The sequence below is a fragment of the Barbus barbus genome (genome assembly GCF_936440315.1).
Source record: "Barbus barbus genome assembly, chromosome: 18".
Taxonomy (NCBI): domain Eukaryota; kingdom Metazoa; phylum Chordata; class Actinopteri; order Cypriniformes; family Cyprinidae; genus Barbus; species Barbus barbus.
In genome coordinates this window covers 30,582,857-30,654,945 of record NC_136746.1, presented here as the reverse complement: position 1 = coordinate 30,654,945, position 72,089 = coordinate 30,582,857, and the positions used below count along the sequence as shown (strand labels likewise).

Genomic DNA, 72,089 nt, shown 5'->3' with positions numbered 1-72,089 from the left:
AATCAAAAGAATAGTTCAGCCATAAAATGTAAACGTGTTCATCCTCAGTTCATCTGAGATCAGGAGGAGTGTGTTTCTTCATCAGGTTTGTAGAAATGTGTCTCTGCATCAGTGTCTCAGCAATGGATGCTCTGCAGTGAATGGGTGCCGTCAGAATGAGAGTCCAAACAGCTGATAAAAACATCACAATAATCCACACCACTCCAGTCCATCAGTTAACATCTGGAGAAGATAAAAGATGAAACAAATCCAGCATTAAGATGTTTTTAAATATTAGTCCATAATCCCTAATAACGCTTCTTCCAGTGAAAAAGTCCATCTGCTGTTGTCTCTCACATCAAAATCCAGCCACATATTTGTTTAGAGCTGCTTTGGACTGTTTTAAACGGTGCTTGATCTGAGCAGATTTCTCTCCTGATTCAGACCAGAACACTTTTTCACTGGAGGAAGAGTTATTATGGATTATGGACTCCTATTTTAGTTACAAACGTCTTAATACCTCTCGAATGGCCTGAGGGTGAGTTCATTTTAATTTTATGACTGCACTATTCCTTTAAGATGTTAAAAGATGAAACACGTGGAGTTTGTTGCTGCAGGAATATTAACTTGATATCTGCCATCTTAAAGTAGTTGCAGAATGCGAGTTTATTTCTCAGGGGAAAAAGACAACCTTTAATGTAAATAAAACAGGAAAATGTTTTATTGCTTTTTCTTGATAGTTACACCTCTTGACATTTTTAATAAAAGTCATAAATCAACTTTTATATAATACTTTTTTTAAACTTCTTTTTGAGCATCATTATTTGCAAAACAGTAGCCAGTATATACAGTACAGTAAGTCCATTTAGGTGTGTGTGTGTGTCTGTCTGTCTGTGTCTCTGTGCGTGCGTGTGTGTGTGTGTGTGTGTGTGTCTGTCTGTCTGTGTCTCTGTGCGTGCGTGTGTGTGTGTGTGTGTCTGTCTGTCTGTGTCTCTGTGCGTGCGTGTGTGTGTGTGTGTGTGTGTGTGTGTGTGTGTGTGTCTGTCTGTCTGTGTCTCTGTGCGTGCGTGTGTGTGTGTGTGTGTCTGTCTGTCTGTGTCTCTGTGCGTGCGTGTGTGTGTGTGTGTGTGTGTGTGTCTGTCTGTCTGTGTCTCTGTGCGTGCTTGTGTCTGTGTGTGTGTGTCTGTCTGTCTGTGTCTCTGTGCGTGTGTGTGTGTGTGTGTGTGTGTGTGTGTGTGTCTGTCTGTCTGTGTCTCTGTGCGTGCGTGTGTGTGTGTGTGTGTCTGTCTGTCTGTGTCTCTGTGCGTGCTTGTGTCTGTGTGTCTGTCTGTCTGTGTCTCTGTGCGTGCGTGTGTGTGTGTGTGTGTCTGTCTGTCTGTGCCTGCGTGCGTGTGTCTGTCTGTGTCTCTGTGCGTACGTGTGTGTCACGTGTGTGTGTGTCTGTCTGTCTGTGTCTCTGTGCGTGCTTGTGTCTGTGTGTGTGTCTGTCTCTGTGCGTGTGTGTGTCTGTCTGTGTCTCTGTGTGTGTGTGTGTGTGTGTGTCTGTCTGTCTCTGTGTGTGTGTGTGTGTGTGTGTGTGTGTCTGTCTGTCTCTGTGCGTGCGTGTGTGTGTGTGTGTGTGTGTGTGTGTGTGTATGTGTCAGCATAAGGACACTGTAAGTGGACGAGGAGCAGCAGAAGTTTAGTTTGAGTGTTGGGTTTGTTAACATTCAGCCCAAAGTAAACTCCAGTATACTGCATGAACTCTGCTCACCGGTGTCAGCATCATAATGGATGTAATAGATTCAGTGTTTCGCTGTGGAGGCCCACCCTGGTGCTGTCCCTGAGTCAGATTCTCCAGGCGTTCACAGGTCAGTGTGATGGATGATGCAAACATGAGCCTCAATGTGAAGGCCGACTCGTTTGGGACAATACTCAGACTTTACTCTTCTTGTTTTTCTATTGTTTTTAATGACTAGTTTGGAGTGCTGTTGTCTAAACTGAATCAAAATAGTAAATGCATGAGAAAAAAATAAATAAAATGAGAGATTTTTTTGTGTTGTGGTTTGTTGAGGATTAAAAGACAATTCAGTTATATTATTACTGTTTAAAAAGATCTATATGGCAATAAATTAATGTAACTAATTTAAAACTTATGTTTTTAAGTTATAGGAGATTCATTTTAATAAATTAATAAAATTAATGTAATTATAATTGATCATACTTAGTTAAATGAGCGAAAAAAGTATGATTTTTACTAATAAAATATCCATATTTCCATTCCAAAGATGCAATCCAACACAAATCTATGTGAGCTGGTTTACTGCTATCTAGTGAAACACTCCATTAATATGATGAGCTGCAGCTAAAAACACGTGTTAGATGGAAACATTGTGCTTTATGATGGAGTTTGGTTTAATTCACTAGATTTGAAATAGTTTGAGCTGCAGTTCAGTTGCTGACAGTTCAATAGAAATCAGCTGAAAGCCTCCAGTCTCTCAGACCACTGAAGTCTATGTTCAGTTTATCAGATAAGTATTTAAGAAATTATGGTTGTATCTGATTGCATTGCTCTATATAGAGTGATAGTCAATGTAAAAAGAGCAGATGAACACAAAGCAGCAGATATAGTACATATCTACATATCAACATAACGTTAAAGAGGGTGAACTTTATCATTCAGCTGAACTGTGCTCGTATGTTTCATACACTTCAGCTCTTGTTTGATCAAAATTATCGCTAGGAACAATTTTGTAGATGCTGTATATGGTGGGATGTCCCTAGCGTCCCTACTAAACTCTACAGGCTTGCTTAAAATAAGTTTTAGGTTCAAGTTCTTTAAGTTGGTGGAATTTTTTCAAAGTGAATTTATTCAGAATATTGTGTTTTTCCTTCATTTCCATCCTGTTACATCAGATAAAAACAGGTAATAATTAATGATGCACTCTAAAAATTATTATTTTCATAGTTGTAAACAATGATATTGAGGTACATTTGACAAGAAAATACAATTTCACGCTTTCTGCTTTAAATCTTTCATATTACTTCCAATTTCTTTATTTATTGGCAATGTCTGACTTAATTTTGTTTCAGAATAATTCCTACACCAAGCATATTTCTGTCAAGCATATTTATTTAGTGCAAAATCTAAATTTGCAGTCTTTACAGAACCTATTTCCCTCTCAAGCATCCATTTATTTACTGCTTATTCCCATTAGATTCATTATCAGCTGGCAAATTTTCCTTGTCTCGGTTTGTAATTAGAGGCTTCAACATACATTAGCTGTTAAACACTCATTAGCGTCGAGGTTATTGATTTACTCGGTGAGAACGCTGGCTTGCTTTTCCCTGGACGTCTGCTTGTGTGTTCGATGCAGAAAGCCAGATCCCATTCATCCCCATTTGAGCGGCTCTCTGCGCACACGATGGCTCATTTGCTCCCTGATAGAGATGAACTGGTCGGCACGGATCCAGCGAGCTGTGAGCGGCGGTACGCCTGCAAATCCGGTTCGGAGGTGGGACTTCTGGTCACTCGCAATCTCCAGAGTAATTAATTTCACTCATTGAGCAGAAAAGCCATGCGGCAAAATCGCATTAATACAGCATCTTCTGCCTGCTCTCAAAATGAAGACATATTAGTCTGAGAGAACGGGAAAACAAGAGCACACAAAACACCTTCTCCTTGTCAAGGGGTTTTAAACAACAGGTCACCTTATCCATGACTTTGAACTCAACTAAGAGAATTAACTCCAAAATCCAAAATGTAAATTTGTATAAATGTGTCTCTGCATCAGTGTCTCAGCAATGGATGCTCTGCAGTGAATGGGTGCCGTCATAATGAGACTCCAAACAGCTGATAAAAACATCACAATAATCCACACCACTCCAGTCCATCAGTTAACATCTGGAGAAGACAAAAGCTGAAACACATCCAGCATTAAGATGTTTGTAACTTAAATATAAAGTCTATAATCCATAATAACTCTTCCTCCAGTGAAAAAGTGTTCTGGTCTGAATCAGGAGAGAAATCTGCAGATCAAGCAGCGTTTACAAGACAAAACAGCACTAAACTTTAAAGCTTTTGTCTTCTCCAGATGTTAACTGATGGACTGGAGTGGTGTGGATTATTGTGATGTTTTTATCAGCTGTTTGGACTCTCATTCTGACGGCACCCATTCACTGCAGAGCATCCATTGCTGAGACACTGATGCAGAGACACATTTATACAAACCTGATGAAGAAACTCCTCCAAAACACATCTAAGTGAAAGAGCTTACAACAGTCCATACAAGTCTAGAAAATTCTGATGTTGTGTGTTCACTTTGTTTTCATATTTTAGATATTACTGGTATTTGACTTATACGACTTCCTGTATTGTTTAGAAGAATATTGTTCTCTTAATCTCTAGATTTTGAATTCAGCAATTACATTGCATCTCATTTCCAACAACAAAGCTCAAGCAAATGAAACTGGCCTCCATTGAAAGATGTTTTCCTGAAGCATTTTTGTGTTTTTTTCCTAGGGTCTGATACAAAACACCCAGAAACAGTGGCGTCTGTTATTTCATGCTTTCATGCTCTTTGTCTGGGAATAAAACAGCTGAAATGCTTCATGATTATTTGTTATTTTGTGAATGTAATGGTGAAGATTAGACTAATATTTGTTTTGGTGAATCTATAGCGCTGCAGGAAACTAAATAGGTCTATTTACATTCTGTCTTGTGAATTGTGTGATTGAAATATTATAATGACAAGTCTAGACAAGCTGGAGCTTCGTGTCTCTTTGCTCTCAAATCTTGACTGATTTTTATCAAGTATATTAGGATCCATTAGTATTCATTAGGATATTAAGTAAAAATCATGTTCCAGGACAATATTTAGTAAATTTCCTACTGTAAATATATCAAAACTTCATTTCTGATTAGTAATATGCATTGCTAAGAACTTCATTTGAACAACTTTAAAGGAGATTTTCTCAATATTTAGATTTTTTTGCTCCCTCAGATTCCAGATTTTCTAATAGTTGTATCTCAGACAAATATTGTCCTATCATAACAAACCATACATCAATGGAGAGATTATTTATTCTAAATTTGGACCCTTATGACTGGTTTTGTGGTCCAGGGTCAAATATTGTTGGGGATATATGTAGATCATTTTATGTCAGTATCTGCTCTACTGTTATAAACATCTCACTGATTTACATCACAAGCAGCAGAATTTCATCATAGAAATATCAGCATCTGCAGCAAATTTTGCTCCGTTTGAGTCTCTGAATAAAACTGAGCTTTTCCCCTTCTTATTCTCACTAATATCAGACTATGAGCTATAAAAGCATGATGCAGCAAATATGATATTCAACAAAACACGTGCAAACTTTTTACAATTTGTTATTTAAATATTTTGTCTAAAGGTAAAAAAAACTGCTCTGTTAAAAAAAAATCTGATTATTTTATATACCAAGGTTGAAGAGTCTTGTGTTTTGGTGTTTAAGTGTCTCTGGCTCTTTGTACAGATGTGCAGATGTCTATAGAGAAAACCAGCTTGAGGAAAGATGATGCACATCTGTGGTCAGAAGAAGCCGCTGCTGCTTGTGATTTAGATGAGTTATGTTTTTATTATCAGGGTTGTTGGTCTGTTTATCAGCAGTAAAGATGCTGCATGGCTTGTTGAAACACAAATATCATTATATTTCTGTATTGTGTGCTGCTGCTGTCTGTGCATTAAATAAATAAAGGTTTTGTCTTACAAACAAAAGCCAAACGAAAAACTCCACCGACATGCTGAGCATTTAAAGGACGGGAGAAAAAATCCCAGATCTTTTACAATCGGTCCCAGACATTAGATGTGGATATAGAGACTAGAGATGTAATGAATGTAAATCCGTTATTGCACACGAGTTATTTAAAGCCTGCTGATGTTCATCTGTTTCTCTTAAAAGCTGCTGCTGTAGAGTTTTAGAAAATAAAAGCATTCGGCATCTGTTTCAGTCAATTCAGTTCATAGCTGAATCAATCTTTCATTCTCAGTTAAAACAACCCAGAACTAGATGTCTTGGGTTTTTCTTACAGTTTGAGTTAGAAAAAGCATATTATAACAGAAAAAGCTTTAGAAGTTTTACGTAAAATCAAAGTGGTGCCAAAGTTTCTGCTTGCAATGATGAAGTTTATTGCACTTGTTTTACTTACTGATGAAGAAAATCAAGTTTAGGCTCTGAAGTCTCATAAAAAATGAGTATAAATGACAATTATATATAGTGCTTTATACAATACAGTTTGGTTAAAAGCAGCTTTACGTTAATGAACAAGAAAATAGCATGCATTGGCACTTTTCGTGAGCCTGTCTATTTATTTTATTATTTTTTTTTACAGTAAAATATGGACAGAGTTTCACATTGACGTTACGTTTCCATAATCTTCCATAATGTTTTATTGTGCTTTATCTTCAAGAAAGCAAAATATAGCAAATCTCAACCGCCTGAATTAAAAATAAATAAATTTAAATAAATTATATAAATATGAGTCCAGTTCTTAAGGTGGGTACATAAGGATATCCACCATTATCCACATTCAAATCAGGGGTTTATAGTCAAAAAAGAAAAAGAACAAAAAAAGCCAAATACTTACAATAGAATAAGTGTTTACTGAAATTAAATAAAATAATAATAAATCAAATATTTATATTAAAAACACCTTAAACATGTTCCCTTAATGTACTAAAATATCTCAAAGCACAACTTATTTTAAAGAATCTACAAAAATTGACAATAAAACAATAAAACACACAAATTACAACTTTAACTTAAAATATTAATAAAAAATGATAATAGTACATCAGTGATGCTAAAATGTCATTGCAAAATGTAAACTCTTAAAAATAAAAAGTGGTTTTCTATAAAGCTGCTTTTGAAACAATGTTGTAAAAATCTGACGACTTCAAAAGTTAACTTTTTTTAATTGGTGAGGCTGCTTATTTAAGTTTGTGAATGTGTCATAAAATGCACAGTCGTGTGTGTGTGTGTGTGTGTGTGTGTGTGTTATGTATGTGCCACTGGAACCTGACTCCATTCAAATCTATATAATGTGTAATGATGTGATAATCAACATGTTTGACTGAGTTACTCCACACTTCTGCTGAACATGTGAACACCACGGCTTTCATAAACCTCATTATCTGTCATAACTAATGAAGCAAGGTGGCAGGTTTCCATGACAACCGTTACATTAGAACATGTGGAAGACAAGGCTATCGTCAAAATTGTCAAATTTATCCATTATAAAAAATTTAATTTTCTAAACGGTTTAATTCTTTTCAGAAGTCAGAAAGAGCTTTATTGCCAAGCATGTCCTTTCTGCACACACAAGAAATTTGTTTTAGTGTCACAAGCTTCCAGTAGACAACAACACACAGATAAAAATAAGAATAAAACACACATAAAAATATAAATAAACCACAATAAAGAATAAATAGTTTGTATGTGTACTATAGATAACAATAGAATAGGAATAGAATAAAAGATAAGTGGGAGGGATGTGCTACTACAAGGATGTGGGGTGATAAATAATAAGGTTATTGCGCATACTTTTATGGGAGAACACTGAGCAGTAACCTTGTTTAGTGGGAAAAAAGTGATTTTAAAGACATCATTCAGTAATATTATTGATTTAATTTCACAGATGAGAACAGCTGAATAAGTTGCTTTACAGCTGAAATTAAATTCATTTCAAAACTGAAATTAAAACTCATTGAACTGAATAATGACACTATTACAAAATCAAAAGTTGAGAAAACTCAAAAATATGAAGCTGGATGCCTTAAACTTTTAAGTTTTCTCAACTTTTGATTTTTTACAGAACTTTAGAGCTGCTTTTGATTAATTGAACTCATAATTGATCAGTTTTGCTGTTCAGTCTGTATTGTATAAAGCCCTATAGAAATAAATATGACTGGACTTGAGTTCCACACACAGTATATTAGCATCTGGGCCATGCACACTTTATTCTGTGATGGGTTGAACTGTACAGCGCTAACACAACCTTTCTGAGAGACTGACAGATAGACAGAAGAAGAAAGAGTAAAAAAGTGAAATATTACACACTCTGGAAGACAGGATAAACAAATAAAAGTTTTTATCTCACAATTCTTTTTTCTGAATTGTGAGATATAAAGTAGCCATTCATTTTTCTATACAAAACAAAACACAATTATGAAATTTAAACTCAGAATTCACAGAAAAATAGTCAAATTTGCACGTTTATAACTCACAATTACAATTACAATAAAGTCTTAATTACCTTTCTTATTTATAAAACTGAATTGCAAAATGTAAATTCATAATTGCGATGTGTTCACTCAAAGGAAAAAATCTAAATTGTGAGTTAAACTCAGAATCGCACATTGATAACTCAATTCTGAGAAGGCTAAATTGTGTCAAATGTGAATAAAATGCCAATTGTGAGAAAAAGTTTATAAGTTGCACTGTAACTGTAAGACAAATAAAACTGCAGAAAACAATCTGTATTGTGAAAATAAAAAAATAATAAAAAATTGCGAGATCTAAAGTCAGAATTGAGAGACAAAAAGTCTCAAAAAGAGGAAAAAAGTTGCAAGTTTGAAAAAATACTATAAAAAACTGAATTGCAAGATGTAAGCTCAGAATTCAGAGACAAACAGCAAAAATTGTGAGATATAAATCTGCAGTCGCAATTCCAAGGAAAAATAAAGTTGCAGTTACCTTTTCCATAAAAACAAAACAGAACTGCAAGATGTAAACACAAAGAAATAAACATTTAGAATCATGAAATAACTAACAATTCTGAGAAGAATAATCAAAATAGAGATTTAAACTTGCAATAAGTCAAAGTTGTGAGATAAAAAGTTGCAGTTACCAATTGTGAGACAAACTCAAAATTTTGAGGGAAAAAAGTCTAAATTTTGAGCAATGAGATTTATATTTTTAATCTGGTGGCAGAAACAAGCTTCCATAACACACTTGAGTTTGTAAACGCACATAAACGCATGTGACATGACGTATCAAAGCTCAAGACTCTAGAGTTTTCATTATTAAGATATCTAAGTATAAAAGTGTCAGTACTTTAATTACGAGACTCGCTTCAGAAACTTCTCATATTAAATCACAAGCTTCATTGAGCGCTGAACTCGTTCAGACAGACCACAGGCGTTACGACGGACCAAAAGAAGCTCTGGAGATCTTCACAACAAAGCCTGAGTTCTCCTCATAAAGTCTAAGAGCTGCACTGCATCAAACTCCTTCAGTCTTCATCCTTTGAAATGGAAATGAGCCTTTCCTGTTGTATTAGCTGTCATCCTTTATTTCATCTTGTGTTCAGTTCCAGGCCTTCTGCATGTCCAGCATCCATCGCTTTGTCCCATCTTAGCCGTCACGTTCTGAAAGACACTTGTGATTGATGATCTGAACCGTACCGCCTTTCACTTTCATGACCAGTGTGACCCATATCCTGAGCTGATGGACGCTGTGTCCTGAATCCTCCTGTATATATATATCCACTGCCAGATCAAATATTCAGAGCAGAATACAGATTCCAGCTGTGTCTCTCTGCTTGTCCTGTCAAACCCTCAACAGTGAATGATTTATGAAAAGACAAAGGGTGAAGATTTCTATAGAAAGTTCACTTGCTGGAGTATTGTTGCTTCTGAACTCGTATAGATGCCGTATGCAACTGTATCATATCAGCAAAGAGTTTTTACAACGTTTTATATATTTGGTTGGTTCTGATGGCTTTATAGAGATAGGAATAAATTCAGAAAACGTTAAGAATTAAATTCTTCTTAACTGCAAAAAAAGAGAAAATATTGCATTCACAAAAGTACTTAATGTTCTCACGATTCTGAAGACAAAACGCAATTCAAATTCTTGAAAGGAATGTTCTTCAAAATCATTGTAAATACATTTTCAAAGTTAGCATAAGTTCCAATTTGTTTTAAATCCTAAAAGGTGAAGTCAAGTCAAGTCAAGTCTGCTTTATTGTCAATTCTTCCACATGTACGGCACATACATACAGAGAACTGAAACTGCGTTACTCTCAGACCCTTGGTGCATACAGTTAACATTAAACACTGACAGTAGACGCTCAAATACAGATAAATACAGTTTAAACATATGCACATACAACTATACAGATATACACATGAGGACATTGTAGAAAAATAAAGAGAGAGATAGATAAAGTGGCATAAGGCACATGGCAGAATAGATAGAGTGCAAATCAGTTAAATAAGACAAAACTGTGCAGATATATGTGTATATGTATAGAGTGTGTATATATATATGTGTAGTGCAAGAAGAGCTTGTCAGTCTGTTAAAGTGACAAGAGAACAGGGTTTTTATCAGAAGAGGTAGTTTGCAGTCAATGCTGGATGAAACCCGTCATTTAAGAAAAATGTAAGAAAAAAAATACATATTGAAGCAAATATTTGAGAACTTTATATAGATGAGAATCACAAGGAATTGAATCATTCTGCGACTGGATTTATGAAACATTCTGAAGAATTAAATTGTTCTTAGCTGCTAATTTTCTAATTTTCTAACTTAAAAAGTTAGGAATATTTTGTTTTTACCAAAATATTTAAGAATGTTCTTAAAATTCCTAGTACAAAGCCTTTCATTTATCTCTTATAACAAAATAAATATATTAAAGAAAATATTTCAGAACTTCCTTTTCCATTTTAAGCCATTTTTTTTTCTAATTTTGTAACTTAAAAAAGTTCAGAATATGTTGCGTTTACAAAAATATTTAATAATGTTCTCAAAATTCTCAAGACAAAATTCATCTCAAATTCTCAAAAAGAATTTTCTAAAAATGTTAAGAAAACGTTACTAATATGTTTACAACCCCCCCCCCCCCACACACACACACATATATATATATATATATATATCAGAAAATATTCGTAAGAATATACTTAATTAATCTTAGAAACATTATTACGAATTATCTTAAGAACTGTCTTAACATTTTTTCTTGTATTTTCTTTTATTGTCATTTTTTCTTGTATTTTCTTGTATCGTAACATTTTTCTTGTATCGTAACATTTTTCTTGTGTTTTCGTTGCTTGAATCCGGCGCCTGGTTCTGAAGAAGCCAGAGTGAGTCTTTTGAGTGAATCATTTAAAAGATCCGGCTCATAAGAATCATTTGTCAATACAACTTTTCTTGGTAATTCTCAGCGTTCAGTCTTTCTCTCTCATCACATTCATGCACGACCCAAACAAGAGATCTTAATCAAACGGTCACTGCAGAATGTGTTTTACAGCCTCGTCTCACCGACTCTGACAGTCCTCTCTTTCTCAGTTCAATGGAATCTCTCTATATGTTAATTACAGTTAGTTGGACTATTGACATTTTTATATTAAGATACCCGAATAATGACAAAGACATGCGAAGGAAACTCTAGCGCCCCTTTGAGTCTTGAGCTTTGATAAATCACATCACACACATTTCTGTGTGTTTGCAATGTATTTACACGGCAAAAAAAAAACATTTCTTATATTTTGCTTAATTTTCCAGTACAAATGTCTAAAGATTCTTGCATGAATCTTGAATTTTGAGAAGCAAAATTCTTAAAAGAGAAGCAAAATTTATACATTTAGTCTAGTTTCCTAGAATTATTCTGACCCCTTTGGTAATTTTGTTTTCTTGTTTTAAACATAAATTAGCTTATTTTTGGTGCATCTTTCAATACATAAATAAATATTAATATAAAAATTAATATCTTAAGTCGTATCTTATTATCTTGCTTCTCAAGTAAATGCATCTTGATTAATGAATATTTAGTTATTGGCCCAGAAAATAAGCAAAAAATACTGAGTAAAAAAAAAAACTCAGTTTGTTTTTGTCTTACATCTTTAATTTGCACCAAAGAATCATAAAATTATGCTGATTGAAAATGCATTTGGGTTTATGTTGGGTTGTTACATCAAATTAAAGGTGTAGGACAAAAACATAAACACACATAATGATTTTTTTATTATTCAGTATTTTTTGCCTTATTTTCTGGGCCAGTAACGTAATATTCATAAGATGCATTTACTTGAGAAGCAAGATAATAAGATATTACTTAAGATTTTTGTCCTACACCTTTAATTTGATGTAACAACCCAACATAAACCCAAGTGCATTTTTAATCAGCATAAATGTATGATTCTTTGGTGCATTTCAGAGATCAGTATAGTGATATTTATATACTGTGCTTTGGAAAGTTTGTAGAAAACCCATCATAGTTTATAGTATCCTGATCTCATATTTGCTGTCATGGGTCGCTGGCTTTAATAACATCTATTACACGGCTTGAAATATGAAACTTGTCTGCAGTCTATTTAATCATTGATTTACTCTTATCGAGTATCGGCACGGAGCCAGACAGAAGTCAGAAAGTCACTTCTGCTGAAATGAGAGCATCACTGACACTGAATTTCACATGAAGCTTGAGCTTCTCCCTCTGTTTGACAGCAGGTGTCAGTTATGATATGGTTTCATGACGCTCAGCATCATGGGAAGGCATGAAAGCAGATCTTCAGATGGACTGGAGAACGGCTCAGAGGTTTATTCAACATGACTTGAATGCTCTCCTCCGTAAAAGACACAAATTTCAGTTTATAAGTTGTTTGAGATTTGCAATGAGCATCTTACCGTCTCGGAGGTCGAGGTTTAATGCTCCCACAGTATACAGAAATAGTTTGTATGCGTTATTCACATGATCATAGATATGTTGTCATCAGAAGCAGAAGCTCATGTTTTGCTGCAGTATGTATGATTATGGTCGATTCCTATGAATAACATTAACAGAAACATACTGTATGAAGGCTTGACGATTACATAATATTCCATGAACAGTCCCCTCACTCTAAATAAATAAATCAGATTTGTGTATTTGGATTACACTCCTTGTAGCCTATATATACACAGTTGCAATTAAAATGATCAAACCCCCCAGAGACTGCAGTACCTTACAAATACACGCTTTTCTGAAGATCCAGAACTTTATAAAAGTGGCATTTATAACACTTTACTAGCATATTAATAGTGATAATGTCATAATGCAATATTTTTTAGTTAAAATATTTTTTAATACTACAGCTATGTCATAATTATTGCACCCCTATTCAACATTGCTGGTTTTTAGTCACTTTTATATATATATGTATACAGTGGCATGCAGAAGTTTGGGAACCCTTTGCAGAATCTGTGAAAATATGAATAATTTTAACAAAATAAGAGAGATCATACAAAATTTTATTTTTTATTTAGTACTGTCCTGAGTAAGATATTTTACATAAAAGATGTTTACATTTAGTCCCCAAGACAAAAAAAATTGCTAAAATTATTAACATTTCTTAATACTGGTTCTTAATACTGTGCGTGGTTACCTGGATGATCTACGATGTTTTGTGATGGTTGTTCATGAGTCCCTTGTTTGTTCTGAACAGTTAAACTGAGCACTGTTCTTCAGAAAAATCCTCCATGTCCTGCAGATTCTTCAGTTTCCAGCATCTTTTGCATATTTGAACCCTTTCCAGAAGTGACTGTATGATTTTGAGATCCATATTTTCACACTGAGGACAACTGAGGGACTCATATGCAACTGCTACAAAAGGTGAAAACCTGTACTGATGCTTAAAAAGGCAACACAATGCATTAAGAACCAGGGGGTGAAAACTTTTGAACAGGATGGAAATGTCAAAATTTTTCTTATTTTGATGAAATATCCTTATTTTCCATTTAGTACTGCCCTTCGGAAGCTACAGAAGATACTTGCATGTTTCCCGGAAGACAAATTAAGTACAATTTACCTTGATCTTCAAATTCAAAAAGTTTTCACCCCCCTCTTAATGCATCGTGTTTCCTTCTGGAGCATCAGTGAATGTTTGAACCTTTTTTAATTGTTGTGTTTGAGTCCCTCAATATATATATTATACATATTGCTTTGTTTCATCAGTCTGATCTTGATCTGATCACTGGAAAGTAAATAAATGAATAAAATGTTCTTCAATGTTTTTGGAGGTGTGAGCTCCAGGGCGTCAGCGGCCGTTCATCGCTCATAAACCCGCAGAGAGAGCGTCTCACCTCGGCCAGATCTTACCGAGAGAATTTACCGCTGGCTCTGATGTCTCTATAGTGGTTAAACATGAGATATAATTAGTTTTGATTAAATCCAATGGAGAATAGTCTCATTAATCTATTATTTTGTTCAAGAGTAAATCATTTTGGATAAGAGCGAAGTTTCATAACTTTTAATAAGCTTTACCTTTGACTGAATTTCTTAGCAACTTTTACAGTGGCTGTTGATTATTAAATGGTACTATTCAATATATAATATTTTATATAAATAATAGTAGTATTTAGTATTGGGAAATACTAAATGTTTAGTTAAAAAATACTTTTTCTGAGTGAGTCAGCAGTAAAATCTTTTTTTTGAAAGAGACTGAAAAGCTTTTGTAAACAAGGAAGCTATTTTTATTTTCAGCAGCCAACAAATTTGGAAATCACCCTTAACTGATAAAACGATAGTACGACAAAGATATCGCTTTCCTCAGCGGACATTGTATTTGTTTGTACTGTATATAAATGATATTTGTAAAGTGTCTAAAGTATTAAAAATGGTTTTGTTTGAAAATTTGGAAAAATTTGGCACAGCTTCTGAATACAGTGGAAATCGAACGGAGGGTTTTCAAAAAATGATTTGATGATAACAGACTTTCACTGAATTTAAGTAAAACAAAGTTTATAATATTTAGTAATCGACAAAGTAACAATAAAGCGAAATTAATGATTAACAATGAGGAAATAGAAAGAGTGTGCGAAAATACATGTTTGGGTGTTATAATTGATTCCTTACATATATATATACTTGGTGCTTTTGTCTTGTTTTCCAGCACAAACATCTAAACATTCTTAAATCAAAACACATTTACCTGATAAGCAAAAATTCTCAAAAGATCAGCTAAAATGTGTCATATTCTCCTTTTGTTTTGCACAGAAGATGAAACTGCATACGGCTTTGAGGGCGAGTGAAATTAAAAGGCTTTGAAAACAGGAATCAAAGAGAGACTTCATACTGCATGTATAACTTAATCTCTTCCGTCTGTAAACCATTGCTCTTTTATAAAATTAACACTTTTCCCTTGAAGGAATTAGATGATTTTAGGTTCAGTTATATTAATTTGACACAGCTGTGACATTTGAAAAGAAGTTATCTTCATGTGTGAAACAAAGACTGCTCATATTCATGCTAATGTCTTCATGTTAGTTATTCTCACACCTATTTAAATCTCCTGCCATGCTGATTACATGCAAATGTCCTTATTAAAACATTCTAACCTTTATGATTGGGATGAAACCGACCTCAAAACCCATTGTCATGAGAAATGAACCTTTAGAGAAACCGGAAATGTCCTGGTTGGTGTTATATTGAGTTGTAATTCTCCTTAGAAATGTGTAAGATTCCTTGAAGACTTGTACAAAAGATTGAACATTTTATGTCCTTACAAAACGTTCTTCGCCAGTGGTGAGTAAAATACAGCAGACAACATCGATGGCTTTAACTGTAATTCATGACAGATATATCCATTCATACTCAAGTACAAGCATTTATTTTGCTTCATCTTCTTCATGTGTTCTGTTTGTAGGCCTGTTTGATGAACGATCAATAAAAGTGAGATCACCAGCCTTCATCGATCGATCAATCAGACCAATCATCTAAAGATCTGTCGTCTCATTGACATCTCTACGGTAATTCATAAGCACATGATGGAGCCTTTCCTTGTGAAAAAGAAGTGTACTAATAGTGAAAGTGCATGTAAGTGTACTTCAAATCTTAAGTGTATTAAAAAAACTGTACTGTACTGTACTGCAGATAATGCAATATTATAATAAAAGCCCACTTAAGTGCATTTAAAGAGAGACAGACTGTATAACACACTGCAATTTGTAATAATGTCAAATTACAATTTTATTTTAAAGTACATTTTAAATCATTATATTTTAAGAATATGTTGTCATGCTGTAAAGAAGTGCACTTGTTTTAATAATAAAGCACATATAAAGTACTTGATTAGAATTTTAACTGTAGTGGTACTTAATATTAAATTTAAAGTTAATACATTTTAAATGGACTTAACTGCAAATATGTTACTACAGATATATTTAAACATACAAGTTTTAATAGAAAGGACATTTAAGTATTTTTTTAGTTTATCATAAACGCTTGTCAGGACTTTCAGCAGTACAATTTAACCATATTTCAAACAATATTTTCAAATAAAATAGAATTATGAAATTACAAATAAAGATGTACTTAAGTCCTACTTAAATAGGTTCAAATAACAACATTTAATATCATTTAAACTATAATAAATTTTAATTTAATTGCAACTAACATGCAATAAAGCGTCCAAAAACATTAGCAACATTTGCAGTGAAGTATATTCTCTATAATAAATATTTTCCATAATAAATAAAAATAACTTATTAACATAACTTAACTGAAGTAAACTCTTAAGTGTATGCTAAAGTGGTTTTTTTCACAAGGGTTAATATTATAACGTGGTTCATACTTTTTGTAGCTTTAAAATAACATAAACGTTAACTGAAATAAAATATTTTAAAAAACTTACACTTTTCTTATTTTTTGCTAGTTGCCAAGGCATTTCCCATTTTTATTTAATTACTGAAACAGCAAAATTACTACAATTTTAACTAAAGCTAAATTGAAAACAGAAAATCTAAAAATAAAATCTAATATGAAGTAAAACTAGTAGGATATTAATAGCTAAAATAGCACAAATAATTAGTAAAGTGAAGCTGTACATGAAAACAATTGTTTGTTAGCAGGAATATTTTAATCTGACGGTCCATGTAGCTGACAGAGATTCACATCTAATATTTCCTGAACACGGACGTCTGACCTTTTCACCCCGTTCAGATCGGACGCTTTGAGAGAAGGTGCTGTTAAACCTCTTCTCTGGCCTTTTCCCTGCTGACGCTGAGAAAACACTTCTCCTGCTTCTCTGAATTTATCACACGTTTCTCAGTAACTCCTGCACTTTACATTAAGTACTTAATGTTCTCACGATTCTGAAGACAAAACGCAATTCAAATTCTTGAAAGGAATGTTCTTCAAAATCATTGTAAATACATTTTCAAAGTTAGCATAAGTTCCCATTTGTTTTAAATCCTAAAAGGTGAAGTCAAGTCAAGTCAAGTCTGCTTTATTGTCAATTCTTCCACATGTACAGCACATACATACAGAGAACTGAAACTGCGTTACTCTCAGAGCCTTGGTGCATACAGTTAACATTAAACACTGACAGTAGACGTTCAAATACGGATAAATACAGTTTAAACATATGCACATACAACTATACAGATATACACATGAGGACATTGTAGAAAAATAAAGAGAGAGATAGATAAAGTGGCATAAGGCACATGGCAGATAGAGTGCAAATCAGTTAAATAAGACAAAACTGTGCAGATATATGTGTATATGTATAGAGTGTGTATATATATATGTGTAGTGCAAGAAGAGCTTGTCAGTCTGTTAAAGTGACAAGAGAACAGGGTTTTTATCAGAAGAGGTAGTTTGCAGTCAATGCTGGATGAAACCCGTCATTTAAGAAAAATGTAAGAAAAAAAATACATATTGAAGCAAATATTTGAGAACTTTATATAGATGAGAATCACAAGGAATTGAATCATTCTGCGACTGGATTTATGAAACATTCTGAAGAATTAAATTGTTCTTAGCTGCTAATTTTCTAATTTTCTAACTTAAAAAGTTAGGAATATTTTGTTTTTACCAAAATATTTAAGAATGCTCTTAAAATTCCTAGTACAAAGCCTTTCATTTATCTCTTATAACAAAATAAATATATTAAAGAAAATATTTCAGAACTTCCTTTTCCATTTTAAGCCATTTTTTTTTTCTAATTTTGTAACTTAAAAAAGTTCAGAATATGTTGCGTTTACAAAAATATTTAATAATGTTCTCAAAATTCTCAAGACAAAATTCATCTCAAATTCTCAAAAAGAATTTTCTAAAAATGTTAAGAAAACGTTACTAATATGTTTACAACCCCCCCCCCACACACACACACACACATATATATATATATATATCAGAAAATATTCGTAAGAATATACTTAATTAATCTTAGAAACATTATTACGAATTATCTTAAGAACTGTCTTAACATTTTTTCTTGTATTTTCTTTTATTGTCATTTTTTCTTGTATTTTCTTGTATCGTAACATTTTTCTTGTATCGTAACATTTTTCTTGTGTTTTCGTTGCTTGAATCCGGCGCCTGGTTCTGAAGAAGCCAGAGTGAGTCTTTTGAGTGAATCATTTAAAAGATCCGGCTCATAAGAATCATTTGTCAATACAACTTTTCTTGGTAATTCTCAGCGTTCAGTCTTTCTCTCTCATCACATTCATGCACGACCCAAACAAGAGATCTTAATCAAACGGTCACTGCAGAATGTGTTTTACAGCCTCGTCTCACCGACTCTGACAGTCCTCTCTTTCTCAGTTCAATGGAATCTCTCTATATGTTAATTACAGTTAGTTGGACCATTGACATTTTTATATTAAGATACCCGAATAATGACAAAGACATGCGAAGGAAACTCTAGCACCCCTTTGAGTCTTGAGCTTTGATAAATCACATCACACACATTTCTGTGTGTTTGCAATGTATTTACACGGCAAAAAAAAACATTTCTTATATTTTGCTTCATTTTCCAGTACAAATGTCTGAAGATTCTTGCATGAATCTTGAATTTTGAGAAGCAAAATTTATACATTTAGTCTAGTTTCCTAGAATTATTCTGACCCCTTTGGTAATTTTGTTTTCTTGTTTTAAACATAAATTAGCTTATTTTTGGTGCATCTTTCAATACATAAATAAATATTAATATAAAAATTAATATCTTAAGTCGTATCTTATTATCTTGCTTCTCAAGTAAATGCATCTTGATTAATGAATATTTAGTTATTGGCCCAGAAAATAAGGCACAAAATACTGAGTAAAAAAAAAAAAAAATGTTTTGTAACATTTACAAAACTGTATTTTTTGTGTTTGTTTTGGTCCTACATCTTTAATTTGCACCAATGCACCAAAGAATCATAAAATTATGCTGATTGAAAATGCATTTGGGTTTATGTTGGGTTGTTACATCAAATTAAAGGTGTAGGACAAAAACATAAACACAAATAATGATTTTTTTATTATTCAGTATTTTTTGCCTTATTTTCTGGGCCATTAACGTAATATTCATAAGATGCATTTACTTGAGAAGCAAGATAATAAGATATTACTTAAGATTTTTGTCCTACACCTTTAATTTGATGTAACAACCCAACATAAACCCAAGTGCATTTTTAATCAGCATAATTTTATGATTCTTTGGTGCATTTCAGAGATCAGTATAGTGATATTTATATACTGTGCTTTGTAAAGTTTGTAGAAAACCCATCATAGTTTATAGTATCCTGATCTCATATTTGCTGTCATGGGTCGCTGGCTTTAATAACATCTATTACACGGCTTGAAATATGAAACTTGTCTGCAGTCTATTTAATCATTGATTTACTCTTATCGAGTATCGGCACGGAGCCAGACAGAAGTCAGAAAGTCACTTCTGCTGAAATAAGCTGTTTGAGAGAGCATCACTGACACTGAATTTCACATGAAGCTTGAGCTTCTCCCTCTGTTTGACAGCAGGTGTCAGTTATGATATGGTTTCATGATGCTCAGCATCATGGGAAGGCATGAAAGCAGATCTTCAGATGGACTGGAGAACGGCTCAGAGGTTTATTCAACATGACTTGAATGCTCTCCTCTGTAAAAGACACAAATTTCAGTTTATAAGTTGTTTGAGATTTGCAATGAGCATCTTACCGTCTCGGAGGTCGAGGTTTAATGCTCCCACAGTATACAAAAATAGTTTGTATGCGTTATTCACATGATCATAGATATGTTGTCATCAGAAGCAGAAGCTCATGTTTTGCTGCAGTATGTATGATTATGGTCGATTCCTATGAATAACATTAACAGAAACATACTGTATGAAGACTTGAAGATTACATAATATTCCATGAACAGTCCCCTCACTCTAAATAAATAAATCAGATTTGTGTATTTGGATTAAACTCCTTGTAGCCTATATATATATACACAGTTGTAATTAAAATGATCAAACCCCCCAGAGACTGCAGTACCTTACAAATACACGCTTTTCTGAAGATCCAGAACTTTATAAAAGTGGCATTTATAACACTTTACTAGCATATTAATAGTGATAATGTCATAATGCAATATTTTTTAGTTAAAATATTTTTTAATACTACAGCTATGTCATAATTATTGCACCCCTATTCAACATTGCTGGTTTTTAGTCACTTTTATATATATATGTATACAGTGGCATGCAAAAGTTTGGGAACCCTTTGCAGAATCTGTGAAAATATGAATAATTTTAACAAAATAAGAGAGATCATACAAAATTTTATTTTTTATTTAGTACTGTCCTGAGTAAGATATTTTACATAAAAGATGTTTACATTTAGTCCCCAAGACAAAAAAAATTGCTAAAATTATTAACATTTCTTAATACTGGTTCTTAATACTGTGCGTGGTTACCTGGATGATCTACGATGTTTTGTGATGGTTGTTCATGAGTCCCTTGTTTGTTCTGAACAGTTAAACTGAGCACTGTTCTTCAGAAAAATCCTCCATGTCCTGCAGATTCTTCAGTTTCCAGCATCTTTTGCATATTTGAACCCTTTCCAGAAGTGACTGTATGATTTTGAGATCCATATTTTCACACTGAGGATGACTGAGGGACTCATATGCAACTGCTACAAAAGGTGAAAACCTGTACTGATGCTTAAAAAGGCAACACAATGCATTAAGAACCAGGGGGTGAAAACTTTTGAACAGGATGGAAATGTCAAAATTTTTCTTATTTTGATGAAATATCCTTATTTTCCATTTAGTACTGCCCTTTGGAAGCTACAGAAGATACTTGCATGTTTCCCGGAAGACAAATTAAGTACAATTTACCTTGATCTTCAAATTCAAAAAGTTTTCACCCCCCTCTTAATGCATCGTGTTTCCTTCTGGAGCATCAGTGAATGTTTGAACCTTTTTTAATTGTTGTGTTTGAGTCCCTCAATATATATATTATACATATTGCTTTGTTTCCTCAGTCTGATCTTGATTTAACTTACTGTACACTGGAAAGTAAATAAATGAATACAATGTTCTTCAATGTTTTTGGAGGTGTGAGCTCCAGGGCGTCAGCGGCCGTTCATCGCTCATAAACCCGCAGAGAGAGCGTCTCACCTCGGCCAGATCTTACCGAGAGAATTTACCGCTGGCTCTGATGTCTCTATAGTGGTTAAACATGAGATATAATTAGTTTTGATTAAATCCAATGGAGAATAGTCTCATTAATCTATCATTTTGTTCAAGAGTAAATCATTTTGGATAAGAGCGAAGTTTCATAACTTTTAATAAGCTTTACCTTTGACTGAATTTCTTTGCAACTTTTACAGTGGCTGTTGATTATTAAATGGTACTATTCAATATATAATATTTTATATAAATAATAGTAGTATTTAGTATTGGGAAATACTAAATATTTAGTTAAAGACTTTTTCTGAGTGAGTCAGCAGTAAAATCTTTTTTTTGAAAGAGACTGAAAAGCTTTTGTAAACAAGGAAGCTATTTTTATTTTCAGCAGCCAACAAATTTGGAAATCACCCTTAACTGATAAAACGATAGTACGACAAAGATATCGCTTTCCTCAGCGGACATTGTATTTGTTTGTACTGTATATAAATGATATTTGTAAAGTGTCTAAAGTATTAAAAATGGTTTTGTTTGAAAATTTGGAAAAATTTGGCACAGCTTCTGAATACAGTGGAAATCGAACGGAGGGTTTTCAAAAAATGGTTTGATGATAACAGACTTTCACTGAATTTAAGTAAAACAAAGTTTATAATATTTAGTAATCGACAAAGTAACAATAAAGCGAAATTAATGATTAACAATGAGGAAATAGAAAGAGTGTGCGAAAATACATGTTTGGGTGTTATAATTGATTCCTTACATATATATATACTTGGTGCTTTTGTCTTGTTTTCCAGCACAAACATCTAAACATTCTTAAATCAAAACACATTTACCTGATAAGCAAAAATTCTCAAAAGATCAGCTAAAATGTGTCATATTCTCCTTTTGTTTTGCACAGAAGATGAAACTGCATACGGCTTTGAGGGCGAGTGAAATTAAAAGGCTTTGAAAACAGGAATAAAAGAGAGACTTCATACTGCATGTATAACTTAATCTCTTCCGTCTGTAAACCATTGCTCTTTTATAAAATTAACACTTTTCCCTTGAAGGAATTAGATGATTTTAGGTGCAGTTATATTCATTTGACACAGCTGTGACATTTGAAAAGAAGTTATCTTCATGTGTGAAACAAAGACTGCTTATATTCATGCTAATGTCTTCATGTTAGTTATTCTCACACCTATTTAAATCTCCTGCCATGCTGATTACATGCAAATGTCCTTATTAAAACATTCTAACCTTTATGATTGGGATGAAACCGACCTCAAAACCCATTGTCATGAGAAATGAACCTTTAGAGAAACCGGAAATGTCCTGGTTGGTGTTATATTGAGTTGTAATTCTCCTTAGAAATGTGTAAGATTCCTTGAAGACTTGTACAAAAGATTGAACATTTTATGTCCTTACAAAACGTTCTTCGCCAGTGGTGAGTAAAATACAGCAGACAACATCGATGGCTTTAACTGTAATTCATGACAGATATATCCATTCATACTCAAGTACAAGCATTTATTTTGCTTCATCTTCTTCATGTGTTCTGTTTGTAGGCCTGTTTGATGAACGATCAATAAAAGTGACATCACCAGCCTTCATCGATCGATCAATCAGACCAATCATCTAAAGATCTGTCGTCTCATTGACATCTCTACGGTAATTCATAAGCACATGATGGTTAATATTATAACGTGGTTCATACTTTTTGTAGCTTTAAAATAATATAAAGGTTAACTGAAATAAAATATTTAAAAAACTTACACTTTTCTTACACATTTCCCATTTTTATTTAATTACTGAAACAGCAAAATTACTACAATTTTAACTAAAGCTAAATTGAAAACAGAAAATCTAAAAATAAAATCTAATATGAAGTTAAACTAGTAGTATATTAATAGCTAAAATAGCACAAATAAGCAGTAAAGTGAAGCTGTACATGAAAACAATTGTTTGTTAGCAGGAATATTTTAATGTGACGGTCCATGTAGCTGACAGAGATTCACATCTAATATTTCCTGAACACGGACGTCTGACCTTTTCACCCCGTTCAGATCGGACGCTTTGAGAGAAGGTGCTGTTAAACCTCTTCTCTGGCCTTTTCCCTGCTGATGCTGAGAAAACACTTCTCCTGCTTCTCTGAATTTATCACACGTTTCTCAGTAACTCCTGCAAATCCCCTTCCGATCCTGAGCGTGTTCTGAATGGGCTGTAAAAGCCAATCGCACAGGTCAGTGTCTGGGTTGACCATCAGCGTCAGAGACACATGCACATGCTGAGAGAATCACAACACTGCGGGAAAAGAGCTACACTGTAGCATAGTTTAAAAGCATATTTAAAAATGTCAACAAATTCCTTTATTTCCTCCTCAGACAGGTGTTTAGGTTGGTTTCATGGTCAAAAAAGATCATTTTTATCATTTAAAAAAATCACTGTTTTTCTACACAATGTGTAATTTTTTAATTTTAATGGCGACTCAAACCTCAAGCCTATAAATTTTCTGTGATGCAATTTATCAAACAATGGGATACATTTTGGACCAAACTTAATAAAACAAATAGTGGTTTAACTTAATTTTTTAAAGAAAAAACTATTCATTAACAGGAATGAGATGGGTAACAGGAAGGAGTATCCATTATTTTAGTATACAAGCTTACACATATAAGGTATTAATTACGGCACTGATATAGTGAAAGTGTTGAACTGGACTAGTGAGCTGACCTCACTGCTTAAAAAGGCTAAATCATGCTTCTATTTAAATCTAGTGGTCTGCGGAGGTTATTGTTAGGTTATGTTTAGGGTAAGAGGATGGGTTATAAGATAAGATATAAATAACAAAAAAATAATAAATATTAAAATAAAATTGATATTAAAAATAATAAACTTAACAAATAATATATTTTCAGTTTTTCTGTGGATATTGTTTTCTTATAGCGCAGCTCACACTCAAACGCCATTCTATATATGAGTCTAATGCATAATTGCCACAGGACTGACATTTCAAGTACATTTTCTGTCATACTTGCGGGAATGTAATGTAAAATGCTGAAACAACCATGGTTTTCTCTGGGCAACAGCATTGTCTCAGTGTTGACAGAAAAAGATACATTTTCAAATTTATATAGATTAATATGGATGTAGCCTAATATTTACATGAATAAATCTGATGACACTACTCACTCCTGTAACTATTACTCAGTTACTGTATATAAGTATAGGATATATACTGTAAGTACACAAGTAACAGGACTGAGATTTTAGGATAAAATTAGCAAATACATATAATCTAGACACATGGAGTACATGCTCATATTATGAGGATACTCAGCAAATTATCGTGATTCACCACAGATTTGTATTTTTAAAATAAACAAGTAACATCTAAGAATTAATTTAGGTAACAGGACAGTATATTTATAATGACGCACCCAGCCACCGTTACAATATCATCAAATATACAGAAAATAATATAAGACCACATGCTTTTGATCATTTCATTGCCTTCAGAAGATCCAGATGTTGCAATATTATGTTGAAAATGTGTCTTGTGGTATTTTCCCAGTTTTTTAGAGAGGGGAATGTATTAGAGTAACAGGAAGTGAAAACCTGGGGACACGACTAAAATGTGTATTTTATCCAAAATATTAGGAATTTATTTTGAAATAAATGCATTTAAAGCACAGATGGGATATGGAGGTACACAAAAAATGCTTTTAAACATTATATTTCATGTTAAAATGTAGCGTTAGACACTGGGGACATGTACAAATGCTAGATTTTCAGTGCTTTAATACTAGGTTTTAATAGGTTTTAATAATTTTATATTTTAAATTTGCAGTTAGATTAATGTGCAGGACACTTTGCTTAATAATAAAATGTATTTTATAGTTAATGTTTGTACTTGTAATGTCCTGGGGACAGAAATGGCATCCATTCAGTGGAATGGCCCTTATATTTCATGTGATGCAGGACAACAACTACGTAGTCCATAAATGCAGTTATGTGCCCCGAATATTCAAGATATTAGGTCAAAAAAATGCAGCTGTATTAATTTTTTTCATATTTATATGATAAGTGATATCACACGAGTGCTGGTTTTGTCCCCAATAGCATGCAAAAGTGATTTCATGCAGCAGTAAAGTAAATAAGAAGTTAATATTGTGTTGTATTTTGAACAAAATAGTGTCTGTTTTTGCTCAGTTTGTCGACGCAAATATGATCTATTAAAAGCACATCACAAGTATTGTGCATTTCCAAGCACACAAAAACACTATTCCTGAATGAATCCGTGTTTTGAAGGAAGGGGTGAACCAATGAATCAGTTACCCATTCATAAAGATTGACTTCATTCCTGAATGAATCAGCCATTTGAACAAATCCAGTGAATTAATAAAGGACAGTTTACTGCCACCTACTGGCAGGTTTAGTTTCTTTTTATAGTGTAATTTTAATTTTAAAAATCATATTTACGTATTATAAAAAATCTATATTAATAAAAAACTAATTAAAGGGATAGGTCACTCAAAAATTAAAAAAGAAAAAAATCATTGCTTCCATTGTCATCATTTTGGATAAAAGCGTCTGCTAAATGACTAAATGTAATGTAAAAGTAATAAAGGTGTAATGTTATAGTTTTTATTTGCATTTTTTCATTTGCATCCTCATATTGGACAAGAGATATTGTATTTGCATTAATACATATACTGTTCGATATAAACTTTAATGCATGTTAGTTGCAATTGAATTTAAATATTTTGTAGTTTAGTTTTATATTAAATGTATTTATTTGAACTGATTTAGTTTACTTTGCTTTTTGACCCATTCAGGTAGGACTTAAGTACATCTTCATACATAATTTCATAATTCAGTGGTATTTGAAATATAGTTAAAGTGTACACATCTTCTGACAAACATTTGTGATAAACTAAGATATACTTTCTATGTACTTCAGTATGTTAGAAGTTCTGGCTCATGTGATCAGAAGAACCTCATATGCGGTTCCTCGTTGATTCTGACCCGAGTCAGACCATGTTTTACATTCACGGCTGTGGACTGAAAGTGATGCACGAGGGTTTTTTCCATCTCATATCGGCCTGGAATGCAAACAGAGTTTTGAGTTGAGGGTGAAATCTTGAATGATTGTCCACTAGTTAAAGGATTGTGTAATATTATGCCTCTCATTTGTCCTCTGTACAGAACTTAGACTGAACTTCTAAAGGTTGGACTCTGAACACCTGCAGCCGAGCCGCAGGTCCGTCACAGGTAATAAATCTTCATCTCTGACGGCTGTCGGATCAAAGCGGGCCGCGGTCGCTCCTCCAGCAGAACCAGGGTCGTCTTCTGCAGTCCTTCAAGCGTCCTCCGCTTCTGCGCTCCAAGACTTATGGGTAAATTTATGAAGCCTGTCGGTTTGAATTAACAGCGGAGAAGCTTGTTATGCTGATCTGGAATCAGTTTTTCCAGCATTACTGTACTTTACTATGAGGAGTATATGAGTACTATGAGTATGTTACATTGTAAAAAAATCAGTCCAATGACTGGCAGCTACGGCTGTAAAAACGGTAAATTACAGTAAAATATCTTAATTGAGATAAAGTGCAAAAACAGTAATTTTACAGAAATTTTCATTAAAGGTTTTACAGAAAAAAAAACCCTGATTGCTTCAATTATGATATTTTACTGTAATTTTACGGTTTTTGTTTGGCAGCCATAACTGCCAGCCATTTAACCGTATTTTTACAGGACTTTTTTTTTTTTTCAGTGTACAGTGTCTCTTAGTTTATAATAATAGTTTGAATTTATTCCATTTTTATTTTAATTTTAATTAAAGTTTTAATAATTTTGTTGTGTATTAAAAAAAAAACGTTATTAATTTCAATTGTCGTTATTTTAGTATAGGCCTACATCAAGTTACACCAAATAAAATGAGAACTGGCTGAAATACAATTCAAGTTTATATAATATAAACACACGCACACTGATAATGTGTACAGTAAAAATATCTTTAGACATTGATTGAGATCAAATCTCGGTTTTTGGCCAACAAAAATACATTTCAGTTTACATTAATGTAATATTCCGTTACTATTTTATTTTTTATGCTTTATTTTTTGCTTTAAGTTACATTTTTGTTACAAAATAAATTTTTTTCTGCTTTCTAATATTTATATTGGCCAATAGATGTTTACATTACAATATCTTTTGGTCGAAAACTTTGAGATATCTAAAAATATTTTTTTAACAGATTACCGGTATTAATACAGTATTTTTTATAAACTTTTCACACATGCAAATTCATATTTTGAAGGTTTTTTGTGTGTGTTTTCCCATTTTTATTGTAGTTAAAGTATCAGTATTTTGTTGTGTGTTTTTGTTGTATGTAGTTTTAGTTATTTTAATAAATCAAGTTAAAGTGAATAAATATGATATGTGTTTGCCTTGGATATAATAGCTGAAATAAAACTTTGAACTTTTTATTTTTATTTTAACTAACAGTTTTTTATGTTTTAGTTTTAGCACAAACAATAACCCTGATATTTTAGGTGATTTTGTCGTGCAATGTTTGAGACTTTATTTCTTGAACTTGCATTCAAATATATAAATTGCGCAATAGATATGTATTTGTAAAATACAGTATCTGAGATTTTTGTATGTTACCTTTTTATTTTTGCAGGACAGCCTGTTTTATCTTTCATAACGGTTTTAAACGCCTATAACACAGGCTCCCATGTGACAACTTGCCCCGATGTTCAGTAGCGTTACTCAACTGTTTATTTGTTGGTGATTTTAAAATGTGTATTTATACCGAAATTGACTCCCTGAGAAGTAGAAGTATTCACTAGAGTAAAAGTGCCAAAGTCTCCCGTACAAAGCTGACTTTCTTGGTCCATTTTTATTTAAAGCTTAGAAGCAATGTCTATAATTAAACCATAGAATCAATGAAGTCTCAACAAAGTCGCATTATAATGCATAACTCTATTAGAGCTTGTAGTTTTGAGCGCGGGTTGCGCGTTATTGACTTGCTCTAAAGCGTGCTGCAGCTGGAGAGGGTGATGAATCAGAGCGGCTCTCCCGGGTCTCCAGCATCGATCCTCTCCACACACTCCACTCATTCAGCAGAGAAGGACTGAGAAAGACAATCGACGAAATGCACAATCGTTTAGCAGTCCCGTGCCGTTTGCGCGCGCAATGATTGGAGTTCGCCGGCTGTGCATCAGAAATACGCACGAGACGCGAAAGCTGAACGGATGAAGTTATGAATATATGTGACCCTGGACCACAAAACCAGTCGTAAGGGTTTGAAATTGAGATTTATGCATCATCTGAAAGCTGAATAAATTATCTTTCCATTGATGTATGGTTTGTTATGATAGGACAATATATATATAGATACAACTATTTGAAAATCTGGAATCTGAGGGTGCAAAAAAATTTAAAGTTGTTCAAATGAAGTTCTTAGCAATGCATATATTACTAATCAACAATGAAGTTTTGATATATTTACAGTAGGAAATTTACAAAATATCTTCATGGAACATGATCTTAATATCCTAATGATTTTTGGCATAAAAGAAAAATGGATAATTTGACCCATACAATGTATTGTTGGTTATTGCTATAAATATACCTGTGCTGGTTTTGTGCTCCAGGGTCACATATCTTCTGAACGCGAGCGTCTGCGTAAAATCCTTCGGAACTAGTGATTCCTTGAAGCAGGAGCGCACTGACTGGAGCTCTGCACACAGAAGCGATGATGATGATGATGATGATGATGAAGGCGCAGTTACGTGGCTGACCTGACCTGTGATGCTAGCCTATATAAACCCCATCCAGCAAGAGAAAGTCAACAAAGTCCTCTGGATTCTGCTGCTGATGTAGAGGACAAACACTCTGGATTTACGATGCACGCGGACTTTCTCCAGATGTAGGTTCGGTTTGATTGATCTGAGTTTGGAGCGATGGAGTCGTTTGAAGCGGCGGTGAACGGCGTCTCTCACACCGAGGATCCGTTCTTGGGACCGCTCTCATCCATCGCGCCCTGGAACTATAAAGTCCTGGCGGCGCTGATGTTTATAGTGACCGCGGTGTCTCTGTGCGAGAACTTCACGGTGATGCTGGTCACCTTCAGGTTCAAGCAGCTCCGACAGCCACTCAATTATATCATCGTCAATCTGTCTCTGGCGGACTTTCTCGTGTCGCTGACCGGAGGAACGATCAGTTTTCTGACGAACTATCACGGGTATTTCTTCTTGGGGAGATGGGCTTGTGTTTTGGAGGGATTCGCTGTCACCTTTTTTGGTAAGTCAAAAGTTTGCTTTGGAGCTTCTGATGTTGGTCACCATGTTTCGTTTGGGTTTTGGGTGATTCATTATAATATCTGATTTCCTAAACTCTGATTGTAAACACTTTCAGCTTGATCGCATGCTTCAAACATCCTGCCTGCGTGCCATTACTTCTGTTGGTGTTTCAAAAATTACTGCTATCAAAAAAAAAAAAAAAATACAAAAAAAAAATTATATATATATGTATATGCGTGTGTGTGTGTGTGTGTGACCATGGAGCACAAAACCAGTCATAAGGGTCAATTTTACAAAATTGATATTTATGCATCATCTGAGATCTGAATAAATAATCTCTCCATTGATGTATGGTTTGTTATGATCGGACAATATTTGTCTGAGATACAACTATTTGAAAATCTGGAATCTGAGGGAGCAAAAAAATCTAAATATTGAGAAAATCTCCTTTAAAGTTGTTCAAATGAAGTTCTTAGCAATGCATATTACTAATCAGAAATGAAATTTTTATATATTTACGGTAGGAAACTTACTAAATATGTTCATGGAACATGATCTTAATATCCTAATGATTTTTGTCATAAAATAAAAATGTATAATTTTGATCCATACAATATATTGTTGTCTATTGCTACAAATATACCTGTGCTACTGATGACTGCTTTTGTGCTGCAGGCTCACACACACACACACACACATATATATATATATATATATATATATATATTATACATACTCTAAAATTTAACTCATGCCAGTCATGTTTTTATTTATTTTTGTAATTGTATTTTCCAGTTTTTTCAGTGTTAAGATGACACCAACAAAAGCAAAATATATTGCTAATTATTATTATTAATAGTTACATAACTGTTTAAAAAGTGCATGTCTACTTAATGATACAACACAGAGTTAAAACTTCAGTATCTATCTAAAGGGATTTAATTAGATCAGAGGAACATTATTAAAAGTAACTGATAATTAAGTAAATTTTTAAATTTCATATTTATTATGATTATTAATATTTATTATTATTATTATTATTGGTAGTAGTAGTGACATTTATTTATTTTTATCCATTATGGTTTGTGGGACCTCAAAGTTAATATTGAAACCTAAGGGTTAATATAATGTAGTTGATTTGCCTGTGAACTCATGACTCTTTGCTACTGTAAAGAATAACTCAGGTGAACAGCTGCTCTCACATTCCTTTAATAACTGCAGGTGTCAGTATTTACCATCCATGTGTTCCCACAATCACACTAGCATTCGTTAAGCAGCTTTGACTGATCCTCTTTAAGCTTAATTGCTATTTATTTTCTATGCTTACATGATGTGTTTTAATGCAATTTTGTGTAAATGGTTTTAGTTTGTACATCATGCTGGAAATGTAGTTTTATAAAGACCTCTGAGCCTCTAATAAGACTTTTCTCCAGATGTTTGGTCACTCTGGTGTCTTTCTCGGTGATAGTGAGTGTGCAACAGGACTTAATCAAACTAACGAGAAGATAAACAGAAGATTATTGATATTATTACCAGAGAAATTGATTTCACAGTAGACACTTTATTAGTGATGTTATCAGTGATCAGTTATGTCACATCTGCTCATAAGAAGTGAATCGTTGAAGTTAGAGTTTCTAATAGAAACATCAAGCTTACACAAATTATTTTTCATTGAAATTTTATGAACTAATTCAGATTTAATGAGCTGTCAAGTCTAGCGTATCACAAGAGATGTGGTTTGACAACAGTATTTCAATATTTTATTTTGTCTCTTTTTCTATCTTAAGATAACTACCTCAGGGTAAATTTGTATGAGATTAAATTATTAATATCAAATATATTAGAATAAATGACCCACCAAACATTATTATAATTAAAATAAATAGAAGTTCTTTACTTTACATGTTATGAATGTAGAATATATGAAAGTTTCACTTTTTGTAATAAGTTACAATAACTTTTTCACGATATTCAATTTTTTTTAGATGGACCTATATATATGTATAATATCGTGTGTGCATGTGTGTGTATATATATATATATATATATATATATTGAATTTGCAATTGAACAAAAGCATGTATACTGTATATAGCTAAAAGGGCAACTCTACAGAAGACAATAGAGTTATTATTTAGTTCAATTTAGTCCAGCATTGATTCAGTTTAAGTGAATAACAGTGTTGATGTTGCAAAGTTCATTCAAAGTTCATGCAAACCTGTCTGAAAATGACACAATGTTAGTTAAAACACATCTCATAACTCCTGAGGAATGCAGCTCAGTCTTCTCGGGTGTTTTGGAGAGATCTGTTCTTCTGTCTGAATCTGCAGGGATCGTGGCTCTGTGGTCTCTGGCCGTCTTGGCGTTCGAGCGTTTCTTCGTCATCTGTCGGCCGCTGGGGAACATCCGCCTGCGAGGCAAACACGCGGCTCTGGGTCTGCTGTTTGTCTGGACCTTCTCCTTCATCTGGACCATTCCTCCTGTCCTGGGCTGGAGCAGCTACACCGTCAGCAAGATCGGCACCACCTGCGAACCCAACTGGTGAGGAGCGCAAACTCTCATTTATCACACCGTGGGCCGTTTGGCAATTAAGTAAAGACAGAAAGACTAATTACAGCACCTAAAGATGCTTCCCCTTATACATTTTTAATCTCAAATCTTGATTAAATAAAAAAAAAAAGTACATGCATTTTTTAATTATTAATTTTTTTTTTTTTGAAGATCAGTTTCCAACATTACACAAAAATCAAAACAATAACGATAAACTACAGTTACCAGAATCAGCAGAAAAAACAGCACTTTACAGTAAAGAAGAAAAATAAACAAGCAAAACAATAATATCAGTGATAAATAGAGAAGATCTCCAGAATCAGAAAAAATATAATTTATACATAATATTATATATATATATATATACACACACACACATTATTAATTATATTATTATTAAAAACATAGTATTTCAAATGATTAATATTTGTTGTCTTTTCTGTTATACTGTTCATTGTACTTTATTATTGTGATGTTTCAGTTATATTGAAAATGGATAAATACAGTAATTGTGTAAAATGTGTTTTTTAATTAATGTGTATATATATATATATATATATATTGCAATTTAAATTTGCAATTGAACAAAAACATGTATACTGTATACAGCTAAGAACCTAAAATTACAAGAAAAGAGCTCATGGTTAGTAAGATAACAGTGAATGATTTACATATACATTGTAAAAATAAAATATTTTCTTAGTCATTATTAGTGAAATTTACTAGCAATTTCCGAGTGGAAAAACTGTCCACAACTCTGTTTTTTTACTTTGAATGAGAATGTCTTTTCTCTTCCACTTCAAACACTTCATTTACATGCAGATCCTTTATACCTACAGACTGTCAGATTCACTTTAACATTTGTGTCCATCAGAAAACAGAAGCGCTCAATAATTCTGACTGGACTATCAACAGGAGCTGATAGCTCTGGGGTTAAAGCGAGGTTAAATGATATCTAACGCCTCTGTAAATGGCACACTTGACATGCACGTCTCATGAGCACAATACGGATCAATAATGAAGTAGTTTATCCATCACTTCACATCTAAAGATCAATATGTGCTGAATCTGTGACAGGGAATAAGCTTATAATTAGTGTATGCTGGTTTGATAAAGGCTTGTTCAGGTGTTTTCACACAGACAGTGATTTAGGCCAGTAAGCTGCTGTGCTGCTGGTAGTTAGTCGGTGTGTCTTCTCGACTGCTGTTTCATGCTCTGCTCTCATTGATAATCACTGCATTGCACTACTGCTCATTTACATAAGATTAAACTCAATTTTAATGCATCAGAAAGAGTCACTGTCGCTCACGTCGCCTCAAATCACTGTCTAACTGCCCTTTAAAGAAGATCAACATGAATTCAAAGTACTGTTTGCTTTCCAAACCCAGTTAACAAGGAACATACTCAGAACATTCTGGCAAGGTCATGAATGAAGTTATGAATAGTGTTCTTAATGTTAATAGAACATTTGTTCAAACTTATCCGGGCTTTGATAATTACTTCTACAAACATTACTTCGACATTGTTCATGGAATGTTTTATTTCTGAAACATTTTAGTTGGATGTTCATGTAACGTTTTGAAATGTTGCTACTTGTTTTGGAATATTCAGAGAACATTCAAAAGTAATATAATATTATAAAATAGACAAAGGACATTTTTAACATAAAAAAATGGATGTTTTGAATGTTCAGAGAATATTTAGAAATAAAATTTTCATAACTATATTATTATTTTGAAAAATTATAAAATGGAATATTCCCGTAACATTTGCATATAAACACGTTTTAATAAAAAAACTAAACAAAACTAGATATTTGAATGTTAAGAGAACATTCAGAAATAACATTTTCTTAACATTCAGACTTAATGGTAAAGTAAGCAAAAAAGTTAGTAAAATATTAGGAAAAAATTCCCTTAATGTTTGCATAACAAAAAAGGTTGTTTTTTTTAAAACATAAAAACTGTATGTTTTGCATTTACATTCATAAATAATAATTTCTTGGGAAAGTTACCAAAATGTTTAGAAAATGTTTGGAATATTATAATACGAATTGCATTAAAACAATTAAACATTCCAAAAACTTGATGTTTTGAACGTTCGGTAAGCATTCAGAAACAGCTTTTTAATATAAATGCCAGCAAAATGTTCTTTAAAAACATATTTGTTAGCTGGAAATACATGTTCCTGATTCATCTGCATGTCTTTAAAAGAAAAAAGCATTTGTCTTAATTATCTTCAGTTGTTCTTACAACACAACAAACCTACATATTTGTGCAGTATTGTTTTTTTAACTCTCACTTAGTCATTCCTCAGAAACTGATGTTGAAGCAGCTGTAGTTCTGCATGGCGATGTGATTTGATCACTGTCTGTTGTCTGAATGGGCCTTTATATGGTCATTATCATAATTTTGTGAGGCAGAATTTCTTTAAAATCTTGAACACTGGAAATGAGGGCTCTTTCTATTCACATCTTCTAATTGTCTAAAATCTTTTCATTTCTAATATAGGATGAGTAGGTTTAATGAATGGAGCTTGTCAAACTCGCCGCCAAGAGAGCTTTTTCTCCTCATTTAAGCCTAAACCAGCAGCTAATTAACCAGCTCAGATTTATTGTCTCTTCTCCACTAATTAGTTATTTTATCCATAAATGCCAGCCTTGTTCTGACAAGCTAATTTATTTCAATTCATTTTGGCCATGTGAAATACTCACCACCTGGATTTCTTACTTGTTCAAACTCTATTTTACCTTCAACATCTTTATCTTCAAACATTGTGTGCTTTAGTATGGAAGCCAATTACCGCCAGGGAGTTTAAAAAAAAACAATTTTTCTCGTAATTCTGAGTTTACATCCTGTAATTATGAATTTATATCTCGCAATTCTGAGTTTGTATTTCGTAATTCTGAGTTTATATCTTATAATTATGAGTTTATATCTTGCGATTAAGAATTTATATCCCACATTTCTGAGTATATATCTCACAATTCTGAGTTTATATCTCACAATTCTGAGTTTATATTGTGTTCTTCTGAGTTTATATCTCGTAATTATGAGTTTATATCTCATAATTCTGAGTTTATATTGTGTAATTCTGAGTTTATATCTCGTAATTATGAGTTTATATCTCACAATTATGAGTTTATATCTCGTAATTATGTGTTTATATCTCGTAATTATGAGTTTATATCTCGTAATTATGAGTTTGTCTCGTAATTATGAGTTTATGTCTTACAATTCAGAGTTTATATCTTGCAATTCTGAGTTTAAATCTCGTAATTATGAGTTTATATCTCGTAATTCTGAGTTTATATCTCGTAATTCTGAGTTTATGTCTCGTAATTCTGAGTTTATATCTTGTAATTCTGAGTTTATGTCTCGTAATTCTGAGTTTATGTCTCGTAATTCTGAGTTTATATCTTGTAATTCTGAGTTTATGTCTCGTAATTCTGAGTTTATATCTCGTAATTCTGAGTTTATATCTCGCAATTCTGAGTTTAAATCTCGTAATTATGAGTTTATATCTCACAATTATGAGTTTATATCTCGTAATTATGAGTTTATATCTCGTAATTATGAGTTTGTCTCGTAATTATGAGTTTATGTCTTACAATTCAGAGTTTATATCTCGCAATTCTGAGTTTAAATCTCGTAATTATGAGTTTATATCTCGTAATTCTGAGTTTATATCTCGTAATTCTGAGTTTATGTCTCGTAATTCTGAGTTTATATCTTGTAATTCTGAGTTTATGTCTCGTAATTCTGAGTTTATATCTCGTAATTCTGAGTTTATATCTAGTAATTCTGAGTTTATATCTCGTAATTCTGAGTTTATATCTAGTAATTCTGAGTTTATGTCTCGTAATTCTGAGTTTATGTCTCGTAATTCTGAGTTTATATCTCGTAATTCTGAGTTTATGTCTCGTAATTCTGAGTTTATATCTCGTAATTCTGAGTTTATGTCTCGTAATTCTGAGTTTATATCTCGTAATTCTGAGTTTATATCTAGTAATTCTGAGTTTATGTCTCGTAATTCTGAGTTTATGTCTCGTAATTCTGAGTTTATATCTCGTAATTCTGAGTTTATGTCTCGTAATTCTGAGTTTATATCTCGTAATTCTGAGTTTATATCTCGTAATTCTGAGTTTATGTCTCGTAATTCTGAGTTTATATCTAGTAATTCTGAGTTTATATCTCGTAATTATGAGTTTATATCTCGCAATTATGAGTTTATATCTCACAATTATGAGTTTATATCTCGTAATTATGAGTTTATATCTCGTAATTCTGAGTTTATATCTCGTATTTCTGAATTTATATCTTGCACTTCTGAGTTTCTCATAATTCTGATCTTATATCTCATAATTCTGAGTTTATATTGTGTAATTCTGAGTTTATATCTCGTAATTCTGAGTTTATATCTTGCAATTCTGAGTTTAAATCTCGTAATTCTGAGTTTATATCTGCAATTCTGAATTTATATCTTGCAATTCCGAGTTTATATCTCGTAATTCTGAGTTTATATTTTGCAATTCTGAGTTTATATCTCATAATTCTGAGTTTATATCTCGTAATTCTGAGTTTATATCTTACAATTCTGAGGTTATATCTCGTAATTCTGAGTTTATATTTTGCAATTCTGAGTTTATATTGTGTAATTCCGAGCTTATATCTCGCAATTCTGAGTTTATATTGTGTAATTCTGAGTTTATATTGTGTAATTCTGAGTTTATATCTCATAATAGACGTTTATATTGTGTAATTCTGAGCTTATATCTCGCAATTCTGAGTTTTATATCTCCTAATTCTGAGTTTTTATTGTGTAATTCTGTTTATATCTCGTAATTATGAGTTAATATCTCGTAATTCTGAGTTTATATCTTGCAATTCTGAGTTTATATCTCGTAATTCTGAGCATATGTCTCATAATGCTGAGTTTATATCCCCTCAGAATTGCAAGAAACAAAGTCTGAATTCTGAGATAAAAAGTCTCAGTTATTAGAGTCTTACAGTCTAGTGACTGAAAAACAGCTGACTGGCACATCAGGGCATTATTTCAGTGTTATTGAAGTAAACACTTGACTAAACGGACTTCACTTTAGACACAACGTCCTTTTAGAGTCATTGTAAATAGTAACCAGTGCTGGTGTTTGTGTGAGCGGTGGGTAAATATCCTCCTAGCAGGTTTTGTTTGTTGCTCCTTCTTTCACCGGCTTATACTGTCATTTTGCATTATGACCTCCCTTCTGCTTTATATTCAGACATTCTGTGTTTTACTTTGCTTACTACAGACTTTCACCCTCTCATCTCATATTCACCATGAGCTGCATTACCAAACGCTGTCAAACACCACATCCAAGCATTGCTGTTATTAATTCATGGTGATTGAAACAATTTTTTTTTGCTTGTACAAACTCCATTTACAAAATAATGACTTCATGCAAATGAGCATAAATACATCTCATTAAACAGACTCAGGTCAAGGTGCTTTCATAAGATTTTCAGCTTCTGCACGTGTAACACTGAAAATGGAAAAAACGGATGTTTGTGTTCAACAGAGAAAAACCAGAGCAAAAGAAACAGACTACCTTAGTTGAGAGCCGCTGACAGAACTATTTTATATAATAAAAATGTTGTTTAATTTCCCCTCAGAGCTTTTCTGAGCTCTAGGGTGTTTCAAACTCTCTGATGATGACAGTTTTTCACCTGCCATACTGATGCTTGACATCCATCAGAGCAGTTTGAAGGAGTTCTGCTGAGTCCAGAGTTGAACACAGCTGGTTCTGATTGAGAAACCCACTGAATTTTCCTCTGTGAAAGAGCATAATCATAGTCTTGTGTGAAGGAGAAAGTTACAGATAAATCATGGAGCAGATGATCTTTTACTCAGCATCATACAAACCAATTGCATGCATCATTAATAGATTTCTTCGGTGAAAATTACATTTAAATCATTAGAAATTAAATTAGTGAATTATTCCAAATATGTTGTGTGCTAAACACAATATGTCCACCCATTTTGCACCATTTTTTTTTTAAATCTTGATTTCAAATTACACACAATAAAAGCATACAAGAGATGTTTACCTTGATTTTCTCTCATTACTATATTCACACATCACATTAACTCATACTTCAGCTCTTCACTGACATTCAATAAATGGAAGCTTTAGTAAAGCTATATCTTTTTTACATAATAAATATTAAAATGTTACACAATAAATAAGAATACACACGCCCACCATTTTAAATAATAACCATTTTAATATTTATTGAACAATAAATATACAATATATACTCAACAATAAATATATAAACTATGTACAATAAATATATACATTTTTCAAGTCACTTTGGATAAAAGTGCTAAATTAATAAATGTTAATGTAAATGTAACATTGAGTAACATTTAGTCACCATTTTAATAATAACAATTTAATATTAATTGTGTGGAAATGATTTATGATTTATCAGTGCTTTCAATAATGATGTATGTTAACTTTTTAAATTTAATTTTAAAGATAATTTGGGTTCGGGACAAAAGTAAAAACAAAAAAACAAACAACTATATATATAAGTTTGTGAACCCTTTAGAATTTTCTATATTTCTGCATAAATATGACCCAAAACATGATCAGAAGTCCTGAAAGTGAACCCAATCAAACAAATGAGACAAAAATATTTTCTTTGTCATTTATTTATTCAGGAAAATGATCCAAAGTTGCATATCTGTGAGTGGCCAAAGTATGTGAATCTCTTGGATTAGCAGTTAATTTAAAGGTGACATTAGAGTCCATCTGTGCAGAGGCGTATTCAGTCAGTGCAATGACTATCAAATGTTAGTATGTGACCTGTTTTATTCAAAGAACCGGGATCTATCAAAGTCTGATCATGTTTGTGGAAGTGAATCATGTCACGAACAAAGGAGATTACTGAGGACCTCAGAAAAAGTGTTGCTTTTGCTCATCAGGCTAGAAAAGCTTACAAAACCATCTCTAAAGAGTTTGGACTACACAAATCCACAGTCAGACAGATTGTGTACAAATGGAGGAAATTCAAGACCACTGTTACCACTGTTACTAAAACTCCTACATGTTATTGTGCAGGACTGATCAGCAATTACAAGAAACTTTAGTTAGTAGTCAGTTACTGCAGCAAAAGGGGTCACACCAGATACTGAAAGCAAAGATTCACATACTTTTGCAACATACAGATATGCAACACTGTCATTTATTTATTGAGAAAAAATGATCCAAAGAAAATATTTTTCTCTCACTTGTTTGATTCGGTTCTCTTTGTCTACTTTCAGGGCTTTTATGAAAATCTGATGATGTTTTGGGTCATGCAGTATTTATGCAGAAATATAGAAAATTCTAAAGGGTTCACAAACTTTCAAGCAGCACTGAATTTACATAAACATGAGATTTTGCCAAATCTATCTTCTCTGGAACCAATAATAGATTAATGAGTCCGAAGACAACCGTTAGATTTACCCAAAACGAATTACATCTCATGTTTAAACACTACACAAAAACATGAATATTTATAAAATGATACTGGATTTGACACTCTGCAAGCGGAGTGATACGATTACAAATGGTGAAACGGTTGTTGGAGCTCTGATATCACTTTAATATCTCACTCTTATCAGCCAATCAGATTTGAGGACCAGAAAGAATTGTTGTACAAATATACAGTATATAATAATACATTTCTGGAAAAGTAAGAAAGCATCTCTTCGTCAGATCTTTGCACTCATTAATTGTGTCCCTCCGCAGGTATTCGGGAAACATCCACGATCACACCTTCATCATCACGTTCTTCACCACCTGCTTCATCCTTCCGCTGGGTGTGATCATCGTCTGCTACTGCAAACTGCTCCGGAAGCTCAGAAAGGTCAGTCGCTCCAGCATCTGGAGTCCAGCGGCTCATTAGACGAGTGATTCACTGAATCCTATTGATCTCAATGTGCTTTCTGATATCATTACAATTGCAAACTGACCTCAGATCACTGACAAACCATACAAATCATCTAAAGTTACCATGTGTGATAATCCTGATACTATTTACAGAACATTTTTTATATCCACTGCCATCATCAAATCTAGCCATGACACCAGTTATTTTGTCATCACACACTGTGTGTGTTCGCAGGTGTCCAACACGCACGGCAGGCTGGGTAATGCCAGGAAGCCGGAGCGTCAGGTGACTCGTATGGTGGTTGTGATGATCGTGGCCTTCATGGTGGCCTGGACTCCATACGCCGCGTTCTCCATTGTAGTCACGGCCCTTCCCAGCATTCACCTGGACCCGCGGCTGGCAGCCGTTCCGGCGTTCTTCTCCAAAACCGCAGCCGTTTACAACCCCATCATCTACGTGTTCATGAACAAACAGGTGACATTCATGCATTCATCTGTCAGACGCTTTCATCCACAGTGACTTACAATGCATTCAGTGTAAACATTGCCTGGGAATCAAAACCATGATGTATTATAGGCTCTAAATGATCAAACATTGCTGCTAAACTTGTTTCACACTCAATTTACTCCATACCTTCTGTCATCTGAGTTTTTATCCAGTAAAAGCTCTTTTGGTGTAATTGTACAAGCGTCCAGCTTCAGCTTCAGTGTCTTTCTTCTGTCAAATCTTGACTGATTTTGATCAAATAAGCTTCAGAATAACTGCGGTCATATCTCCAGATGAACACTTACTGGACTGAAGCAGCTCAACTTTACTTGATTCTCCATCAATCATTTTCTAGATAAATCAGTGCGTCTCAAATCTGATCATCAGGATCTTTAGAGGAGCGTTTGTTTCCAGAAGCTTTACTTTCTCTGTTCCTCAGCGGAGGAATGATCTTCATCTCACATCTTCTGAGGAGCGTTAGTTTGCATTGATTTACATTACAAGCATCAGAATTTCATCATGTAAATATCAGCATCTGCAGCAAATGCAGGTTTTTGCTCAGTTTGAGTCTGAATAAAACAGCAGTTTTTCCTCCATTTTCTCACTTTATCAGACTATATGAGCCATAAAATCCTGATTGAGCAAATATGATAGTCCAAAACAAGAAAATGTATTTTGTTTTAAATATTTTGTTTAATGGTTTAATACACTGTTCTATTTAAAAAAAAAAAAAAAAAATTTTTTTCCTGACTATTATTTCATATGTCAGGCTATAATATTACCCATTACTCATTAGACCAACAATTATTCAAGCAACAAATTTAGGTTATAAAAATGTTGTTTTCAAATGTTTCTAAAACATTGTCCAGTTTCCTTGTTATAGTTATAATTGCATTAACACTTACAAAAATGTTGTATTAATTTTTCACCCAAAATGTAGTTCTATTGTTGTGATTATTTAAAGGATACAAAAAAAAACTTTTTTAGAATGTTCATGATGCACAAATAACATCTTAAGGAAATTCAGAGAATGTTGGTCTTTTGAAATTTTCTCTCAACATTAAGAATATATATCAAATTTTACTTGAATGTGAATGTTTTATAAATATTACTTTAAGAACGAAGAATCCAAACATGAACACGTGATTTTTTTGGAACATTCCCTGTTAGCTGGGTAGTGTACTACGAGTCTCTTCGGATGAAAGTATCATCTAAATGACATGTATTCAAACTGTTTAAATCATGAGAATGACTATTTGTCAGTTATTCAGTTTATAGTAATAGTGGTGGTTCTTCCTTACGGGAATCAAACCTGCAACCTTCAGATAATCAGCCCTGATTTTTACCCACACATTTTCCGGATGTTTGTTTACCAGACAGGCAGCAGTTAGGTGGAGATGGTCCATCTTCAGCATCATGTGTTATTTAGAACATCAGAAGAGAAAGAGTGACAGCGTTACATAAACTCACTCTTTGATTGGTGTTGTTACTCGTCAGCTTCATCTTAAATAATACATGAATCATCAATAAATGAGCAGTAAAATGCAGCGTGAAGCGAGTCCAAGCTGATTTGACGAGCCCTAATAACACCTGCATCTCTCTCTTACTGTTATTATTAAATGCTCTATAAATAGACGTCATTTAATAAAGCAGTTCAAATGTTTGAAGAATTAAACTTGATCTTTTGATCAATCTTTTGAACATAAACCCAATGGAAATACAACTCTACTTCTTTTGAAAATCAAATAGTGGGTAAAGGCACTTAAAACATCTTAATTTCAATAACTTTAATGTTGATTACAGTGATATTACATCAGTGTTAGGCAAACCTTTCATGCATTTTTATAAGTGTTTCTTATGGAAGCTTGTTTCCACAACAAGATAAAAAAATAAATAAAAAAGGTAACAAACTTTTTACATCACAATTCAGACTTTTTTTTTTTTTTCTCGCAATTCTGAATTTACATCTCACAATTATTTTTTTCTCAGAACTGTGAGATATAAACTCAGAACTGCATAAAAGTCAGAATTCTGAGTTTATATTTTGTACTTTTGACTTTTTTCTCAGAATGTGAAAAAATGTAAAACAAACAAATATAAGCCAAGCACTGTGAGATATGAAGTCACAATTCTGAGAAAAAAGTCAGAATTGTAAGATATAAATTCAGAATTGTGAGATATAAACTGAAAATGTTGAGAATTGTTTTAGTCCGCTGCAGAAAAAAAAAAGATACAAACTCAAAATTCTGAACAAAGTAAGAATTATGAAATGTAAACTGAAAATTGCGAGAAACAAAGTCCGAATTATGAGATAAAAAGTCACCTTTACCAATTTTATTTATTTTTTAAAAATTAAATTGCTGGAAACAGTCTCATTTATGAGAAACAATAACAATTTTTTTAAACCAATTGCCTTTTTTATTTTTTAATTCAGTGGACTTACTTAGTTTCTACAAGTAACTGTTTTGGACTGCCAGCATTTCTTATGAATATTCAATATAACATCCACAAATTAGAATTAGAGTAGAAAGTAGAAGATATATAGTAGAAAGGCCAAACTCAAATGCAGTTTGCAACTTGCTCCTCTCAATGATTTTGTGGCGATGCTTGTACTTTTGATTTTGATAAGCATAATATAAAATCTTGAGGCGCGACGAGAAAGTTTCCTGCGTCCCAGTTAAAATCTCTGCTGGTAAATAGGTTACTGTAGCTGAAAGAGCTTGAAAGTTTCGACTGACAGAAATAAGTCCTTATGCAAGCCATTTAGGATTGAGGTTGCTTTCCCATACTGTGTTTGAGAAGAGCACAGGACAGTTTATGGATTTAGAAAAATCCTGACGCTGTCATGGTGGGATGATATTGCTTTACCAGAACTGACATATCTGACATACATTACTAAAATAAAAAATAAATAAATACCTGCGGCCTGGATCAAACCTGGCGCACTCCAAAGGAGAAGATGTTGAATTATTGAGCAGCTGTGGAGGTTATTGGACGTAAACAGTGTTTGGCAGCGCCGTGTCTTTCCGTCATCTCACTGAGCTGGAGCTGTCAGTTTAGCCGCTGGTTTCCTCCATTCAAACACTGACATCTGGATTCTGTCCACACTCGGCAGGAAAATTCTGTCCACACTCGACAGGAATAGAAACCTGCAAAAATACATGAACAGCAACACGACATGCTTGTTTGCTTGTGATTTTTGTCACAATGATGGTCATCTCAGACTAAATAGCGTTGTCAATGGTCAGATGGATTTGCTGGAGGCTGTTGCTCTGTCAGTTTGATGCACTTCTTAAACGGTTTAAAAAAGAAAAAAGGTGAAAAATAAAACCAGATATTTTTGAGAATTCAATATTACACTGAAAAAAAATATATATATATTTTTCGAAGTTGTAAATGAAACAAAGATACTAAAGAGGGTTTTACAAGAAAATACTATTTCAGTTTTATAGTATAATAGTCTGGTCACCCTAACAAGCTAATGTTCCCCATCAATGATTATCTACTGAAGGACAGGCTGATTTAGTCTACATTATGTTTTACGCAAGAGTAGGCCTATGCCTCATAAAACCACCGCTTAAACTGATCTCTAACTTCTTAAACTTTGGCAAACGGCGTTAATAGTAATTGCATTTAGTTAACAAAACTAAATGCAATTACTATTTTTTTAGAGTGAAAAAATACATTGTTGTAATATACATATTGTTTGTATTTTGCTATAAAACTGACAGATTAGATTAGACAGAGAGATTTTGGTATATCTCCCAGTGCTCCCAATCCGGGCCATTTGCATGCGCAAAAGGCTAAAAGAAATATTATAACTTTAATCTTTATTTTTCAAATCATTTCGACTTTATTCTCATTATATTACGACTTTATTCTCGTAGTATTTCGACTTTATTCTCGTAATGTTTGACTTTATTAAAGCCAAGTTAAGTGTACAATGAAAAAAAAAATTGGTTTAGGATTTACTTTGAAACTATTTTCACTCTGAAAATGCTAGTAAATTTCACAAATAATCACAAAGAAATGGCAAGTAACACACTGAATTTAACAAATTTTTGAAGTAGAAAAATTGTATTTAAGTACTGTATATAATAACTCTGGTGTTTAGTCTAATTTTTATTGAATTGCATGATACATTATTTTAAACCTACAGCCAAGATGTGTGTTTGAAAACCCCTATATTTACATGATCTGTTCTAAACAAACACATCCTCAGAAGTGCAGAGACACATATGGTTTTTAAAGTGACTTTAGGACACAAAGTAATTAGTGTCTATCAGAGTCTGTAGTTTAATGACAGTGACTAATAAAGAATGAGAAGGACGATGTGAACCGCAGGCTAGTGTGGAAACAATTAATGATCACTTTGCAATCATGACCTCATCACGATTGACTAATTGTACCGCAGCCGTCAGCTGCAGAAGCACCACATCAATTGATGACTCGACTGCTAGTGTAGTACCCTGATTGCATTAGTAAAAACCACTTAACTTCACATTTAAGGTGAGACACTACTGACAAAAGCATTTTTTTCATGCACTGGTTGACTTTGAGATCATGGGTTATTTATTTATAATTTGTCTTCTTTCAGTATGATGCAAACAAAAATATCTAAAGCAGGGGTGTCCAAACTACGGCCTGCGGGCCATCTGCGGCCAGCTATCACTCCTGTGGCGGCCTGTGAGGGATTTTTAAAAACATGATACAAATCTGCAGAGGTGGGCAAACTACGGGCGTTTTCATCCAGCCCGTGAGGCAGTTGTTCCAATATGCAATATCAGTAAAATCCAATAGATGGCGCTGTAGCCTGTATGCAATATATAACCCCTGATTTACACCATCCCGCTGCTCCGACGCGGCCACCGGAGCTGATCGCGCCCACTCCAGTCGATCCGCGACACGTTTCAGAAGCGGCTCTCCACGCGGCTTCACTAAAGATAGACACCTAGTCTATTTTTGATGGACGCCGTGTTCAAGCCGCACAGACAATACAAAATAAAAAGTCAAAATAGCTATATACACTACAAAACTGGCACAATAGTAAATAAGTTACGTTTTAAAAATGTGAAAGTGTTCATTTGTTTTGAAAAATGTTTTAAAAATGCTTAAAAGACTTTCCAGTATCAGAACAAATGCCAGCGTTATCCCGTTATCCTCCTGCTCACGGGTGCTGTAATTTTGTGGGGAAAAGATGGAAATAATTGGTTGTTTTATCTTGCAAAGATATGCTTTCTTCTGTTTTCCACACACATTTTTATGAAAATGGATATAGTACTGTTTTCTGGATTATAAATTGCGTTTTTTTCATCTGAAACATGCTGCGATTTCCAAGGCGACTTATATAAAGCAATCAAGGTCAAGCGCAAAGCGCGCACATTAGGATTGGTGACGAATGAGAAAAGGCAAGTGAGCTTGTTTTGAGTTTGTATTGTGCATTTTCCAGTAAACACGCCGCTAGTTTCAGTTTCTCTTTAAATATTTAGGCTGGGCGTTTATAATATATGTTTATGGTGAATGGCACTATAATTTGTGTTTGTTTTTTACTTATATTTTCATTCTTTTTTCTATTCTGAAAACTGCTAAATTTACAGGATTTTTTGTGGAATGTAGGGAATATAAATACATGTTTCTAATGTTTGTAAACGTTTCGTTTATTTTACATTATTTCTGAATGAAATGATAAAATGTGTCTTATACATCAATCGACTTGTGCACCAATGCAACTTATCTGTGTGTCATAAAAGTGCTCATAAAAATAGGTAAAAAATAAAAAAGAACTGCCATGTATGTACAAGTATACATAGTACAGTAGTAAGTGAGTGTCAATTTAGAATAAAAAAAAAAATAAAAAAATCAAAGCTTAATTTGTCATGAACATATTATGCGGCCCCTCACTTAATGTGGAAAACTTGATGTGGCCCTCGAGTCAAAACGTTTGCCCTCCCCTGATCTAAAGCATCTTAAATGTACATTTTTTATTGCACTTTATCGCTTCTGTGGATTTGAAATCCAATAGTATTCTTCCAGTATCTTTAAAGGCATGAGGTTTTTTTTTTTTTTTCTTCAGTAACACTTACGTACACCAAACTTTACAGTTTTATTCCTATCTATATTCTGAATAGTTTTATAGAGGGATTTGTTCGTAACATTTGCCTGATTCATGTACCATTACTAAAAACTTTACATATTTGTGACTGCAGATTTCAAATACAATACAAATATTTCTAAAGGCAGTGAGATTTTTCTGCACTTCAGTAAGACTTACATACACCAAACCTAACAGATTTATTCCTATCTATGTTCTGAAGATTTTTATAGAGGGGATTGTTCATATAACATTCCTTTGATTTTATTTATTGCACTTTATCTATATGTGACTTTCAATTACAATACATATATTTGAAGGCGTTTTTTTCAAAATGAGTTTTATCTCCACTTCAGCTGCACTTACATACACCAAACTTTACAGTTTTATTACTATCTATGTTTTGAAGGTTTTTATAGAGGGGATTGTTCATATAACATTCGCATGATTTTATTTATTGCACTTTATCTATTTGCAACTTTCAATTACAATACATATGTTTAAAGGCGTTTTCTCAAAATTATTTTTTTTTCACTTCAGTAACACTTGCATACACCAAACCTAGCAGTTTTATTCCTATCTATGTTCTGAAGGTTTTTACTGAAATGTTTGTTAATTTATCAGTTGCCTTTGCACTTTATTTATTTGCGTTTGTAGATTTCAATTCCATTCTACATCTTTAAAGGCCAATTTCTCAAAAAGAGTTTGTTTCTCCATTACAATAATTCTTAAACACACCAAAATGTACAGTTTTATTCCTGTTTATATTCTGAAGGTTTTTATAGAGAGATTTGTTCATAACATGTCTGGTTTATGTAAAATTGTCAAAATTGTTTTATTTCTAAGTCTATCTATTTACGACTGTAGATTTAAATTCCATCTTTAAAAGTTTGTTTATATTTCATTCACGATGATTCACACAACATTTTATCTCTAAAAACATGGTTAAACATGTATTGTTTCCAGTCTGTTGATGGTATTTTCTGATTTGTGGAGCAAAATCCAAATTTTTAATGTACTTTAATCAAATAGACATTGTATGATGATATCTATGAGTTAACATTTACCCTATTCACCTCTGGTATCTTGCCTCACAATTTGTTGTAATACACTTCGGGACCAAAATCACATTTCCTTAAGGAAATTACTTACAACTTTAGCCATGTTGAACCCTAATCTCGAGTTTATGAATTTTTGGTGATGTTCAGTGCAGGTCAAATTAATTTCATGGATGTTTTTGTAGCTCAGAGCAGAGTTGAAGTGTTCAATGGAGAATAATCCATTGCATTTGTCTTCCCTGTGATCTCCTCAGTTCAGAAAATGTGTGGTTCAGCTCTTGAGCTGCAGTGATGTCACCGTCATCGAGGGGAACATCAACCAGAGCACCGAGCGCGCAGGCATGACCAATGAGAGCAACACAGGGGAGATGTCCGCCATCGCTGCACGCATCCCCGCTGCTGGAACCGTCCCACCTAAAACAGAAGAGCATCCCAGTGAACGCAGCTCGTTGTCCAAAATTCCCATTCCTGAGAACAAAGTATGTCCGATGTGAAGATATGCACCAAAATCTCTGTCACTCATGTTCTCTGGCTGAATTAACAGACACTGTTAAAGTTACAGAACTACACTGAAGCATGCGGTGTTGGGGATGAAACTATAAAACTGCAAACTACTTTCTTAAAAAGTAGTTCACTACAAAAGTAAAAAGGCAGCTAAGGGGCGGTCTTTTAAAATATAATTTTCATTTTTTTTTTTATATTTATTTAGCAACAGTTTGACAAATGTGGATGCAAAAAGTAAAAAATTTGAAATAAAATTATAAATTTAATACAGTTAATATGATAACATTTTACTAGCGGCCTTTGTATAATGCATTGTATAGATATTCGTAATGCATGTTGTAAGCATTATATATTTTTATGAATAATTGTAACCAAAGTTAAATGGCATTATATTTGTTAATTTACTTGATACATTTGAAATTGGTTGTTTGGGATGTGTTTTAATGCATTATACTTTCTTAAGGTGTAACAGTGAATAGATAAGTATTATAATATATTACTGTGGTTACGGTTATTAATTACATCATATAATGCATTACAAGTTACATTACAAAGCATAATTAATGCTTAATCAAATTAATTTTATCATGCATTTTATAAAGCAAATGTAAAAAAGGTAATTGTGACTTTATATCTCACATTTTCAACTTTTTTCTCTGAATGTACTTTTTTTTTTTTTTTCAACCATGGAATAAAAATATTTTAAAAAGTTAATTGTGACACTTTTATAATGCATTATATAAAGGCTTCAAATAATGTGTTACCACTAATACCATCCTGAAACTATCCTTGCTCTAAAAGTACTATGGTAATACCGTGGTACAGTGATGGTAATATTACAGTACGCCAATATATATGATGGTACTAAACCATGATATTTACGTGAAACCCCAAAGAACTGCAAAGAAATCATTGGAAGAATGATATGAACACAAATGTTTAAATGCAGTAAACCTATGCAGTCTAAAATAATGCATTTGTTTGACAGCTGAACAACTGAAAAATGCATTTAATGTTGCTTTATATTTAGTTACTCCCCAACACTGCAAAAATGTCTCCTGACTGTTGAATGTTGATCATCAGTTACTCATACAGAACTTTTAGAAACTTTTTCACTGCAACATTTGCACAGATATTAAAGAAATCAGACTGAATGCAAAACCGTCAGGCACTTAACACAGGGAAACATGTGAAAAACTCAACTTACAGACAAACAGACAAACAAGCAAAAAGTGCAAGTGCCCTTCAGTTTTGGCATCAAATCACCAACCGCTGGAGGCCAAACTCAGATATTCTTCCAACAGTTATATAAGTATCCACAACATCCCGAATCTCCTGCACTGTTATCTTTAGCCTGAGATTCACTGGCATATTTCACTGTATCTGATGCATTATATGTTTACTGTATGCTCTGATCTCTGAGAGAAGAGCTCCTGACCAGCCAGAGAAACACACACACACACAAACACACACACACACACACACACACACACACACACACACACACACACGAAGCAGCTTTCTCGACAGCTAAATGTGTTATTTTATTCCTTTATGAAAGACTTATAATGATATAATCTACTGATTCAGATTTGAGTTCAGGCAGATCATCTGACTAACACTGTTTAGTTCACCTCTGTTTGCACTTAAAAATATATATATTTTATTAATCAAGGACGTATTAAATTGATGAAAAGTGACAGTAAAAACATAAAAAATGTTACAAAAGATTTCTAATTCAAATAAATGATCTTCTTTTGAACTTTCTATTCTGAAAAATAAAATGTATCAAGGTTTTCACAAAAATATTGTGCAGCACAACTGTGTTCAACATTGATAATAATCAGAAATGTTTGTTGAGCAGTAAATCAGTATATTATTATGATTTCTGAAGATCATGTGACACTGAAGACTGGAGAAATGATGCTGAAAATACAGCTGCAGGTCACAGAAATACATTACAGTTTAACACATATTCACATAGAAAACAGTTATTTTAAATTGTAAAAATGTCACAATTTTTACTGTATTTTTGATCAAATTGATGCAGTCTTGGTGAGCAGAAAAGACTTCTTTCAAAACATTAAAACTCTTACTGACCCCAAACTAGAGTAAATCGCATATAATACATTTTTCATTACCAATTTAGTTGTTTTCATGAGAGAACTGAGCTGTACGTAGAATATACAATGAAGTGGAGTAACAGGCAGCATTTCTGGACATTTTCTGATGAATATTGATCGTTTCTTTAATTACTGCAGTATTGACTCTCTGCTGACTGACGAAAGCACTGAACCCATTCAGAAATAGGACACTCGAACACACCACGCTCTCTATCGTCACACAGATAGTTCTGATACCATCAGTCAAACGTCTGAACGTGGCGTCTGTATCACAGAGATGGATTCGCTAAGGTTAGCGTGAGTTGGCCAGAGTCAGCGAACTGTCTAAACAAACACAAATCCATCAGTCCAACAACAAAAAGAGTTTCCTTCACAAACTCAGTTCTGACTTTGAATTTACATTTAAGCACAGCTGTTTACTTTGAGACTTCAAATCCAATATTAATACCTGCATAAGAAAGAGCAATAACATTACATGTAGTGTTCAATCTGGGCTTTACATTAATTCAGATGATCACTGAAAGAAATGAAAGAGGCACCAAATGGAATTAATGAGTGTTTCCAAACATACAGAAGCCAGGCATTATTATGACACTTCTGCCTTATTTTCTTGAGGTCATCTTGACACGAGTGTTATCTCGAGAAGACAGAATGATGATAATATGAGTTTCTGTGTCATTTTGTAATTGGGTTTGGTGTCAAGGATCAGATATAAGAGGGTCACTGAGGTTTATTGAGACTCAGCCTTACACTCAAAGCACAACAGACAAACCAACTATATTTAGTTTTATTTCTAGATTCACTCTAGCATGATCTCTGTCAGTGATTTGTGTCTGTTTTTTCTGTCTCGATGTTCTGCTTGCATGTTGTGAATCAAAATGTGTGTATTTCAGTAAACTTTTTTCAAATGCACCCGCCGTCCATGTAAGATCCTTCTGTTGCATCAACATGAAATTAAAATCTTACTTTCTTAAATGTTTCTGGTCTTGTGATTCAGGTTAAACGAAATGAATGCATTTTATTAAAAAGGACTTTTCAAACATGCATTAACTGAATGTGTCTGAGGCTGAAGGGTGTGATTTACACATATAGAAGCTTATTTCCTCCGCAGAATAAAAAAATATATATAAAAAAAAGGTAATTGTGACTTTTTATCTACAATTCAGTCTTTTTTCCTCAGAATTCTGAGGTTAAATCTTACAGTTTATTGTTTATTTGGATCCCCATTAGCTTCCACAGAGTGGTTGCTAGTCTTCCTGGGGCCCTCAACTCAATCCAAAACAAGCGTACAAATAGATAAATAAATAACTTATCACATCACAAACTATACATCTCAGCAGAAGCAGCACTTAAAATATACATCTACATATTTATAAGCATATATTCACACTCTTTCTTAAATCTATGGGAACCATATTCCAAGCCACAGAACCTCGATAAAGTACAGTGTTTTTCATCAAATTTGTTCGTGGACACGGTAAAAAAAGTTGATCCTTACTCACTTGACGTGTTTGATAATCAAGTCCCACATAAACTAGCTTTTCAAAGAAAACACAAGTTGTATGATATTTGAATACCTTATAAAAATATACCAACAATCGTAAACGTAATTTAACCTTCACCGGCAGCCACGATAACTTTTTATGCACATCACTAAAACTGATAATGAAGCACTAGCCTGGCTTTGTTCTGAACCATCTGAAGTTTTTTAGGTGTTTCTCTGAAGCACTTGACCATACCATAGGGCAATACTCAAGATGTGATAAAACTAACGACTCTACCACATCTTCTAAAAGTGAAGATGGGATAAATGCAGAACATTTCCTGGTCACCGCTTTACCTTTTCCCATAATACTTACTATATTATCTGTATGTTTGGAACAGGACAACGTATTCAGAGTTTATATATCGCATTACTGTTTTTTTAAGCTAATTGCGAGTTTTTATCTAACATTATTGACTTTACATTTTGCAATTCTGTTGGGAAAAAAATTATAATAGCATTATTATTACAACTTTATAATCTCACAATTTGGATTTTGTTCTTGCAATTGTGAGTATATATCTCACAATGATAAGTTATAAACTCAAATGCAAGTCTTGCAATTATGAGTTTCTATCTTGCAATTTTGATTTTTCATAGAATAACGAGTTCATATCTTGCAATTTTCACCTATTTTCTCTGAATTCTGAATTTGTCTCGCAATTTTGACTTTAAAAAAATATATATATTTTGGAATTCTAAATTTATATTTTTAAATTTGTTTTTAAATATAAAATATTAAAAATAATAATAAACATGTTTCTAATTCTAATTTTATATTTTGCAGTTCTTTTTTTGGGGAATAAAAAAAAAGGTAATTGCTTTTTATCTCACAATTTTGACTTTCAACAAAGTTAATTGCAAATTTTAAATTTCACAATTTGAAATTGTGAGTTTATATCTCAAAATGTTAAGTTATAATCTCTCAATTGCAAGTTAAAATCTTGCAATTCTGACCATTTCTTATAACTCTGCGTTAATATCTCACAGCTCTGGGTTAATGTTTCACAATTCTCACTTGTTTTCTCAGAACTGAGAGAAAAAAAGCCTGATCTCTGAGATAAAAGTTGCTTTTTAATTTTTTTTCTCCATGGTGTAAAAAAGCTTGCATACCGTATATATGTGAAGTGATCAGCTGAGGTAACTCCCGAGGGCTGATGGGAGTCTGTATCTGCATCATGATGGCAGAATCAGTGGCTCTGTCCTCTTTACCGCGTGCTGTGACTCTTCCTCCAGACCACACTGAATAAAACACTCTCACCCGCTGGGACGATGATAAATTACACCAGCACTCCACCGTCTCTCAGACCTGAATACGGAGAGAACGTGAGTGAGATGATAGGTGATTAATTGAAAGTGTAATTTACATGTTTATATAGAGTGCAGCATTTACAGAACTCATTTTGATTTATCGGGCTGAGGAAACAGAAACTCACACCTTCAGGATGATTAATTGCTCATACAGTTGTGTTGAGTCACAGACAGAGAGAGAGGGTTGCTTCTGCGTTTCTGATGCTCTAAGGTCTGTTTCTGGGCAGCAGGAAAATGTAAAGTTACATGCAATTAATAAAATACAAAAACCTTATACTCATGTATATATATGATAGTAAAAGTCTTATTCAACTTTTGCATGTAACAAATGATGTTACATCCAAAAAATAAAATGCAAAACCCTTACTAGTGCATATTTATGATATAAAGACTTATCAATGTTTGCATGTAACAAATATTGTTATATGCAAAAAATTAAATGCAAAAACATTATACTCATGCATTTATATGATAGTAAGAGTCTTATTCCACTTTTGCATGTAACAAATAGTTACATACAAATAATAAAATGCAAAACCTTTTATACTCATGGATATTTATAAAATAAACACTTATCAACTTTTGCATGTAATAAATAATGTACCATGCAAATTATAAAATGCAAAAACCTTTTATACTCATTGATATTTACAAAATAAACACTTATCAACTTTTGCATGAAACGATAATATCCAAAAAATAAAATGCAAAAAATGTATACTCATGCATTTATATGACAGTAAGAGTCTTATTCAACTTTTGCATGTATCAAATAATGTTGCATGCAAAAACCCTATAAACTCTGTTTTGTTGCTGATGTCAAGGTCACGTGTGATTTAGCAGAAGCTTGTCAAATCAGAGGCATGAAACACAGACAGGTTGTGTGATGCCCTCATCCTTAAAAACATCAACGACACTATGAAAATACACCCTAGATGACATTAAATACAGCTGCACTCACATCACCGATAATTCTGTTTGATGATGCATTAACTGAAGCATTGAAATTCATAAGACAGTTACAAACCAAAGCCTTCAAATTGTCATCTTGATATTTTTGCATGTTGTTGTTCACGTTAATTAGCATATGTCAAAGTCTGATTTGCATGACATTTAGTCTGATAAATGGTTTTGGTACTGTATTGGGTCTCGTCTGTCCTCCTTCACGCTGCTTGAGAACACACTTTGGATCTGTCACTGCATTAATATTTCATGAGCTGTTTCAGTACTGTATACTGCACTGGAAATCACTCTCCAGGAACTGAGACATTCAGTTTTCATATCACACACACACAGAATAACATACGACTGTCATTACTTCTGTAATCGAGTTCTCATGCAGCATAAATCAAAAACAAACCCAGATGAAACTATAAAACCTAGTAAGTCGCCTACATAGACAGCACTGTAGGGCATCACAGGTATGCATTCGTTCTGAAAACAAAACAAGCTTTATGTATGTGTTTATACATATATATTTATTTTTTCACAATTAGAATGTTTGTAAAACAGTTCAAATAATTTTGTTGTTTTTTGACATTTTATAGTTTTTAATAGTATAGTATTTATTCAATTCATATTTTAATTTATAGTTTTTGTTAGTTTAGATTTTTATGAATATATATATTTTGTTTCTACTTTATTCTTGGTAAAAGTTTTAAAACTTTGTTGATATTTGTCTTTTTTTTTTTTTAAATTCTATATTGTATTCATTATTTTTACTTCATAATTTTTTATTTACTTTGTTGTTATAGTTTTATTATATTTTTTAGTAATATTTTTTTAAATATATATATATTTTTGTTTTGACTTTATTGTCAAGTTATATTTTCAGCTAACTGAAAAGAGAAATCCCTTGAAATAAATAATAATAAACAAACAAATAAATAATAATAATAATAATAATAAAAAATAAATAAAAAAAAATAAAAAAATAAAAAATATGTATGTATATATATATATATATATATATATATATATATATATATATATATATATATATGTATATATATATATATATATATACTAGGTAATATTTAAACATTTATTTTATTTCTAGTAAAAAAAAAAACATGATTTGCATGGCAACATTTTTCATTTTCTCAATTTAGTTGAACTTTATATACTAAAATAAGTAAAGACAAAAAACAAAAAAATGCATCAAAAAGACACAAAACAAACATTACTAAATTACTAAAACTACAGCTAAACTTAAAATGGAAAAAAAAATATATATAAAAATTCAAACACTGATAAAAACTATAACATCTCAATTATACTGCAATAACACTGAAGACTACTGTTCTTTTGAAAGGCATCATGATTATAATCGTGGCCTAATAAAGCTTTTCTGGTTCTGAGACCATCACAAAAATGATGGCGGATGTTGTCGGTGTGACTGAAAGTGTTGTTGTTTGTCTTGTTAATAATAAAAATAAATAACTATGGAGCTGTACATCAGCGGCCTCATGAATCTTCAGAGGAGTCGGCGGCGATGCTGACAGACGCTCTTCATCATCACAGAGAAGATCATCATCATCCTCCTCCAGCGCTCAGCTGCTCACTGCTTTGGATTTACATTTTAATTTTAAACTATACTAAAGGGACAATAAGAATAATGATCTGTCTTCATCAGAGTAATTTAATTTGTGCAGTTTGAATGAAGACGCTCGTCAGAATGAACAGAAGAGAGAGTTATGATCGTATATAGCACCTCATATATGCAGATGTTTCTCCAGATGTGATGAAGATGAATGGACAGCCGAGAGCTGTGTGTGATTAATCACTCTCAAACCAACAGAGGAGAGAGAAACACACACACACTTCACCTCAACACACAATCATCGCTCAACACTCATGCAGAACAACTGGGTGAACTATTGCTTTAAGCAGACTTCAATGTATGTATTGCTCATACGAACCACGAGCCACATCTGTTAAGTGTATAATCAGCAAACACTCACTTCTGTTGGTCGTGGTGTACTGCGGTAAAACTGCACGGCGTTCTGGTCTCTAAAGCAGTTCCACAGAGACACTGAAGAAGCAGATCTCACAGCAAATACACTGCCTGATGCTTTACTCTGGAAAACTACATGAGATTAGATCAAGTCAAGTCAAGTATGTATAACAAAACAGATTGAGTCAGTGTTAGACAGTGTTGGCCAGGGACAGAGTACTGAGTCCAGTTACTTAACATGTAATTGGTCTCAACTATGTACTAAACAAAAATAAGACTGTATTTGGTAACTGATATAAAGACATTAAGATGTCCACATCAAAAGAAATGTACAAAAGTGATTTTATGTCCATAGAAAGCACATTAAATGTAAGTAAAGTGTCTACTTTTAAGGTTTCAAATAAGTTTTTGGAGATTAAAATGTCAAAATTTGGTTGAAATAATTGCATTGTCATTCAGTGTAACACAATATTTATGTATGAATTCAAACAACATGCTTATTCTGACTTGCACATATTAAAATATATAAAAGAATAAGGGAGCATATTCATTTTTATTGTGTTTTAAATTAGTAAAAAAATCTTACTGACAAATGGGCAAAACTTAGGATAGTGGCAAATTTTAAAAATATTAAATGACAAGTTATTAGTATTTGGGTTGAAAGTAATTCAGTAGTCTTTTAATATGTCATAAATAGATTTTTGTTGTAAATATGCCTGACAAGATCGTTGCACTGAATGACATTTTAGTGGGTGTCTTCTGTAAATCAGGGAAAAATTAATGATATTTTATTTTTTGCTCAGAAAAACAAAAACAAAATTGCAATTAAATTAAACAGAAATCTTTTAAATTTTTTTGGGGGAAAACAATAACAATTTAAAGCAGTATTACACTTATGCTACGCTTAAACCATGATAAATTCTAATTTGTTGCCATGTCTGGTATTGCCAAAGCACTGTCAAGGACATAAAATAATTAAATAAAATAAAATAATAAAATAAAAAAATAAAAAAATAAAAAAATAAATAAAATGAAATAAAAAAATAAATTAAATACATTAAATAAACTAAATTAAATAATATAAAATAAACTAAAATGAAATAAAATAAAATAGTAAAACAAAACACATTCTTCTGTCCCGCTTTCCTGTAGCTCAAATAGTAGAGCATGGCGCTAGCAGTGGGTCACAGCTCCTCTGATGTGCTGAAATACATCCATTCAGGTAAAGAAACATTATTCTAAAGGAAGAAGTTCTGCAGCAGTAAACACAACGAGAGCATGACCCACTGAATTGAGCTGTAGTTTCTGGCTGTTCTTATCTTTTAATTTGCTCTGTTTGCTGTTTTAATTAGCTCCTGTGCTTTGACTGATTATATTTGCTATACTGGGATGGTCTACAGGGACTGTCCAAGCTTCAACATCTACATTCTTTAGTATAGCTGAACACACAGTTCAGAAAATACAATTTTGTTTCATTTAGTTTTTTTAAAAAATATATAATTTTACATGACATTTTTTTACTTTATTTTACTTTTAGTTTTATTTCACTTTATACTTTATTATATTGAATTTTTTTGCCTATCACTGAATTTGAATATATATTTAATTTAATTTAGTTTTATTTTACTTTATTGTTATTAGTTTTATTTAATTTTATATTTAATTTTTTGTTTTTATATACCCCTGAATTTCAGCAATTTAGTAAATTTTATTTTGCTTAGTTTTATTACATTTTCTTTTTTAATATTGCATACCACTAAATTTCAATATGAAATGTAATTTTATTATGTTTAGTTTTATTTTACTTGGCTTTATTTCATTTTATTGTGTTCGGTTTGGGGTCTGTGAGATGTATTAATGTTTTTTTTTTTTAATGTCTCTTCGTACCGTGGCTGCATTTATTTGATCAAAAATGTTAACTGTTTTCTTTTTGAACATATGTTAAAACGTAATTTACTCCTGTGATGCTAAATATTTTTTTACTCCATTACTCCAGGCTTGTTTCAGGATACTTTTGATGAATTTCGTCTTCTCCAGCTCCCTGTTCTGCTCCGAGACAAAAGTGAAGAGACTGAAGTTCCCATGCTCTCCTCCAGGCAGAAGAGACACTTATTAGACACGAATCACTAACGAGTGAACGTTACAAGATTAACTTGAACTGGAAACAACAGTGAAGCCATTCGGAGGCATTCACAGCTCGAGTGATGCTGATCCAAATCATCTTAATCACTCGCTCGTCTCCATCAGGACCGCTTTGTGCAGTCGATGTCGGAGGATGGAGAGGAAAGTGTTTGATTAATGAGGTACAGCTGAGGATTAAAGAGCCGTGTGTTTTGGATCCGTCTGCATGAGTCAACATGCTCCAGTTTGGGAAATAAGAGTCACTGCTCGTTTAGTGGGTAAAGTCTGAGAGAGAGTCTGTGTGAGAGACAGAATGTGTGTGCGCGCGCGTGTGTGTGTGTGTGTGTGTGTGTGTGTACCTACTTAACCGTGTTTTGAGGACAAAACCTGCTTTTAAGGACGTCCTCATTTCTAAAAACAGTATAATAATATATTATTATTATAATTAATTTTTGTTTTACAGTGGTGGCCAAAATGATAAAATTCTAGTTAACTGTGCAAAACCTACCTGCAAAGCTACAGAACTGTTAAAAGATTTAGGCACTCGTGTAAAAATGCTGTAAAATGAGGATGCTGTCAAAAATAATGTCATAAATAGATTTTCTTGATCAATTAACTTCTATTAACTAAACTAAATCAACATTTGTTGTGAGCATGCTGTGTGTTTAAAGCAGCTTTTGTCCTCGGTGCTCTTGAGCAGAGTTTCTCAGGAGCTTTGCAGGAGGTTTCTTGAAGACGTAATAATGTAATAAATGTAATAATACAGAAAGTTTCCTGTTAGGGTTAGTGTGTAGGCTAGGGTAAGGTTACAGTATTTATAACACTGTATATTAAAACAATAGAAGTTTATAGAATGTCCCCAAAAATGAACTAAACCTGACAAAACATAAATAAATGAATAGTAATAATGTATTAGAATAAATAAATAAATATTGTAATAATGTTGAAAGTTAGGGTTAGATAATAGTATTTATAACTAGCTATCTATAAATCCAATAGAAGTCTATGTTAAGTCCACATTTAGATCCAGATGTGAGCTAAATCTGATTAAATCCATCCCTCGTGTGTAAAAATGGTATAAAAATACAATAAAATAAAATAAACTTTTTTTTGCCCTCTCTTTTTTTTACGTCCTCATTTGTAAAAATGGTATATATAAAAAAGGAAATACTGTTTAAAAAATGCTAAAAGTTTTCTGTTAGGGTTGAGGTGAGGATTATAGTATTTATAACTAGCTGTACAGTATAAAAGAAGCAATAGAAGTCTATGCAGTGTCCCCATTTAAATATATAAGTACGTGTGTGTGTGTGTGTGTGTGTGTGTGTGCGTGTATGAGTGTGTGTGTGCATGCATGATTGTGTGTGTGTGTGTGTGTGTGTGTGCGTGTATGAGTGTGTGTGTGTATGTATGAGTGTGTGTGTGTGTGTGTGTGTGTGTGTGTGCGTGTATGAGTGTGTGTGTGCATGCATGAGTGTGTGTGTGTGCGTGTATGAGTGTGTGTGTGTGTGCATGCATGAGTGTGTGTGTGTGCATGCATGAGTGTGTGTGTGTGCATGCATGAGTGTGTGTGTGTTCTATTTGCGAGTGTTTGTGAATGCCCTCAATCAGAAAAGTGGTTCATAAATGCTTTTTTAATGATGTGTTTCTCCCACAGCGCTCTTACTCTGCATGAATGTCTGATAAAGGAGCCTCGTCTGCTCCTCCAGATCTCCAGCAAACCCCAGCACACATCTGGAGCCTGGAGACTAAAGCACGAGAAACTGAGCCATTACAGCTTAATGAATAATGAGAATGAGATGAAAAAAAGATCATTTATGTTTATGTATAAAGCAGTTAATATAATACAGATTGTTTCAAAGCAGCTTCACAGAAATACACAGGAAAGTAACATAGGGCCAGTTTTACTAAACAGGGCAAATTAGTGTGAGAGCACAATTACAAAACAGCGCCGATGGGAGGGAAATTTCTGCGGGTGATTTACTAACAAGCGTGCAAATTAAACAACACAGACGCAACATCTAATTTACATATCGACCAACGCAATGTACCAAGTGCAGAGGAAACTGACCACGCTCTGACCACGTACTGACCAGGCTCAGTCCTGCTTAGCTTCAGAGTGGGCAACCTGTCTTGGGCTACAGGGTGATATGGCTGCTGACAGAATTTATATTTTATTTTATTTTATTAAAACCACAAAGAGCCCTTAAAGTGTATTTTTTGTTGATAAGCACTTACATGTTTGGGAAGTTAATTGGCACACAGAGCATTTATTTATTTAATTAAATTGTCTTTGCAATTTTGCAAATGTCTTTCAGTTTTATTTAATTTAATCGTGCAGCACTAGTCTATATGACGACAGACCTGCTGCAGACACCTCAACTTCTAAACTACTTTCAATCAAACTGACCGAAGGTCCATAAACAAGGTCCCTCTGGGCTACACCTGATCCATAATCACCATCTTTAACCTCACCGCTGGCTTTGTTCAGTCGCTCTCTGAGGCATCGCTTGACAGCGTTTGCCTTGAAGCATCAAGAGAAGCCTTCAGCACATCTGCGTCCCTCTGACTCATTCACGGCAAACGCTCGCTTAAAATGCACCGGTCTACAGCGCTCATGCAGGACTATCAGATGCTGGACACAAAAGCTGAATTAAAAATAAGGAAAAGAAACCGATGCATCCCACAGTCTCTGGAGAAGCTGCTCCGGTGCAATTACCCTGTGCTGCGTCCTCAATGTGTCAAAACTGATCTATCATCAGCTCTCGACCTGAATGACACCCAACAGACCAGCAGCCAGAAACAAACACAGCGCTGATGCCATTACAAACATTATGAGCTGATCAGAAGATCGTCATCTCAACAGATAAACTCTATAAAGCTACTGTAACGTTGCTTTTTCACACTCAGTCTCCTCCAAGCCTTTGTTTTTTTATCCAGTAAAAGCTCTTTTAGTGTAATTGTTCAGCTGCTGCTTCAGTGTCAAATCTTGACTGATTTTATCAAGTAAGCGTCAGAATAACTGCAGTCATATCTCCAGATGAACTCTTACTGGACTGAAGCAGCTCAGCTTTACTTGATTCTCCATCAATCATTTTCTAGATAAATCAGTGCGTCTCTAATCTGATCTTCAGGATCTTTTGAGGAGCGTTTGTTTCCAGAAGCTTTATTTTCTCTGTTCCTCAGCGGAGGAATGATCTTCATCTCACATCTTCTGAGGAGCGTTTATTTCTTCATCTCTCAATCAGCATTGCATTATATGTTTGGATCATTTCAATCTCATCTTACCGAGACATATTACTGGAGATGTAGAGCGACGACTGATATTTAGATCATTTTATGTCAGTATCTGCTCTAGTGTTATAAACATCTCTCTGATTTACATTACAAGCAGCAGAATTTCATCATAGAAATATCAGCATCTGCAGCAAATTTTGCTCAGTTTGCGTCTCTGAATAAAACTGAGCTGTTTTTTCCATATTCTCACTCTATCAGACTATATGAGTCATAAAAGCCTGCATCATATATGATATATACTTGACAAAAACACATATGCAAACTATTATTTCATATGTCAGGCTTTACAGGGTTAAGGAAGAAACTTTATGAAGAGCATCAACATCAGAGGAGAAAGTCCTCCAGGACTCAGAAAGCAGAATAGATATGGTCTTAAAATACTGGCACCTTTGCATTCTTTTAAATAATGCAGCATTTCTTCCAGAAAAATGTTGAAGTTACAGTATAACATCGATCCTCATGTGGGTCACTATACAGCGGCCGTGACAGCTGCTGTCACTAACTCTTAGAAAGTCCAAGTGCAATACACACAAGTCCTCTAGAAAATCTGTTAGGAAACTGTTCACTCTAACTTTGAGTAGCAGAAATGGTCTTACAATTAAAATTTCAAAATATGCATGCATTTATTAAATAAATATCGGTAGAATGATGTCCTATTTGATAATATCAGTTAATGCATTGACTATTATGCTATTAGGTCCTATTATGCTTTTTCACTTTGTGAATTGTAGTCAGTGTGTAGTGTGTATTTTTGGGCATAAAACAATCTAGAAATTTACAAATCTCAAAGTCCACTCCAAAGGGAGATATTTCGTTAAAAAAAAAAAAACTTTTCAAGAACTACAGCGAATGGCTCGTTTGGACTACAAAGTTGTTTTCCTGTATTTGTGACATCACAAATTGTAAATCCTGCCTACGGAAATTAGAATGGTTGGCGGGTGGGGAGAACACTTGGTTGGCTGTAACAATACAGACATAATAATGCTGCCAAATGAGACCTTAAACAACACAAACACAAGTTAATGGTTTAAAATGATGCATCATTTCATTAAATAAATTGGCAAAACATTTTTTTAAATGTCAGTCATTAATAAAACTCAAGAAGAGGTTGAGCAACTAAAAGAAATTAACTAAAGATGTTTTTTTAAGTCAACAATTTCCTTGGAGAAAGGCTGCATTATATGAAAAAAATGTAAGGGTGCCAATATTTTTGCACAGTTTTTTTTTTTTCACTGTATTTTTGCTGTATTTTATATCAGATTTCGTGCTTCATTAATCGTCTTCAGTCGATTGTATAAATACAAATATTTTATAAACATCCCATATGCAGGTCTTAGTTGTTTATAATAAAAGCTTTAATTTGCAACTCCATGAGCAACAGAAAGCATCTCGCGGCTCGTCTTGTGGTCGACAGCAAACATCTTTTCCCTCAGTGGAGGAAATCTGAAACCCAGGACAAACACTGAGCCAGAGCATCCAATGCAATAGAACAACACAACAACGATGCAACCGCCTGCTAACACCGACAATACATCCATATCGCTCACAAACAGCATGTTTACATATGCTTTCCAACGACTGTCACATCAGGCAGAGGATTTGCTGACAACAACAGTCCTGAGATCTACACACAATGTATTAACTGAGCAATAAATGAACAGTACTTACAATAAAACATCAGTCCATGCACATATTAAATTGTTGAGTTAACATAACTTAAATTAACTTAAATTAGATTCATTACCAGAAAAAAAAAATCACATAGTGCCTTTTCAAAGCACAAATATAAACTGAATAAACCATGCACTATGATTCTGTAAATGAAACAAATTATTTAATGACATTGCCAGTATGTTTAAAAAAAAAAAAATTTTTTAAATTAAATTACAGCGTATAAGGTGGCAATTGGTGCATTTAATTAGGATAATTACATGATTATTTAAAATATGAGATATAGATGTACATGACTGACCTTTAGATATTACTTCACATGATTCATCTCTCAATCATATTACTATAATTATATATTATAATCATTATTATATGTCTGCATCATTTCTATCTCATCTTACTGAGACATATTATTGGAGATATAGAGCGAATGATCTCATTGATGGCATCATTCATCTTTTAAATATATATTATACAAGAAACGTTTTGATGACATTTCTTTTCTATTGAATATTAAGCTGTTTAAATGTACTTAACGCCTAAAAATGGCCCTGGATGTTCTTCTGTTGCAGACGGGATCTTTGTGATCATGTTCACAGATTATAGGAAGCTCTTATAGTCAAAGTCGCGTGATCTGGAGAAATACGCTCAGATTATGTGGATAGTGTCCCATGATTCCCATCATACCTGATTCCCAGAAGATGCTCGATGTTGTATTTCTCAATCTACTCCCTCACAGCCTCATATTCATTCAGTGTCATCACCACCAGCATACAGCTCTCTCTTATGGGCCTCTGGGGTTCATCACACACATATACAGAGTTAGATCACATTATTATCCAAAATCTGACGTCGCATTCTTTGATATTTAATTCTAATAGATGAACTATTAGAAATTTACCTCCATATGCAGTGCTGCTTGAAAGTTTGTGAACCCCTTGCAGAATCTCATTTTCACAAAATAAGAGAGATCATACAAAATGCATGTTATTTTTTATTTAGTTCTGTCCGGAGTAAGATATTTTACTTAAAAGATGTTTACATATGACAAGACAAAAAATAGCTAAAATTATTACATGGTTTTATATGGTTCTTAGTGCGTGGTTACCTGGATGATCTACGACTGTTTTTTGTGATGGTTGTTCATGAGTCCCTTGTTTGTTCTGAACAGTTCAACTGAGCTCTGTTCTTCAGAAAAATCCTCCAGGTCCTGCAGATTCTTCAGTTTCCAGCATCTTTTGCATATTTGAACCCTTTCCAGCAGTAACTGTATGATTTTGAGATCCATCTTTTCACACTGAGGATGATTGAGGAACTCAAACACAACAATTAAAAAAGGTTCAAACATTCCCTGATGCTCCTGAAGGAAACACCATGCATTAAGAGCCGGGGGGTTTTGTCACAAATATGCAAGAAGTCACATGAAAGAAAAAGATGAAAAAGATTCCTGTTATTTTGTAACGTGTATCATTATAATAACAGTTCAATAGTAATATTACCACTTAAGGGCCATTCATGTCAGGGAAGAAAACTATACTGAAAAAGCTAAAGTTTTAATAATGTTTCAATGAGAATATTGCAGTTCACAGCACACAAATACTGATGGAACAATATTGATGGAATCACTTCCAGAACGATTTTTTTCCCAGCTGATGAACGATAAAAACATTGGCAGCCAATAAAAAAACTAATAAAAAACAGTGCATGCTTATAATAAACAGAATGATATTGTGCATTGTTGTGGATGCTAATATTGTTATAAAATCTTTACATTATCGTTCTTGGTGTGAACAGCACTTTATTAATGCTCCAAATTAAGGCTACAATAGATAGAAATATAATTGTGCTAATTAAACACATATAGCTAGCTGACAGCTAGAAAGAGGATTTCCCTGTATTTGACTGATCTTCAGTATGAACATCAGTGCATGAGGGACACAGCTCATCAGAATCACTGTGTGAGCAGCAGATCTGTGCCACAGCACACTTTATAATGTGTGTGTGTGTGTGTGTGTGTCACTGACATTCGTCTGTCTGACTTTGTTTTTATCCTGTAGGAATCAGGGGTGTTTCTCATCCTGACCCAGTTCTCTCAGTAACTCCTGCATGTCTCTGACCGAACTAAAGATGCAGAAAACACAGAAAGTAGGATGCAGGAACGTAACTATGAACAGGGACAAGAAGAAAATAATTAATAAACAAGGGATCAATCCAATAATGTTCTGAGCTCGGTGCAGCATTTGTGGCCATTCTGATCAACACATTTATGCATTTGACAGATGCTTTTATACTATAGGTGACTTACATTGCATTCAAGAAAAACATTTGATCAGTTCATGCTTTCACTGGAAATCAAACTCATCATAGTGTTATTTTAGTATCATTGATGTACTATTATAGTTTTTGCTAATATTTTGAATTAGATTTTTTTATTGTCTGTTTTCATTTTAAATGTAAAGTTTTAGTAATTTTGTCTTTCATTAGTTTTTGTATTCATTCAAAATTGTTTTTATTCATCTATATCGTTTTTTAAAAATATAAGTTTGATTATTTTAAGGTTTATTAAGTTTTAGTTTATTTAGTCTTAATTATTTTAGTATTTCAAGCTCTTTTTTAATATTTTATTTCAGTTTCAGTATTTCAGTTCATTTTTATTCCAAATTCAAATAATTAAAAAATATTTTTGACTCATCAAAAAAATAAAAAAAATAAATAAAATCAGTATTTCAGGAGGTATAAAAGCAGAAATGTGAAGATTGCACACACATTATTCATGAAAATATTTTAACATGTCTAAATCTACATTTTGGTGTCTAAAAGATAATTAATATTCAGTGATATTATCTATTCATCTGCACTGATACTATCAGATGTGAACACAACTAACTGAGCTGGATAAATAACAGTAACTTTATAACACTGACACACTGAACTGAACTGAAATGACATTAACCTGAACTGAGTTGAACAATGACACTATTGTCTTCTGTAGGGCTGCTTTACAGCTGAAACCGAAGCCGTATCATAAGTGATGTATTTTACACACAGCCTGACACTAACACATATAAAGTCTTACGACTGTGATCTGTGCTGAAATGAGCTGCTGTGGTAACTGACATGATATTGTAGAAAGTGTTTAACTCAGATTGAACTCTCGAGAGGTGCTCGGGTCCGTTTGATTTATTTCTCCTCTTCACACACTGGAGAAAACAGCAGAAGGTTCTGGATGGTGACACATAGAATAAGAGCTTTAAACATTAATGTGACACACAGAACAGCCTCTCACAGACCATGTGATTTCCCCAATCTGATCCTGATCCCAGCCATGTGGGAAAATTGTGGCTGTACAAAACGATCATGTCAGATTCCCAGCAACAGAAATCCCTCTGTACCTCAGCTGAAGACTCTCATTGACCGCAATCACAACTCACTGCTCCATCTTAAAGATTTCTCACAGTTTCTGCTGATTTAAATCAGTTCAGTTAATGCAATCAAGTCTGACTGAATTTATTTCTTCTTTTAAATGTAATAGCGTGGCATGTGCACAGTATTACCATGTCTTTTAGACTTACCATGGTACTGTTATGTTTTTGGACACATATCATTATAGCAGCATGAACAATACTTGTTCTGTAGGAACTAGCTCATATTGTTAGTCGGCTCAAATGAGGTCGTTACAGTAATGAGCACTTCAGCTCAAGTGCCTTTATTATTTTACCTCAATAATAGTTTCAATCAGTCATTTTTAATGGCAGTTATAATTCATTCTAAATATAAGAGCTTTGAGTCTTTTGTTCTTACATTCTCTTCGGTTCTCTGGATCCTGATTGGCTGATTAGTCTGACGTAATGCAGGAAGTGATGATTCATGAGGAGGATGTCGAGTGGTTGCCGCCTGCACTGAGCTTCCTGTTAACCTGAGGGATGAAGACAAGAGATGAAGATCATGTGCTGCTGCTGCGTTAGTGATCAGACGCACCATTGCACCTGCTGGAGCACAAAACAGCTGAACAAAACCCCACAGACTACTGAAACTACACAGCAACAGCAAACAACACCCTAGCAACCACAAGAAACACCCTAGCCACAAAGAACACCCTAGCAACCATTAAAAAAACTAGAAACACTCTAACAACCACAACCAAAAACACCTTAGCAACACTCTAACAACCACAAAGAACACCTTAGCCACTCCCTTGCCACAAAGAACACCCTAGCAACCACAAAAACACCCTAGCAACACTCTAGCAAACACAAAGAAAACCCAAGCAACACCCTAGCCACACAGAACATCATAGCAACCATAAAAAATCCTAAAAACGCTCTAACAACCACAACAAACACCTTAGCAACACTCTAACAACCACACAGAACACCCAAGAAACACCCTAGCAACCACAAAAAACCCTAGCATCACTCTAACAACCACAAAGAACACCCTATAAACACCTTAGCCACACAAAACACCCTAGCAACACTCTAACAACCACAAGGAACACCCTAGCAATACGCTAGCCACAAAGAACACCCTAGCAACCATAAAAACCATAGAAACACTCTAACAACCACAACAAAAAACACCTTAGAAACACTCTAACAACCACAAAGTACACCCTAGCAACACAGAACACCCTAGCAACACCCTGGAGACCAAAAACACCCTAGCAACACTCTAATAACCACAAAGAACACCCAAAGAACACCCTAGCCACACAGAACACCCTAGCAACCACAAAACACCCTAGCAACACTCTAATAACCACAAAGAACACCCAAGCAACACCCTAGCCACACAGAACACCCTAAAAACACCATAGATACCACATAAAACACCCTAGCAACACTCTAGTAACCACAAAACACCCTAGCAATACTCTAACAACCACAAAGAACACCATAGCCACACAGAACACCCTAGCAACACCCTAGAGACCACATAAAAAACACCCTAGGAACACTCTAATAACCAAAAAGAACACCATAAAACACCCTAGATACCACATAAAAACCCTTCCAACACTGTAACAACCACACAAAACACCCTAGCAACACTAAAAACCACAAAGAACACTCTAGCAACCACATAAAACACCTTAGCAACAATCTAATAACCACAAAGAACACCCTAGCCACACAGAACACCCTAGCAACACCCTAGATACCAAATAAACACCCTAGCCACACAGAACACCCTAGCAACACCCTAGATACCACAAATAATGCCCTAGCAACACCTTAGCCACACAGAACACCCTAGCAATCACTAAAACACCCTAGCAACACCCTAGCCACACAGAACACCCTAGCAACCACACAAACACTCTGAAACATTAACAACCACAAAGAACACCCTAGCAACACCCTAACCACACAGAACACCCTAGCAACCACAAAACACCCTAGCAACACTAACAACTACAAAGAACACCCAAGCAACACCCCAGTGACCACATAAAACAACCTAGCAACACTCTAACAACGACAAAGAACACCCTAACAACACCATATTGGTGGCCCACCAGCCCGTTTCTTTACTATGATCAAATCTCAGACAGCATCAGTGATTCTGATGTAGTTTTGCTTCCAGTGTTCGTCACATTGCTGTGGGTCTTGGACAGGTATGAAAACAAGCTAAATGAATGGCAACATCCACCCTAATGCAGACTCTGCAAGCTCATCAGTTTCAGCTCAACACAGCATGTTTGAAAGTTTTCTTCTCACAAAGAAAATACATACAGACTTATCCTACGTCATTATGAATTTAAATGATTATAATGCGTCCAGAAACTTCGGCAGAAACCTGGGGAGGGTTTATAAAAGTTTGAATAAGTTGGAATCAGACTCTGGTTCTTTTGGCCTCAAGGCCGCAGCGGTGATCATCAGACCATCAACATGCTCAAACATCATTATGCTTCTTCACTGACTATGAAAGGTGAAGTCGAACAGTCTTGGCGGAGGCGGCGGTTGGGCACAGAAGCCCACGAGTCTGTAAACAACTTTCACAGCAGACGCACATGGGTTTCCCGGCCTCTGATAAGTCCAGGGGATTTAGCACTTTGGTTTCTGACTGGAAAACATTCACATTATCATGTCCCTCTCTGAACGCCAGTTGGCAAGCACAATCCAAATGACATTACGGCTATCAGGAGATCAGTAATCCGCTCACATTGTTACTGCAGGAACACACAGCGTTTCGCTCGGATGGATGCAGCGCTGCAGAAGAAACTTTATTGCTGAGAACACTTTGGTATTCAAACAACCACACGGTCTCCCACACAACAGCTGGATGGACAAACACCAAACCGCTGTCACACTGATGTATGTGACGATATGCAGGAGAAAAAGAAAAGTGCATATAAAAAAGCTAATTGTAAACAATTGGTTCTCATGTTGTTTCGGTCCTGTTTTATTTCCTTTCTTCTGTGAAACACAATGAGATGTTGGACAAAATGCGTGAGGCTCTTTTCTATAAAAGTGGATGGTGATTCATATTGCAAAACTTCATATGTCCAAGTGATTGTGATACGAGTGTCAGTAAATGACAGACGTTTCGGTAACACTTAAGGTTCCATTTAATTAATTAAAGGAATATTTCATGCAAAAATGTAAATCTGCTGAAAATGTGTTCACTCTCAGGCCATCCGAGATCAGGATGAGTTTGTTTCTTCATCAGGTTTGTATAAATGTGTCTCTGCATCAGTGTCTCAGCAATGGATGCTCTGCAGTGAATGGGTGCCGTCAGAATGAGAGTCCAAACAGCTGATAAAAACATCACAATAATCCACACCACTCCAGTCCATCAGTTAACATCTGGAGAAGACTAAAGCTGAAACAAATCCATCAAGACATTTTTAACTAAAATATGAGTCCATAATCCATAATAACGCTTCCTCCAGTGACAAATACAGTCTGAGCTGCGTGTCAGACACAAACACTGACACATGCTGATGCATCGGCTCCAAACCACTGACAGCAATTTACAGCAAGCGCTTCCCAATTTACAGCATCTCAGTTTAAACAATTTATTCAGCCCATGTCAAATCGGCTCACAATCATTTCAGTTGTTCACCAAAACAAGTCTGGTTTGGAATCATAACCTGTTGCTCTTTAACGGCGTCCCAAGAGAGCCCTGAAACAATTTATGAGCACAAAATAGTGTCCGATTCAGACAAGAGCCACTAGACGAGAGGAGAGGAGCTGATTCTGGACTAGAGCGGGACACCTGTAATCAATAAAACCTTCAGACGGGAAAACAGCTCTGATCAATGAACTCTAATTAGCTGTTAAGAGCAATCTAATTAAGAGCACCGCAGTCTTTTCATTTGCATTCATGAACAAAAGCGTTAGAGAATTCCAGAGGACAGAGTGCCAAATACACGAGAAATACACGAATAAACAAGACAATGAAATATACACAAAACAAAAGAAATAAAGATAATAATAAGAGCGGGTTGAATATTCAAGGCTTACAAAAATATGTTCTAGGAATGTTTTACTAACATTCTCATTAAGTTTTTAAATATTTTAAAAATGTTTTCTCTTGGTCTTATGAACATTAAGGAGCATTCTATTGTATCACTTTCTGAATATTATGAGAATGTTACTTTCAGTTGTTCTCTGAATGTTCTGAAACAATTCGTAACATTTAAAAATTGTTAGACAAACATTTAACTAAAATGTTTACAAAAACATCCAATGAAATATATATAAATGATGTTTTAAAAACACTATTAAATATCCAGTTTTCTTGTCGTTGTCATAACATTATATTGCTCTTAACAAAAATGTAAAGACTATATGTTCTAACTTTATTTTCACCCAAAATATAGCACTATTTGAACTATTTTTATTTGTATTATTTTAGGAATGTTAAAAAGTCCAGTTTGATTAGAATGTTACTTAAAGTTCACATCAAGTACAAATGACTCTGTAACATTATACTGTTCTGAGAATACTGATCTCAGAACGTTTTCTCTCAATGCATTTCTCAAACATTAATAATGTTCCATAAACCTTACTTCAAGAACTTTTGCCCTAATATTATTTATATAACTGTTCTGAGAATGTTCTCTGTTAGATGGGTCACCGGTGTTATTACAGTCCGCTTTGCTGCTTGATATTTCAAACTGGTATTTGTTTTTATATTATTTTGTTTTATTCTGTTTTTATAATCATACACACACTGGTTTGGAATGAAATTGAGCTGAGTTCTGTAGAGCTTCTCTCATATTTGATGAAGTTTGCATCATTGATACTTTCCTTTTATCACCGTGAAGCTGCCGTGAAGCAATCTTGTATAAAGCACAATAGAAATAAAGGTTTCTGCCATCATATTTAAGAGGTGTGACGCCAGCAGACCCGTTTCTCCCATCAGTATTTCTGTCTTCACTTGTACTGACCTCGTCCAGGAATAAAACTCAGCATTGATAGCTCTGTATTGTTGAGGATGAAGGCCGTCTGTCCTCACCGGCTGCAGTTTTCCTGAATTTTCTCAGTTTGGTCTCCAGTCGTCTGTGAAATCTCCTGTTCAGTCTTCATCTTCGAGTGTTTAATCTGTAAGAAACAAATACTCTGAGGAACGCTTGAAGAGTTCCAGATCATTCCTCTGCCTTAAATGCTGGATATTTGGCTTCAACTATTTTATTTCCATCAATATCAAAATATATTGAATTACTGTCGATCAAAACTGCCACACAATGAACGAGAGGGCATGATAAACCTCTAGAGAAGAGAGAAAGCACATTTCTGTCTGTTTTACTCTCTGTGATTTCAGTCAATCACTTAATTATGATCTTCAGCTTTGATGCGGCTGTAAAAAAA

At 33.7% G+C, this 72,089-nt stretch overlaps 1 protein-coding gene across 1 annotated transcript; it reads left to right on the top strand.

Annotated features, from left to right (window-relative positions):
- Nucleotides 1–29,203: 29,203 nt before the first annotated feature.
- Nucleotides 29,204–51,339, top strand: valopa (vertebrate ancient long opsin a). The gene is made up of 5 exons (XM_079439904.1): nucleotides 29,204–29,644; nucleotides 31,974–32,184; nucleotides 39,971–40,088; nucleotides 40,347–40,586; nucleotides 48,002–51,339. Exons 1-5 carry the CDS (start codon nucleotides 29,305–29,307, stop codon nucleotides 48,239–48,241), a joined length of 1,149 nt encoding a protein of 382 aa, XP_079296030.1. The 5' UTR covers nucleotides 29,204–29,304; the 3' UTR covers nucleotides 48,242–51,339.
- Nucleotides 51,340–72,089: the final 20,750 nt, after the last annotated feature.

Excerpts from the sequence above, each read along its gene's own strand:
- valopa (XM_079439904.1), top strand. The coding sequence starts at position 29,305 with ATGGAGTCGTTTGAAGCGGCGGTGAACGGCGTCTCTCACACCGAGGAT. Across the intron at positions 32,185-39,970 it reads ACCACCTGCGAACCCAACTG|GTATTCGGGAAACATCCACG; the intron begins GTGAGGAGCGCA and ends GTCCCTCCGCAG. Across the intron at positions 40,089-40,346 it reads TGCTCCGGAAGCTCAGAAAG|GTGTCCAACACGCACGGCAG; the intron begins GTCAGTCGCTCC and ends GTGTGTTCGCAG.